The sequence below is a fragment of the Camponotus vicinus genome, unplaced genomic scaffold (genome assembly GCF_025532165.1).
Source record: "Camponotus vicinus isolate PSW18456_S1 unplaced genomic scaffold, iyCamVici1.0 SCAF_2, whole genome shotgun sequence".
NCBI lineage: Eukaryota > Metazoa > Arthropoda > Insecta > Hymenoptera > Formicidae > Camponotus > Camponotus vicinus.
In genome coordinates, this window is record NW_028141956.1 from 19,021,575 (window position 1) to 19,093,663 (window position 72,089).

General features: G+C 40.1%; 2 protein-coding genes, 1 non-coding gene and 1 pseudogene across 3 annotated transcripts; 1 reads left to right on the top strand and 3 right to left on the bottom strand.

Annotated features, from left to right (window-relative positions):
- Window positions 1-7,902: 7,902 nt before the first annotated feature.
- Window positions 7,903-8,895, bottom strand: LOC145967121 (uncharacterized). Its single transcript, XM_083091782.1, has one exon. The coding sequence runs from the start codon at window positions 8,893-8,895 to the stop codon at window positions 7,903-7,905; it is 993 nt and encodes a 330-aa protein (XP_082947908.1).
- A 17,910-nt stretch (window positions 8,896-26,805) lies between these two features.
- Window positions 26,806-26,879, bottom strand: Trnaa-ggc (transfer RNA alanine (anticodon GGC)). Its single transcript has one exon. It is a non-coding gene; the product is annotated as a tRNA-Ala (tRNA).
- A 5,506-nt stretch (window positions 26,880-32,385) lies between these two features.
- On the bottom strand, window positions 32,386-35,618 carry LOC145967122 (uncharacterized; annotated as a pseudogene).
- Window positions 35,619-58,029: 22,411 nt separating this feature from the next.
- LOC145967123 (protein GVQW3-like) lies at window positions 58,030-58,512 on the top strand. Its single transcript, XM_083091784.1, has one exon. It carries the CDS (start codon window positions 58,030-58,032, stop codon window positions 58,510-58,512), a length of 483 nt encoding a protein of 160 aa, XP_082947910.1.
- Window positions 58,513-72,089: the final 13,577 nt, after the last annotated feature.

A 72,089-nucleotide genomic window follows, 5' to 3' on the forward strand; every position in this document is an offset into this window, starting at 1 on the left:
TTTAAAATTATAAAGTTACCCCCGCCCCCCCTTAAAGGGGAAGGGGGGGCCACTTCACGTTTATGTAGTTAGAAAGGCCCTTCAGATCCATGCAATTTAAGACCAAGAACTTTAAAATCGATGGCATAGTTTTCGAGATATTGAGCTGTTAAGAGTTATGTGGGCCACCCTGTATATGTAAGAATATATAAACAGCATTTAAATTTTTCAATACAGAAATATCTTTTTTTTTTCAAAAATCAGTTTAGCTAACTTGGAAGGATGCTGTAGCATAAAATCGAAGGCATAAAAGAAGCTGTTTAATCGGTGATATTGGAAGACCTCTTCTTGATGGTTTGCGAAGAGGCTCTTCAATTCGAGGGAGAATATAATACATTACAGATTCTTTTCGAAATCTGTATCTCTTAATAAATTCCTCTTCAGACCACCATTCGAAGGGATTTCGTGCATCTCTAATATAACGTTTTGGTAAACGTTCGCGTAATTCCTCATGTATATCATATTGATCATAATTTTCATAAATATCATATTGTTCATAATTTTCAATCCAATTCATTTTAATTAACCTGTACGTTGTTAAAAATTTTGTAATAAAAATATTTTCACTATTAAGTGCTTCTTTACTATGAAATAAAAATATTATTTATATTACTTATATTAATCATATATTAATTATTTATATTATATTATTTATTTTATTTATATATTTATTTATTTATTATATTACTTTTTTATTATTAGGTACACTTATATATTATTAAACTGCAATATAAACGTACTTCTATGAATCAGTTGATGATTAATCTGTGTAAATTATTTTATAAATCCTGTCAACTTTTCCTCAAGTCACTTTCGAACCACACTTGAGTGATACGCAATTTTTCCCGACTCAAATCTTAGCTGATACGAAATCTAAAGACTATTAATATGTACACGTATGATCTTTTCTCAAGTATCGATTATTGAAATGCAATGAACATAGCTCAAGCTGCATCTCAAGACAAACTTCCTCTGAGTATCTCTATTGAATCGAGATTATAAATGAATATCATATCGATTCTTAAGATTCATTTATTAAACCGTATCACATCTCAAGATTAGTTTTAGCTGAGTTTCTCAGCAGAATCACGACTATAAATACGGGCCTAAGTTAGTTTTCATTAAGTACTTTCCGAGTTATGAGGCTTGAAATCATTTCTTAATTTTATATAAACTGTAATATATCGTGTAAAATATTCATTTTTCGATTATCTTACCTTAATACTTTTATGTACAAAACAATGAGAGGAATCAATTGGTGTAAAGAAAACACATAATTGTTTCGAAAAAAAATGTAATTTGCAATTAACGATTACATTTTTTTTTTCGCAAATTACTCAATTATTCTCGCTCGATTATAAAGCATTCTGTCGAACATATTGCTGTCAATTAGAGTAGCGAGTGAAAAAGAAAAAGGGAAAAGATCTGTACAATTATTCAACGATTGGATTGTCGAATTTCCGTTACGTTCTCGAAACGCCATTCGACCTCGCAGAGTCTAGCCATAAAAACGAGCTAGAATAAATACTAGGAATAACTTAGCGCTTTCTTATGTTATCGATTTCGTGCAAACATTCGATCCATCTGATTTATTATTATTACCGCTGTCGAATTGATATCTGTTATATATTTCGTTATTTCAAATTTCCGAACTTATTGTTAATATTCTTTCTTTCTTTGATTTGTTGTTAATTTTATTTTTATTATTATTTTCTTTTTAATAAATGTATTATATTTTTCTTTGTTCAGTCCACGTAATTTATTTGAGCGTTAGCCTTTCGTGATTGTTTCCGTTGTGTTTGTCGAATTTCGAAATTGCCAAAACCTCGCATAGAACAAAAATTTTCCGCGTTATTTTGGCGATTAGCGAACTGATACGTGAAAGACCGTATCTGGCGCCCATTTCGAGATCTCGAGACGGCCTTCGCTTCGCCGCGGCTCGCGCGAGAACACTCTCTATCCCTATTCCTCCGAGCGCGAGTATTCTCTATTCGCCCTGTGTCTTTGACGACGTTTTGGCTCCCCCTTTGCATCCTCCTCTCTAAGGAGGAACATTATCTTACCTTAATACTTTTATGTACAAAATAATGAGAGGAATCAATTGGTGTAGAGAAAACACATAGTTGTTTCGAAGAAAAAATATGTAATTTGTAATTAACAATTCCATATTTTGAGTAAGAATATATAAACAATTACATGAAATAATTACATCACTTATTCAAAACAAATTTTGTTGTAAAATATATAAATATGCTTTTATATCATTATAAGTTTTTATAAAAGAAATACTTTACTGTTTAATAGCACTAAGAGAAGAAATTAATTTTATAAAATATTAATTAGTTTATTACAAAAAAAATAATTTGCTTAATATTAAAAACTAATAAGCAAATTATTTTTTTTGTAATAAACTAATGAATATTTTATGAAATTAATTTCTTTTCTTAATGTTATTAAACAGTAAAGTATTTCTTATATATATATATATATATATATATATATATATATATATATACAGGGTGAGCCATTTTAATTAACGCACGCAATTATTTCGGAAACAAAGCATTTTAGAGAAAAATGTTTCAGACAAAAGTTTTATGGTTTCGAGGGGGCCATAAGATGGTATCATTGGTTTGACCTTGAAGAGTTATTTGAAGGTCACATGAAGGTCACCTTCAATTTCTTAAATGGAACCTACTATTTTTCATTGCACATTCTTGTAGCTTATCTCGAGAGCTTTCCAAAACACTATAATTAAGTATCTTTTCGTTAAGTACTTTTTGAGTTATAAGGCTTGAAATTATCAACTTTTTGACAAAATGTAAAATATCTTGTAAAATATTCCGTTTTCGATTATCTTACTTTAATACTTTTATGCGCAAAATAAGTAAGTGGGAATGTACGTTGATTGAAAAGAGGGGCATAGTTAAGAGTATCCGACTCTCATTGTCTGATATTCACCGCGCTTGCGTTGCCAGACCACTTACGCTATTTTGGTTGGTTCCCGCATTCTAATACCTAACTGCTCTCTGGTTTTTTATTACTAATTCTTACTTGACTATTTATTTTATTTGTACCGATATTAAAATACTTGATACATGCACTTAAAGAGCATAAATGTTTTACTCCTAATTAATTCTGGTAGAAATTTCGTGAAATATCTTTCGATATTTAAACGTTTAAAGCAAAAATTTCATAGCACAGCATACCTCGGTTATTCATTCGATTATTAATTATGGGAGATTATAGCCCAGCAGAAATAGTTGACATGATAAAAATAGTCGGGTTGTGCAATGACAACTTGAGAGCAGCGGAAAGGATGTATGCCGCTAGGTTTCCCGATAGACGACACCCGACGCGCAGGACTATAACATTATTGCTTCGCCGGGCTCAATAGGATCATTTAAAACGTAATAAGAAAAAGATTGGCCCAAAAGAAAATAATATTTTGGTGACGCTGGCAGCAGTAGAACAAAATCCTCACATCTCGACAAGGATGATTGATAGGGAGCATGGTATCCCACAAAGGACGGTAAGTCGAGTACTGAGATTTGTAAAATTCCATCCTTACCACATTGTTTTGACACAGCAGCTCCAAGCTCGAGATTTTAACCGTAGGCTTCAATTTTGTAACTGGGCTAGGAATCAATATCAGAGAGACCCATATTTCTTCATGTACATCCTGTTTACAGATGAAGCAACATTTAGCAACAGTGGAGGACTGAATCGACACAACTGTCATTATTGGTCTAATCACAATCCACATTGGCAGCGGAACGTGGAGTACCAGTACGAATGGTCGATTAATGTTTGGGGTGGCATTATCGGAACTCATGTAATTGGACCTTACTTTTTCGACGGCCATTTAAATAGAGAAACCTACTTGCGATTCTTGCAAACGAGTTACCAAACCTCCTCGAAAATGTAAATCTTTCCACTCGTTGTAGGATGTGGTTGCAACAAGATGCTCCTGCCCACAGGAGTCGCTTAACCACTACATACCTCAACGAAAAATTCCATAGGTGGATTGGAATAGGTAGTCGAACCCAAGAGTGGCCAGCAAGATCTCCTGATCTCACGCCTATGGACTTTTTCCTATGGGGTTATGTCAAGGAAAAAGTGTTTGCGACACAACCTACAACTATCGTAGACATGAAATTGCGAATTCAACGCGCTTTCCAAGATATCACTGACGATACACTGCAAAAAGTCGAAAACAATTTTCGATTACGCGTGATGCAATGTATCGAACAAAATGGAGGTGTGTTTGAGCACTTGCGATAAGAATTTACGTGGGCGTGAGTCACGTTAATAAAGCACCCCAAATCGTGAGAGGCAAGGGGACTCACGTTAATAAAGCACCCCAAATCGTAGAATAGTGGATAGAAATGTAGATAGTGGTATGAGTTTAAAACAATCAGCCTTTAAAGCCTTTTGCACGAATCATATGTATGGTTCCACATGTGTGGAGCTAGTGGTTTTGTAAACTTTGAAGCTGAAACGGCTTATGCAAAATACAATTTTTGGGGGTGTTTTGAAAATTTCCGATTACTAATTCCGAAATTACCGAATTACCGGATTACCGAAAACAGAATATTTTACAAGATATTTTACATTTTGTCAAAAAGTTGATAATTTCAAGCCTTATAACTCAAAAAGTACTTAACGAAAAGGTACTTAATTATAGTGTTTTGGAAAGCTCTCGAGATAAGCTACAAGAATATGCAATGAAAAATAGTAGGTTCCATTTAAGAAATTGAAGGTGACCTTTATGTGACCTTCAAATGACTATCCAAGATCAAATTTTTGCCACCATCTTCTGTCCCCCTCGAAGTCAAGCAACTTTTATTTGAAACATTTTGTTGTACATTCAAAAATAAAAAAGTTATTGGGGTGGGTAACTTAAAATGGCTCACCCTGTATATATATATACACACATATGTATAAGTATATTTTTAATAAATATAAATTATTTTTTGAATTAATTATCATAGTCTTTATTTAAAATCATGAAAAATGTTAAATTTTATCAATTTTCAAAAAAATTTTACTTTTTTCTTTACAATACAGAATCAGAGAACCAGTTCACTGGTACACCTGAAATCAACGTTTTGTGCCAAAACTGGTAAGAGCAAATAAATTCGTATTTTACATAAAAGTTTATCTATAAGGGATTTTTTGCGTCACTGGTGACGAATTAAGGGTCGAAATTTCAAAATTCAAAATGGCGAATCCAATATGGCGGACTAATTTTATTTCATTATGGAGAAGATCAAATTTGATATGTTCGCGTTTTTCGAGTCTCTCATGATGAATCTATAGATAAAATTGCAAAATTTAAACTGGCAGATTCAATATGGTGATTTCTAGTGATTAACTGTTACGTCCCGGGATGTCGCGGCTCTAAAAGAGAATTCGGACGTCGCGGGGCTCGATCGCTTTTTTCGGGTCAAGCGAACCTATGCGGTTCTTCCCGGGGATACGTGCGATCTGAAGCGCTCGGAATTATTGTTCGGGCTCGGAGTCAGTGGACTCTTCGTCGGGGTACACGATAGGGATGACTATATTACCGTCTTGAGTTACTGGATGATTGGCAGGGTGTAGCCAATAGTCTAGAAGTCGTTCAGGGCACTCGGGGCATTCGTCGCTAATTCTGATGCTACTTAATCTACTTCCACAGGAGTAACACCCGAATCCGATGGGTTCGCCAATTATAAGTCTATGTTTCGTCACGTAATTATACCGTAGACGCTCTTCAGCGGGCAGGGAATAATAACAGAATGCGCACAGAGCGGCTCTAGTTTGATTATTCGCGAAACCGCAAGCTTTCTGGCAAAAGCTCAGGGAGAGATCGGGGGTATTAAGGGGGGCTTGAGTGATCCGATCACGAAACACGCGGGATCGCATCGGGGGAGAGCGATTTTATCGGGTGAAATCCGATTTTCCAGGGATTTTCTTGAAAGTAGGTCTCGGTTGGGACTAAGTCCCTTTAACGCAGCGTCGGTTTAAAGGGATTCGGGAAAGTAGGTCACGGGGTAATTGGGTCAATTTATGTAGGTCACTGGGTCATCGCATTAAATCCCAAAATAAAATTAGGTCACTGGGTCAGTGGGTCATCGCGTTAAATCCCAAAATAAAAATTAGGTCACTGGGTCAGTGGGTCATCGCGTTAAATCCCAAAATAAAAATTAGGTCACTGGGTCAGTGGGTCATCGCGTTAAATCCCAAAGTTGAAAATGGGTTAGTAGGTCGTTGCGTTAAATCCCAAGCGTCGGATTAAATCCCAATTCATAATTTCGTTAATTACAGCTTAAGGAGAGGACCGCGGTCATTTATCACTATGAATTCGAATTGTTGTTATTATTATTATTAATATTTGGCTATTATTCGCGGAATAGAGCCGGTATTCGCGGTAATTCGCGGAGATAAGGCCGGGGATTTAATACAGAGGGACTCGATTGACCACTGGAATGTACCGCGGCGCCGAAGGGTCGGGCTAAGATCGTAAAAGTGAAACCTTATACAAAAACACGATGGGCCTGGCAAAAAGTCGTGACTTGCACAAACAGGAATTTTCAACCGTCACTTACCTCCAAGATGGCTTCGCTTCATTTCCTTTCGAAGATTAATTTCCACGTGGCCTGGCCGCGTTGATTAATCAGGCTGCACTGGTAGGCGGGGATCGCGGCGCTCCACGCGGGTCTCCGGGATGAACGGAAGCGGGTTGATGCGGCTGGTTATCAACGTCGATGGGGATGAGTCGTTCTGGCCACTTTATTAAGCACGTGGTTTTATTTGCACTCGCGAATAATTGTTCGTATTCTTTATCGTAGTGGTTTGTTTCTACGATATCGATATAATTGGTGGACGCGGCGTAGTAATGTCTCGCTATCATCCGACGGAGTTGATTTTTCCTACCGGCACGGCGTGTTTTAGGCATTGTAGAAAATTAAAGTCATATTCGGATTTTCTGTAGGCGTCGAGCGGCTTGTCCTCTCTGAGCCGTCACTTCAAATCAGAAATGATTGATTATGCTTCGGATTTTCTGTAGACGTCGAGCGGCTTGTCCTCTCTGAGTCGTCACTTTGAATCAGAAGTAATCAATTATGCTTCGGATTTTCTGTAGGCGACGAGCGGTTTGTCCTCTCTGTCGTCACTTCAAATACGAAAACTCGATTTAATTGTTATAATTTAGTAGCACGTGCCTGGTTAAGAATATCTGTATATTAACGTCGCGTCGCGTGGGATGTGGATTTTGTTGAATTAGGATTCTTTTGAATGATCACGAAGTTTAGCACACACTAATATATATTTCTAAAATAATACACAAAATGTAATATATTTAAACTAGCACTTAGATTCGAGAATGAATTTATAATGAATTTGGAATTTGAGTTAAGATTATGATATGGAATTAGAGTTAGAGTCCAGCTTAGGACTTGTCGGTTCGGTGTCGCGAGTTAGACTGACTGAGTCTGGGCCCGCTCCGAAGTCCCTCGATTTCGGCGGCTCGACTGCTGCGGCGGTCGAAAGTGGGGAGCTTGGAGAGAGAGGGGCCCTAGCGGAGCGCCATCTCTGGGCGCTTGGCGGAGGCTTAAATCTAACGCAGTGCCGCGCTCGGCCGCTAGTCGGAGTTCGGTGTCATAGCGCGCCTTGGCGCGCTTTTCAAATGCGCTGAAAGAAACTTAGAAGATTTACATGCAAGTTCGTGGAAAAATCAGGCGCGGGATGTAACACCTCCCCCCTTAGATGAAAATGTTGGACGATGTTCCAACATTTTCCATGTATAATCTAAAGTAATGTAAATTATTTCGCACGCTCTTATATTCTATGTATAATATGCTTAGAACTATTTTGTGTGCACTACACGTTTTCGTTCAAAAGTTTTCGAAGTTCTCGGTAGTCACGCACTTCACTTATTGGGGGCTCTATGGGGGTTGGTCGAGTGTCTTCGGTTATTGGGAGGGCTTTAGGGGGCTGATTTTCTGGCGTCGAAAGGGGTTTGGAAGATCGCTGATTCTCGTCGTCCATTCGTCGTCTTGGTGATCCTGTGTACAGGAGCAGGTTCGTCATCGAAGTCCATACCGCTCCCAGTAGATGTAGGCTCCATCCGTATATCGAATGTAATGCGTATCCGTGGATGATGGTGTCCACGATTAGCTTTATTAATCGGATTATTATGAAAATTCCGATCACACCTGCGCTGGCCGATCCGAATGTGATAAATCCTGTCCACAATTTTTGCCCTGCGTTCTCCGCGATCTGGTCCAAGGATTTTTCGTCTAGCAGGTTTAGCATGGATATACTTCCTGCTGGTATTTCTCGTCCCATGGCCCCTCTTGCTATTGTATTTAGCATCGAAGGTTTTTCCATAGGGAACATTATGTGGTCGCGGAGTCTGTCTAAATCTTCGCTGGTATAGATGCCGCTGGTGGCGAGAGAGGAGGGGCTCACGTATTTCCAGGTGGGTTTCGTGAGCGGTTGGATGATCGAAGGTGCCGCCGCCTCTTGTGGTCGTGGCATCAGGCGGTACCAGCTGCCGTGTATGTTGTACATAACTGGCAGGAATTCGTTGCAGTCCCTCGGCGTTCCTTTTTTGGTGAGTATCCTTGTCCTTGGTAGCATGAATAATGATTGATTTTTGTACGTTACCGGGATTTCGTTATAGCAGACGTCCGTTGGTCGTACTCGGCATTCTACAGCTAGACATTTGACCAGGTGTAGGGCTTCTCCCGCCATGACTGCGGTGTATCCAGGTGCCTTCATTATTCGATGCGCCATTTCGTCAGGGGCGAAACTGGCGAGCGAGAGCGCGTTTTGTAATATCTCTTTTTCGAGCGCGCATTTTTGTTCCATTATGTCGCGGTAGAGTCGCGTCAGTTGTGTCTTAATATGTTTTTCTACGTATATAAATTTAGAATTTACATACGAGAAAATGTCTAAGTTACTGACGGATATTCTTGTGCGGATTTTGAATGTTCTTCCCTTTTCTGTTTCTAGTACGAATAATTTTGGGTGTTCCGTCAGCATGAGTTTGTAGCCACACAGTGTCATCTCAGTGGTTTTGGTGAGGGCGAAGGTCGTTTCCTTCGTTGTCACTGTGTAAACGGTTGGCGTCTCGGTGTTTGTCTGTGCCGTGAGTTTATCGGCTGGGCCTTCGTATAGCACGTCGTATTGGTCGAAGTGGCAGCTGTCTCTTGGCGTGATAGTCCAGTAGGTCTCCGAGCCGTCGTGGTCCATGCATTCTCCCGTGAGTGCTTTGCAGTGCACCCCGGATGGTAGGATCAACTCGTTAGTATTTCTATCGATGACCGCGTCGAAGTTCCGAAGAGTTACTTTTACGACGGCCTGGACGACAGCACTTTCCCATTGTTACGTCCCGCAACTAAATTTTTATTTTTATTTAAACACGCAAAAATTGCCTCTATAATATTTAAACTGTAATTCTACCGACGAACATATAAATCTTAATCCCACCGAGTAACATATTATTGTTAATATAAATTAATATTGTTAACTAAAATTCCATCACGCTATCTATTGTCACCAATATTTCTTATTATAAAATCTCACCGCGCAATGTAATATCACCAATACTTATAGTACATCAATACTATTACGCCGCGCGATCTAATATTGTCAATATCTCCGAAAATAATCTTTCTTTGTTAAGAAGCTAGCTATACATAACATAACCTCACTTAGGACTGATAGAAATAATTTTAAGTGTTTGCCCACATATAGTATCATCCGCATAAAAATTACCTACTTTACCGACAATAGGCAAAATCACCCACACAAAAGTTACCGACAGTCGATAAAATAAATTCCTACTTTACCGACAGAGTAAAAGTTACCGACATAAAAGTTACCGACGGAAGGTAAAGTAAATTCCTACTTTACCGACAGAGTAAAAGTTACCGACAGAAAAATTACCGACGGTCGATAAGGAAGTTTTCTACTTTACCGACAGAGTAAAAGTTACCGACAGAAAAATTACCGACGGTTGATAAGGAAGTTTTCTACCTTACCGACCGAGCAAAAGTTACCGACAGAAAAATTACCGACGGTTGATAAGGAAGTTTTCTACCTTACCGACCGAGCAAAAGTTACCGACAGAAAAATTACCGACCCATGATAACACAGTTACCGACGTTACCGACTGAGGATAAAGTCATTTCCTACCTTACCGACAGTGAAGACTGTCCATACCCACATTACCGACAGAGGGCAGCGCCATCTCTGGTGTAGCGATGATACTAACTTTACCGACATATAAGAGAATACCTCTTTCATTAATATGTAATCCTGATACACAAGAAATTTTACAAATCAAAAACCAAAAGACTTTATATACATATATATATATTTTTGAACACGTTTCGGCACCGACTACACGTATATCTAATTATTTCGGGGCCTAAATTATATCAAAAATCATTGATTCCAGATTAACTCGAAAAATACTATAAATAAAAATCTTATGACAATTTTCCCTTAAGGAGCATAAAAAGTCAGACCGACACATGTATACATAATTATGAAAACTCCAATACTACTAATTTTATAAACGAAGTTTTAAAATATAATTTTCCGTATGCGATATTATGAGTCATCATCACATTCCAAACTAAGACTATGGAATATTCCGCTCGAATATTATTGCACAACATTACGCAACATGATGAAATAATTAATTATCATTAAGTAACAAATGAATTTATTGTTATTAAGCGTATGCAATAACCTCCATTTATATATTAATCCACAAAAAATCCGTTCAAGAGAACATTGCGCAACATAACGAAATAATTAACTTATTGTTAAACATTAATATTAAGTACATGCAATAATTTTTATTCAAGAACCTAATAGATATAAATATAATTTTTATTCAAGAACCTAATAGATATAAATATTAAAAAATAAAAGCAAAGAATAAAAATTGTTGCACCATTTACTGAAATAATTTATAGTCTTTATATACTTATATCCCACCGCATAATCATAAATACTTATGTTAAAATAATTGTAATTATAATAATTATGATGTCAGAATTTATTAACAATATTTAAAGGCATTTTCCATAATAATACATAGAGACAAAAATGAACTTTCGAACGGAGCATGCTAGAAACTCCGTTGACATTTCTACAGCTAGAGCTTAAAAAACTACATTAGAAAATATATGCATATTAACTGCAAAGAAATTCTGATGGTCTAATAATTATTATAAAACTTATGTGTCAAAATACAATGCAACCAGTATAGCCGATTCTATACTGACCGCTCCGTCACCCCCACTTCAATTCTGAAGAGTCCCACCATCTACAAATTAAACTACGCCCACACTACGCCCAATTCCTGCGGCAACGCCCAGCAGCGCGCGCATCTTCCCCACGCTCGTGCCAGCGGCGCGCGCAACCAGCCCAGAGAAGGGAACCAATGAGCGACCGCGCCACCCACGCCGAGGCGCGCGCATCTTCCGAGGCGCGCGCATCCGTCACGTCAGCGGGAGCCAATCCCAAATCATTGCGCAACAATCACGTCAGAGAAAACCAATCACCCGTTGACAACGCGGCACATCCCTCGAGGCGGACGCATCTTTCGAGGCGCGCGCAGCCAGAAGCAGAGGAGGGAACCAATCACTGCTCGACTCCCTCCACGGAGAAGCGCATCTCCTACTATTGGGACCGTGTGCAAAACTGGGACTGACGACTATATAAACCCGTGCAGAGCGGTCCTCCTCGCATTTTGCCCAACGTTTTCAACATTCAACTACCTCCGGCATTTGGCCCAACGATATTTACAGTGATAACTTGGCATTTGGCCCAACGATCTTCACAGTGTTACCTCCGGCATTTGGCCCAACGTTTTCAACACTTAACAACTACTGGCATTTTGCCCAACGATATTCACAGAGTTAATACTTATATCTCCGAGATTTTGTACGTGTATTCAGTTAATAAATTCAGTGACTATTGAACATTGAGTTTCTCAATCGAACTCCTGGACTGCAACCTCCATCCCGAACTGTCACCGAGGTAGACGGTATCCAGCGGAAGGAAGCAGCATCCACTCATCAGCCTAGTGAAGGGAAGCAGCCTTCACACACTAGGACATTTCAGACACTGGTAAATATCCGGCCACTTGTCATTAATCTAACCTTTAATTTCTACTAACAACTAAACTCAGTGAATCAGTGCGCGACAATACGGGAACCTTACCTTTGATTACCCGTATTCCTTAATCCAGTTATTCAACTTAGTAAATATTTCCAATTGGAAAATTTATCTGGGACTTATCTCTTTGATAAGACGACGCGATAGACAGTGAGCGAGTGCGAAACTGCAGCGGCAGGTCGAACCCAAGTCTGGCTCGGTGGAAAAATAATTATCTTGAGGAATTTATTCCCATGATAGAGGTTGTTTCTCAACCTAGAGCTGGTGAGGCAATAGAAAAAATAAGCGGCCTCCTGTCAATCGACGTCCGAGTAGGCGAAAATACAGTTTTCGATTAATAGGCAATTATCTTGAGGGATTTATCCCAATGATAGAAGTTGACCTTTTGATCTTGGATTGAATTTAGCCTTAACTTCAAAATACGAGATACATCCCAGGATTTAGAGACAATACACTGGCTTAGTTTATAACAATTTGAATCATTATCACTACTTGCAATTATAACCTAACCTTACGAGGTTAATACTAAGCCAGCCGTATGATAGGTGGATACCTTGTCAGCGTATCCAAACTCCTGATTTTTCCTCGAATCCTCTTTCGATTTTCAGAGAATCAAAATAAAATAAGAAACTTTTTGAAACCAAGATAACACATTAACATTTCAAACAAATAAATTCTCGATAATCCTAATTTACCATCAGTTGGTAATTTTTCCAATAGTCGTCAATCAAAACTTACCATCGGTCGATAACTTACCATCAGTCGATAACTTACCATCGGTCGATAACTTACCATCAGTCGATAACTTACCATCGGTCGGTAAAACAGAAAGTGACGCTAACCATCGGTCGGTAAAACAGAAATCTAACTTACCATCGGTCGGTAAAACAGAAAGTGCCGCTAACCATCGGTCGGTAAAACAGAAACCTAACTTACCATCGGTCGGTAAAACAGAAATCTACATTACCGACGGTCGGTAATTTTCGGGAGTCAACGTTACCAACAATAAAATTTTTTATACTAATCTTTCTATTTCTGCCGGTCTATACTTCTATCAACTTTGGGGACATCTATCTGACTATACTCGGGATAACAATTATAAATTGAACATTCATATGGAATTCCCTTTTTCTTTTTTTTATTAACAGGTATCGGGTATTCTTAAATTCAACTTTACGCAAAAGTAAGTGACTTCAAAATCACCAAAGTCTTAAATACTAAATAGACAGGTTTATAATTGGTTAATTAAACGACAGATGGTCCGAGTGAGACAAGGTAACTTCAATACCCGTCGAAATATTCTACGCCGTGTGAGACGAAATAGGCAAACGCGACGTACCTTCTTCCCTATCATCACTCTTGAGAATGAAATCATTGCACCAGTTCCCGAGATCATCGACTTAGAACCTCAGTCACCTATCCCCATAATCACTATTGAGGAAGAAAGCCACGAAATTATCCCAGTCCCACATAATCAATATTCTCCTTCCAATCTAGTAGAAAGAATTACTGAAGATAGAAGCAACTGTTCAACCATCTCGCTAAACTCCGACCAGGCATCCATCCCCGGACCTTCAGTGGATTGGAGTCAGAGTCCAGAGACTGCTTCCATCTCGGGGACATTCCAACATCTTGACACCGTACCCCTATACAACTACTATCCCGAGGAAAACAGCCTATATAGTCCTCCTAGCTATTCCCCCGTGGCATATGAAGACCCAGACCCCTTTGAGCCCTTAGAGATTTCCCTAGCTTCCCCAGAAAGACCCATCTCAACCATAAACATCGAATATTCTTACTTTCTACCAGAATTGTACGGTTACCCGAGGGAGGAATAAAAGGATATTCAAATTTGTAAAATAAAATATATATATACTTTGAACAAAATAAACTTATAAAATTTAGTATGAACGTTTATTCACTCTCCACCTAGAATCCTCTCTGCCAAGCACAATAGACCTTCAATCTCTCGGCGTCCCAGGGTATAGCCGGCCTAGCAGGTTGCCCTAAAACAAATTGAGAGATTAATTGCGTCCAACTGGGAAAGTAAGACTTCCAGACCAGTCCTGAGGAACTGGGGACGTAACACCATGTTCCATAGGCATCTCCGTATTGAGTTCCGGTGCAACTTCCGTCCATGCTGGTGGTGCCGGCGAGGGTGACGCTTCGCACGTCCGTGCTGTTCCTCTTGAATGACTGGAGGATGCTTCGTTGACCTGTTCCTATGTCGATGGTTCCCGTGTCTTGCAGCTTTTTGCAGATGGATTCGGTGAGTTCTATTGTGTATTGGCGGCGTCCTCCTCGGACTATCGAGACGTGCGAGTGCATTCCACAATAGTATATCGTGCGGTCGACTTCGACTTTGCACTGCATCACGTGTGTGTGGTCATGGGTTGACATTTGTAACAGCTGTACGTAGGTGGCTTCCCTCTTAGGTTCTATGTTGTCGACGGCGCATTTACCGATGTCTAGGAGCGATAATGACGTTATATTTAATCCTTGTCCCCCGCAGTCGTATCCGATTAAACAGTATGATGCGGCAGGTAACAACAGGATTAGGGCAATGGCATGCGCTAAGATTTCCATGGTGACGGTGACGATGTTCATGGTGCTGCGCTTGATTGAGTTGTGGTCGGTCCTCCGTCCGACTTCCTTTGATATAGCGGCTCTGGAGTGGGGGAGGCCTCCGTAGTGGGGGCGCGATGCGGTGAGTGTTTGAGCTTGTCTGCGTGTACTACACGGGTCCTGGTAGCGCTTATTGCTAGTCTTACATTGTGGCTCTTGAGAACCTCTAATATTTTGTAGGGGCCTACGTACTGGTCCCCTAGCTTCCCTTTCGAGGGTTCCTTAAGGAGGTATACGTTATCGCCTATCTTAAAATTACTCGTCCTTATTCTACGATCATAGTATCTTTTGGATTTTTCCTTGGCGCGCATTAGGTTTTCGCGTGCGATAGTTTGTGCGTCTTTGATGCTGTTGAAAAGTGTTGTAAGATATTCCGCGTAACTCTCGTTGGTCGTATCCGCAGTAACGGGATCGCTCGCAGGGGTCCGCGCGGTTTTACCGAACACGAGTTCATGCGGTGTGTACTGAGTGCCTTCGTGGACGCTAGTATTGTAAGAGAGGGACGCTAACTTTAGGCACTTATCCCATTCGTTATTTTTATCCACGAACTGCTTCAGGTATTCCCACAAGACTTGGTGCGATCTTTCGACCGAGCCATTGGCTTGTGGTCTATACGCTGTGGTTCTGTAATGCTTAATTCTAAACTTACGTGCTATGTTTCGCATAAGGCTATTTAAGAAATGCGATCCTTGGTCGGTTAGGATTGCTTTGGGAGCACCGAATGTGCATATAAACTCGTTGGTGAGCGCGTCGGCTACTTCTATGGCTCCGGCGTGTTGGAGCGGTATCGCGAGCGAGTACTTAGTTAGGAGGTCCTGTATAGTAAGTATGTAACAGTTTTTCGACTGTGTCGTTGGTAATGGGCCCATGATATCCATGGAGATTTTGTCGAAGGCGGAGTCAGGGGTGTCCGTAAGCACCATGGGTTGCCGAGTTTTTGTTCTTACTAACTTTTTTAGTTGACAAGCACGGCAGTTTTTTATGAATGATTGGACGTCGGCTTTCATTCCCGACCAAAAATACTTTTTCTTTACTCGTCTATATGTTTTCGTGACGCCCTTGTGTCCGCCGACGGCAGAACAGTGATTTTCCGACAGGATCTGTTGCCTACTCTCTTCTGGGGGTATCGTAATTTCATTCTTACAAATAAAGATTCTAATACTAGTTTCGCTTAGGGTTCGGGTGAGTTGCATATACACCGTTTCCCAAGGTACATTGTCAACGTTACCTCTGGCGATAGAGATAGATTGTAGGCCAAGTTCGGTGACGACGTCTAGCAAGGAATGCATCGTTTCCTTCACGATTTCTTTTTCCGTGATTCCTGATACTCTATCTTTAATGATTAGTGATATAATGCGTCGCGAGCCATTCCGGTCGACTCGGGCTCTGCCTAGCGTCGCATTTTTAATTAGAGGGAGCGACTTAGTGTCTGCAAGCATGCGAGCCCCTTGGTCGATCGGAATGCCTTGTTGCGTGGTAAAAATAACTAAGTTGTCGCGTCGTGTCGTGAAGTTATCAGGTATCGTTATTACGTTAGGTCCCACTGGGTTTCGTATGATAGCGGGTTCATTTGGATTTTCAAACGGTCGCTCGTCGTCATCGGACTCTGTGCTACTTTCGGATTCCGCGTCGCTTTCGGCGTTAGCCTCGCTTTCGCTGTTCGCGTACTCCTCAGCTTCGTTTAGCTGGTTGCAGGGTAAGGTCGAGGGCGTTCCCTCCGCATTGATTGGCGTGCCGGTCTCTCTAGTGCCTGGTTTTGGCACTGCGGAAAATAAAGATTCATCTGAGTCGGATGATATAGGATCGTTTTCGAGGATTAGGATTTGTTGGGTTTTCGCGGCAGGTGTGGGGGTCGGATTTCGCGAGAGTGCGTCCGCGTTTACATTGGTTTTTCCCGCTTTGTACATTACCTCGTATTCGTATTCCGCTAGTTTTAAACGCCAGCGTACGAGTCGCGAAGTGGGGTCTTTTACCGAATGTAACCACACGAGCGGTTTGTGGTCCGTTACTAACACGAACTTCCGTCCATACAGATAGGGTCGGAAGTGATTGACACAGTACACGATGGCGAGGAGTTCCTTTTCTATCGTGGAATAATTTTGCTCTGCGTTGTTGAGTAAACGCGATGCGTACGCGATGGGTAGATCTTTTCCGACGACACCTTGGCTCAGGATTCCGCCTATGGCGTATCCCGAGGCGTCTGTCGTGAGCACGAATGCTTTGGTGAAGTCGGGATATTGTAGGATGGGTTGTGTGCAAAGGGAGTCACGGAGGGTTATGAATGATTGCTCTTGTTCTGGATTCCAATTAAATTCCTTGTCCTTTTTTAATAATTCCGTGAGGGGGTGAGCGAGTTTGGAAAAATTCGGGATGAAACGACGGTAGTATCCCGCGAGGCCTAGGAATTGTTTAATGTTTTTTGCATGTCTCGGCCTGGGGAATTCTTTAACCGCGCGGACTTTCTCGGGGTCCGGTTTCACTCCCTTATCGCTGATAATGTGCCCTAGATAACCGACTTCTTTTCTTAGGAATTCGCACTTATCGGGCTGTAATCTTAGGTTAGCTCTCTTCAATCTTTCCGCTAATTTATCGAACTTGAGCTCGTGTTCACGCAGGGAGCTCGCGTATAGTACGATATCATCGAGATACACGAAGAGCTCTATGCCTTGTAGTCCCGATAATACCTGATCCATCAGGCGTTGGAATGTCGCGGGCGCGTTTTTTAGACCGAAGGGCATGCGGTTGAATTCGTAATGTCCGTGGGGGGTGGAGAATGCGGTCTTTTTCGCGTGTGCTTCGTGCATTGGTATTTGGTGGAATCCTGATGCAAGGTCAAACACACTAAAGTACTTCGCACTTCCCAGTTGGTCTAGTATTTCCGTAATGTTCGGGAGGGGATACGCGTCGCCTATGGTTTTTTCGTTTAGAGCGCGATAATCTATTACCATGCGCCATCTTTTGTTGCCCTTGGAATCGGGTTTCTTAGGGACGATCCATAAGGGGGAGTTATAGGGGGAATCTGAGGGTTTAATGACGTCGTTGTTTAGAAGTTCTCCAATTTGTTTATCTATTTCCTCTTTGTGGATCGGCGGGAAGCGGTATTGTTTAGTGTTAATTGGTTGTTCGTCGGTCGTGGGGATTTTATGGGATATAATAGTCGTGTGTTCTAATTTGTCCGCCGGTAATCTAAATAAATCATTATGTCTCTGTATAAGTCGTGACACGTGGCTGTGTTCCTCAGGGTTTAAGTGTTCTAGTCGGAGTGCGTCTCGGATGGCTTGTAGGCGTTCGTAGTTGTCTGGGGTCGATTCAGTGGAGATTGCCAGTGCTTGGCCGGTTGCTGCCTGTTTGGCTTCGGATTCAGTGGGTGGGTCGCTTAATGTGGTTTCTATTTCCCGCAGTTCTACTGTCGGTACGATCAGTTCCCTGTCGGTATCACCGGAGTTTATCGCGTGTAGGTATGCTCTGCCATTCCGGTTCTCAACCACTGCTTCCCCTAGGTAGATGTCCTTGCCGACGCTAAGTCGCGGGACGTAGCCTACCGTGATATCTAGATTTGGTACTTTGATATAGAAGGTTGCGCGTGATCTAGCAGGTATCACGACGGTGTCGTGATCGGTGAAGGGTATTCGGATTCCTTGCCATGCGACGTATCTTTCCTGCAGATGTATATTTGACGCGTCGCGGAGGAAATCGTTGCCTAGGATACCTTCTTGCGGTATCGGAAAATTGTCGTTTACTACGTGTAGCTCTAGAGGGTGACCCGAGTAGTAGACTTGTATGGACCCGAGCGTTTTGATCCTGCCTTCCGTTATACCGCAGAGATACAACTTATCGGTTCCGCGGATGCTAGTCTCGGGATGAACGTTCCGTCGTTTAATAAGATTAGGAGAGGCGCCAGTGTCCACCATAAAGGAGGTTTTCTGTGAGAGTCCGTCGACGGCTAACGCAACGGTAGGCGCGTGTGGGAAGTTCTGCGGGTTTAGTGTCGCTATTCGGAATTCCCGGCGGGAATCGCGTCTATTGGGTTTACCGGGCGTATTTCGCGCATCGGGGGCCCTTGGCGAGCGTCGCCCGTCTGTCTCGCAGGGCCTTCCGGGTTTCCCTGGTTTTGCTGTCGAGCGTTATTATATGCGCGTTTTCGGCACTCGCTAATTTCATGCCCGAGGTTTTTACAGTACCTGCACTGCTTTATTTCTCGGCTTGCGTCCGGGTGGTCTGACGTTTTTGATGAAGGGTCGCGGGACGCGTTGGTGGGGCGATTATTATTATCGGGGTAGGAGTTAGTACGCGGGTAGTCGTTCCGGGTGCGATCCGGATATTGGGGTGCATTGCGCGAGTATTCTGTGCGTGGGTATGATCCTTGTGAGCGATCAAGTCGTGGTTGTCCGTACGGTGGGCGATCCGTGTGGGTGGTTATTGCTGGGTTCTCGCGATTTGATCTGGGGTCGTTGTAGCGTTCCCGTGGAGGTATGAGGGGTGGGAGTTGTCGTCTGGTATAGTTTCTACCCTCATAGTCTCTGTCTTGTCGCTCGCGCGTGCCGAATCGAGTCTTATCTAATTCTTGTTCTTTCGCGATTGTTTTGGCGACGGAGGAATGGCTCGAATGGCTTCTGATAAAGTCTTTCTTTCATTTGTAAACGATATTCTAGCGGTAATCCTTTGCAGAAGGACCGTCCTGTTAATAGATCGATTTCGGCTTCGGTCGCGGGTGCGATGATTCCAGTTTCGCGACGTTCGGCGTCTAGGATCGCGGCGCGGAGTTCTTTTACTCGACTGATGTAATCTAGTATATGTTCTTGCGGTCTTAGGAAGATCATGCTTAGCTCACCGCGATGTTGGTCTATAGTTTTCTTAGATCCGAAGGCTGCGGTCAGGAGGTCTATCAATTGAGTAATATTGTCGCAGGGTTCGTCTTCCACGGCGCTATAGGCTCGCCCGCGTAATTTATTAATCAATAGCTTTGTAAGGTTCCGTTCCGCTGAGGGGGGAATGATTTCTCTGGCTCGTCGGCAAGCCTTGTTGAACTGGGATAGAGGGATATTATAGCCATCGAAGCTGGGGACTGAATCGGTGGCTTCGCGGAAGGAGACCTTGGGGAGTTGAGTCGGGCCGGGGGAAAGGTCGTATTGATATTCTTGGGAATCGCGTGTGTAAGTTCCTTGTCCGGAATGTCGTGGGGTTGAGTAATTTTCTCTACGGAGGAGCTCGACTTCTCGGCGCAGCCGTTCGATCTCGAGGCGTACGTCGTCGCCCGCGCTTCGTGACGCATCATTGCCAGAGGCGTCTAGTTTACGCGTTTCCATTTCTTTTTCCATTTGTTCGCGGTGTCGAATAAGGTCTTGTATGTTCCTCTCGTATTCCTCGCGTTGTTCCTTTAATAGCGCCGCCTCTTCCTTTAATCTCTCGGCCTTGGTATCTAATTTAGTTTGGATTGCTTCGATTTCCGCCTCTGTCAGCGGTTTACTCGTGGATTTCCCGCTACAGGTGTCCGGCATATCAGAAAAAGGGTTTTATTCCGAGTTCTTCTCGTATCCCACCGCTGTCACCAAATTTGTTACGTCCCGGGATGTCGCGGCTCTAAAAGAGAATTCGGACGTCGCGGGGCTCGATCGCTTTTTTCGGGTCAAGCGAACCTATGCGGTTCTTCCCGGGGATACGTGCGATCTGAAGCGCTCGGAATTATTGTTCGGGCTCGGAGTCAGTGGACTCTTCGTCGGGGTACACGATAGGGATGACTATATTACCGTCTTGAGTTACTGGATGATTGGCAGGGTGTAGCCAATAGTCTAGAAGTCGTTCAGGGCACTCGGGGCATTCGTCGCTAATTCTGATGCTACTTAATCTACTTCCACAGGAGTAACACCCGAATCCGATGGGTTCGCCAATTATAAGTCTATGTTTCGTCACGTAATTATACCGTAGACGCTCTTCAGCGGGCAGGGAATAATAACAGAATGCGCACAGAGCGGCTCTAGTTTGATTATTCGCGAAACCGCAAGCTTTCTGGCAAAAGCTCAGGGAGAGATCGGGGGTATTAAGGGGGGCTTGAGTGATCCGATCACGAAACACGCGGGATCGCATCGGGGGAGAGCGATTTTATCGGGTGAAATCCGATTTTCCAGGGATTTTTTTGAAAGTAGGTCTCGGTTGGGACTAAGTCCCTTTAACGCAGCGTCGGTTTAAAGGGATTCGGGAAAGTAGGTCACGGGGTAATTGGGTCAATTTATGTAGGTCACTGGGTCATCGCATTAAATCCCAAAATAAAATTAGGTCACTGGGTCAGTGGGTCATCGCGTTAAATCCCAAAATAAAAGTTAGGTCACTGGGTCAGTGGGTCATCGCGTTAAATCCCAAAATAAAAATTAGGTCACTGGGTCAGTGGGTCATCGCGTTAAATCCCAAAGTTGAAAATGGGTTAGTAGGTCGTTGCGTTAAATCCCAAGCGTCGGATTAAATCCCAATTCATAATTTCGTTAATTACAGCTTAAGGAGAGGACCGCGGTCATTTATCACTATGAATTCGAATTGTTGTTATTATTATTATTAATATTTGGCTATTATTCGCGGAATAGAGCCGGTATTCGCGGTAATTCGCGGAGATAAGGCCGGGGATTTAATACAGAGGGACTCGATTGACCACTGGAATGTACCGCGGCGCCGAAGGGTCGGGCTAAGATCGTAAAAGTGAAACCTTATACAAAAACACGATGGGCCTGGCAAAAAGTCGTGACTTGCACAAACAGGAATTTTCAACCGTCACTTACCTCCAAGATGGCTTCGCTTCATTTCCTTTCGAAGATTAATTTCCACGTGGCCTGGCCGCGTTGATTAATCAGGCTGCACTGGTAGGCGGGGATCGCGGCGCTCCACGCGGGTCTCCGGGATGAACGGAAGCGGGTTGATGCGGCTGGTTATCAACGTCGATGGGGATGAGTCGTTCTGGCCACTTTATTAAGCACGTGGTTTTATTTGCACTCGCGAATAATTGTTCGTATTCTTTATCGTAGTGGTTTGTTTCTACGATATCGATATAATTGGTGGACGCGGCGTAGTAATGTCTCGCTATCATCCGACGGAGTTGATTTTTCCTACCGGCACGGCGTGTTTTAGGCATTGTAGAAAATTAAAGTCATATTCGGATTTTCTGTAGGCGTCGAGCGGCTTGTCCTCTCTGAGCCGTCACTTCAAATCAGAAATGATTGATTATGCTTCGGATTTTCTGTAGACGTCGAGCGGCTTGTCCTCTCTGAGTCGTCACTTTGAATCAGAAGTAATCAATTATGCTTCGTATTTTCTGTAGGCGACGAGCGGTTTGTCCTCTCTGTCGTCACTTCAAATACGAAAACTCGATTTAATTGTTGTAATTTAGTAGCACGTGCCTGGTTAAGAATATCTGTATATTAACGTCGCGTCGCGTGGGATGTGGATTTTGTTGAATTAGAATTCTTTTGAATGATCACGAAGTTTAGCACACACTAATATATATTTCTAAAATAATACACAAAATGTAATATATTTAAACTAGCACTTAGATTCGAGAATGAATTTATAATGAATTTGGAATTTGAGTTAAGATTATGATATGGAATTAGAGTTAGAGTCCAGCTTAGGACTTGTCGGTTCGGTGTCGCGAGTTAGACTGACTGAGTCTGGGCCCGCTCCGAAGTCCCTCGATTTCGGCGGCTCGACTGCTGCGGCGGTCGAAAGTGGGGAGCTTGGAGAGAGAGGGGCCCTAGCGGAGCGCCATCTCTGGGCGCTTGGCGGAGGCTTAAATCTAACGCAGTGCCGCGCTCGGCCGCTAGTCGGAGTTCGGTGTCATAGCGCGCCTTGGCGCGCTTTTCAAATGCGCTGAAAGAAACTTAGAAGATTTACATGCAAGTTCGTGGAAAAATCAGGCGCGGGATGTAACATAACTTTATTTCATTATGGAAATATATCACACTCGGTACGTTTTTTGGTCGCAGATAACGGATTAGTTCAAGACATTCAAACTTGAACATATCGAATTTGAATCTTCTCTAATGGAATAACAAATATAATAACAACAATATAATAACAAATATAATAATAGAATAACAAAGTTAATTCACCATACTAAATCCGCCATTTTGAATTTTAAAATTTCAACCCCAAATTTGTCATCAGCGACCCGAAAAATGTGGGTGTATCAAGTTTCATGCAAATCCGTTGAAAATTGGCAAAGTTATTCATAGTGGCCATATATGGGCCATTACCAGTTGTGGCACTTTTTTTTGGCCATATATGGGCCATTACCAGTGAACTGGTTAACTGTCAATCTGATTTGAAATCACTACAGTCAAAGTGTAAGTTTCAATATGCAAATTAGTTTTTTATTTGTATGGGAATTTTTTATAAGATCTGGTGATGCACAATTACAATATACTCGAAAGGAAGTTTTTATAATCATTAAGGAGCATTTAAAAGATGGATTAAGTACTATAATAAAATACCTGGAAAGAGAAATTTTGGAAAAAAGTGCACACTCAATAAGTAAACGTGATGATATGAAAGCGTCTTTTTCAAAGTTATTTTATAAAATGAGAAATATGTGGCAAAATGCCAATAGAACGGAGAAAGTCTTTTACCAAAGACACGAGGAATGGCTTAATGCGTCCGTATACTTTCCAGTATCTGCTTTTCAAAAGACACCGATCAATAAGGTCGCCCTTCTATAGAATTTACATCTTGTAGTGACAGATCGAAGGAATACCGAAAAAGTCCGTGCATTAACTTCGGATGAGTTGGCATATGCTACTCAAATGAGATTACACTCTGTAGGACAAATAGACGCTTTAAAAGTGTGAAGGAAGTAATATTTACAAGTCAAATTTTTTTATAATAAAGAAAATTCCTTCATCAGAGTATTGTTTATTTTAATTAGCGACTTCAAAAATCTCCGTATATCGTGATATTTATAAAAATCTAACATTTTTCACAAAATCGTCTACCATATTAGATCCGCCATTTTGTTTATAGTAATTTTGATTTCAGATTTGTAATCAGCGACCTCGAAAATATTTGTATATCAAGTTTTGTTCCAATCTAACTTTATTTGAGGTTTTGGCCAGCTTTTCGGGATTTGGCCCCACTGTGCGGCGTAAGCGATATCCGACGACTATCGATTATCGATCGCATTGACCGTGCTCATCGCAAGCGAGCTCTATCATCTACGCAGAGAATACTTAAAGAATTATTCTCGCTTGATTATGGAGCATTGCTGTCGGTTTGAATATCGAGACTGAATATTAGACCGAGTAAAAGGGTGTGCGAAAATGGCCCATAAATAAAATAAGTCGAAGATTTAACTGTCGTTTTGCCGTTACGTTCTTCGATGCGCCGTTCGGCCTCGCTGAATCTGGCCATAAAAACGAGCTAGAAGAAATACAAGGAATGTCTTAGCGCTTTCTTAGATTTTCGATTTCGCGTGAATATTCAATCCGTCTGATTTCGCGTTGTGCGATACATTATCCTATGATTACGATTACCGGTCGAATTATTTGTTAATTGTTAATATTTCGTTTACTTGAGTTATTCTCTAATTTATGTTACTATTATTTTTTCTTTAATTTGTTACTTCTTTTATTTTATTTTCTTTTTTTTGAATATACTTGTTATATTTTTCTATACTAAGTCCGCGTAAATTATTTGAAGCGTTGGCCTTTCGTGAACGTTAGATTCTGTCGTGTTTGTCGAATTATCCATTTTCGTAAAGCCTCGTATAAAATAATTATAACATCCTTTTCTATAGACCCTGTCCCTCTACCGTTAGGCGAGCTAGCTAAGGCTAGCGTTTGTCGCGTTATTTTGGCGTTTAGCGAATTGATATGTGAAATACCGTATCTGGCGCCCAATTTCGAGATCTCGATACGGCTTTCGTTTCGCCGCGGCTCGCACAGAACATCTTCCATCCCTGTTCCTCCGAGCGCGAGTATTCTCTTTTCGTTACTTGTGTTTTTGACGACGTTTTCGCTCCCTCTCATCCTCTCTATATATATAACAACCGAGTATAAAAATATTACGTCGCAATATACAGGATGTCCCGTTTTAAATGTTCCATTAGATTATCTCTTTAGGAAAGCATTTAAGAAAAAAATGTTTCAAACAAAAGTTGTTTGGTTCGAAGGGTGACATAAGATGATGCCATTGGTTTGACCTTGAAGAGTCATTTGAAGGTCACATGAAGGTCACCTTGAATTTCTTAAACGGAGCACCCTATATATTTTTGCATATTCTTGTAGCTTATCTCGAGAGCTTTCCAAAACACTATAATTAAGTATTTTTTCATTAAGTACTTTTCGAGTTATGAGGCTTGAAGTAATTTCTTAATTTTACATAAACCATAAAATATCTAGTAAAATATTCATTTTTCGATTATCTTATCTTAATACTTTTGTGCACAGAACAATGTGAGGAATCAATTAGTGTAAATAAAAAACATAGTTGTTTTTGAGAAAAAATATGTAATTGTTAATTGCAAATTACAAATTTTTTTAGAAACTATTATGTTTTCTTTACACCAATTGATTCCTCACATTGTTCTGTGCATAAAAATATTAAGGTCAGATAATCGAAAAATGAATACTAGATATTTTATGGTTTATGTAAAATTAAGAAATTATTTCAAGCCTCATAACTCAAAAAGTACTTAATGAAAAAATACTTAATTATAGTGTTTTGGAAATCTCTCGAGACACCTCCCCCCCCCCCCCGGGAAAGAGCGTAACTGCCGGAAACAGACAAACAGGGGCCATTCTCCTGCCCGGGTGGAGCAAGGGAGGGGTTAAATCCTTCTGTGCGGGGTAGGGCCCTGTCCTCCGCTACGGGTCTACTGACCTGCGTGTAGGGTGTCGGGAGTGAAGACTGGCGGCCGGCTTAAATACCGGCTGGTATCGGGGTATTGTAGTTACTCGATGCTGGCTATAATGACTAGAGATGGCGGATAAGGGGAGGTTTTTAGTCGGTATACCCGGCATTGCACACCTGGGAGAAGGATTAGCTTTCTCCTAAGGGCCGGGAAGTCCGACACTACCCCCAACGCGCCGAATGCGTCGGGGGTGTGCGTAATGCATTTTCCTCTTCTTTGAAAAAAAAAAAGGATGTGAAATTTGTGTGTCACGTTGAATATTCTTCTCCGCAGGGATATCGGAACGTATATTCTAATTTGATCTATGACGTCGCAATAGATTGTTTTGTCTCCATTGTCTAAACGAAGTTCTTTTAATTTAAGAGCGATTTTAGATCTCAATAGAGTCTGGAGTTCCCCGTCCTTTTGTTGTTCTTGGGCTAATTCGTCCGTTGTGACCTCTATTGGCATATTGATTTCCTCAATACGGGATAATGCGTCCGACACTGTATTTTCCTTTCCTGTTAAATAAGTTATTTGAGTCGTAATTTGACTAATAAAACTTAACTGTCTTCTCTGTTTCTCAGATGCCTTGTCTAATGGTTGTTGAAATACGTATAGTAGCGATTTATGGTCTGTCACGATTGTTACGTCTCGTCCTTCGACCATGTGTCTGAAAAATTTCAAAGCTGAGTATATCGCCAATAATTCGCGGTCATACGTCAGAGTTGTGTAAAATTACAATCGAATTATTTCATGAATTAATATAATTATATAGTAATTCAATTACATGGTATTCAGTTATTTTATAATTCGAAATTCAGCTCTTTCATTCAATTAAATTACATTGTAATTCATAATTTTAGCATAAACTTAAATTTAAACGGGCAGTCAGAGCCAAACGCGGATGGTAGTGCGTAAGTTCAACGAGAATTAAGTTTCCGTTGAAACTTATTTGTGTGCACAGGGCACAAATTTTCTTGGTACGATACCAAGCAAATTTTAAATAATTCTCAATTCGAGAATTTATGTAATTATTATCCCTCTTTCCCCCCCTGTAGTGTTGTAGGCGAGAAAAATGTCGGGCCGAAAGTCGCTGAATCGGGAATCGAACCCGAGTCTTTCGCTTGCCGGGCGACTGCTCTTACCACTGAGCTATTCAGACCCTTCAACTCGATACTTTTCGGTCGCCTACAAATATATATTAAAATGAAGAATAACACCATTTTCCGCCGGCGTGAACTTTAAATAACTATAAGAAATTAGGCTCTGTATATTAAAACATAAACTTAAATTTAAACGGGCAGTTTAAAATTTGCTTGGTATCGTACCAAGAAAATTTGTGCCCTGTGCACACAAATAAGTTTCAACGAAAACTTAATTCTCGTTGAACTTACGCACTACCATCCGCGTTTGGCTCTGACTGCCCGTTTAAATTTAAGTTTATGTTTTAATATACAGAGACTAATTTCTTATGGTTATTCATAATTTTAGTTTTTTATTCAATTAAATTAAAATGTAATTCGTTTTTATAATTAAAATACAATTACAAAATACAATGTAATTACGAATTATATCATACTTTCTAACGAATGAGAAGTGGAAAAAACGAAATTGAGAGATAATAAGAAGTGAAAAAAGCCACATAAATAGTTTCCAAAAGAAAAAGATTAATATCAATGATGAACATTATTCATAAACATTAAATTTCTTGATGTCGGCTCTCGAATATAAAATATGCGATATTAATATTCGGGTAATAAGAGCCTATCGCGGATGTAATTGCGCGAAATTTTTCTTTGATACAATGATGAATTTCTTGATGTACCTCAAGAATACCTCATTTCTTGATGTTACATCAAGAAATTTAATGTTTATTTACGCTTTAGGGTGAAAAAGAAGCATCTTTACACTTAGTGTTTATAGGCAATGAGAAGAGTATCGGATCGAGGGGTCTGAATAGTTCAGTGGTGAGAGCAGTCGCCCGGCAAGCGAAAGACTCGGGTTCGATTCCCGATTCAGCGACTTTCGGACCGATATTTTTCTCGCCTACTTCCATCTAGGGGGGTTAGAGGGGAATTTGTGGGAATTAAATCTCAAACCAAGAGATTATTCCAAGTAAAGTCTTGATCATTGTATCAAAGAAAAATTTCGCGCAATTACATCCGCGATAGGCTCTTATTACCCGAATATTAATATCACATATTATTCATAAATTCATAATATGTGATTAGAAATAAACTTCTTTATTACATTTGTTTTACAAAACGAATATAAATTTAAGAAAGGAAATAGGTACCGTCTTTACCTAACTTACAATACAATAATCATCTAATGTGTGACTCAGATGAAAAAATTAATACAGACAGAAAATTTAATAGTAATTGGAAGAACCTGAAAAAAAGAACATTTTTAACTTTTCACTAATCACTTATGAGATCACATTTACTGATGGCAATTGTCAGCCAACTTTAAATTGGTTTTAATGAATCCTCTTTGTTCAAACATCTTGTCACTAAGATTCCTACATTTTGGAAGGTTGGTAATCATCGCATAAGAAAACATTCTTTCTATAGCTGCAAATGAAGCGAGTGGTGTATTATATTAAATAAAACCTCGTTTAACTGATGGATATTTATTAAACATATGTAGGTCTTACGGTGGATCCTTAAAATATTGAAGCACGTGGAGTTCGGCATCTAAAGTTGTGGTTTCTGCTTCTTCATTTGTCGAAAGAGAACCAAAATAGAAAAAGTTGAACCAAAATAGAAAAAGTGCACGATTCTCCTGGCTGACTAGATTGAAAGTATGCATCCATCTGTTTACCAACAGCTGTTTTGAAGGCTCTTAGTATTTTTTCATGTTTCTCAAGAGGTATACACCTCATCTATTTCTTCTTAAATAGTGGATATAATAATGCGACTATTGCCGCGGTCTCTGGGACTTGGGAGTACTCAGATTCAGGAATATTTCAAATCTGTTTTTAAATAAGGCCAACAAGCATTCCGCTAAAGGCCTGTAATAAAAAAGAGGTGTCTCTCTTTCGGTTAATTTTTTTAAATTTCCTTTGAACAATTAGCAGACAAGGCAATAAAATTCCGTAAAAAGTATTCTTTTCACTTTGGAGAATGTCCAAAGCTTCTGCGAGGGGGCGTGTACACATAATGTGTTCTTCAATGTGAAGTCGGTTGGCAGAAAAATTGTTACTCCCAGCGATCTACACAAGGATACCACTTTTTCTTTATGTTGCAATATTTGTTTTAGTGAATCGTAAAGGCTGTTCCACCTAGTTGCACCTGATTGATGTAAACTGCAATCCAACACACTCTCTATTATTTCTGTCGGGCGTTTCGCTAATTTCCAAAGCAAGTTGCATTTTTCTATAACCTTCTTATGCAATTCCTGAAATTCTTTGAAACGCTTGATAAAATTACTAACATCAGTCCTAAGACACAGGCTAATAGTGTGAGCAGCACATTTTAGATGTTTTGGTAGAGAGTGTGAGATTCTATTGATATTTTCATTATTTATAGCCATGAAAAAATTTTTGATAATTATTTACTTTAGGGGAATAACCTCTGATGACCTTGACCTTGACATATGTTATAGAGGTCACCCTTCTGAGTAACCTTCAAAAGGTTTTAGCCATCGCTCGTTTTTATTAAAAATTATTAACGAAAAAATTTCCACGAATTATGTGCAACATGCGACTATATGAATTCCTAAACAATGTTGATATGACTTCTAAAAAGGTCAAGGTTATTTTAACTTTCTATGCAAAGCGAGGTCCACCTCACATCACCCTTGAGTCAGCACAAGGTCTATTATTGTATGGTTCCACATGGGTTTGTAACTTTCCATGCGAAGCGAGGTCCATCCCACACCACCTCTGAGTCAGTGCGAAACGAGAACTATATTGTATGGTTCCACATGAGTTTGCAACTTTCTATGCGAAACGAGGAACCATACCTCGTTTCGCACTGACTAAGAGGTAGTGTGGGGTAGACCTCGTTTTGCATGGAAAGTTGCAAACCCATGTGGAACCATACAATAATAAACCTCATTTCGCGCCGACTTAGGAATGGTATGGGAGACCTCGCTTCGAATGGAAAGTTGCAAACCCATGTGGAATCGTACAATAATAGATCTCGTTTCGCACTGACTCAGAGGTGGCGTGGGGTGGACCTCGCTTCGCGTGGAAAGTTGCAAACCTATGTGGAACTGTACAATTATAGACCTCGTTTCGCACTGACTCAGGGATGGTGTGGGGTGTATCTCGCTTCGCATGGAAAGTTGCAAACTTGTGTGGAATTGTACAATAATAGATCTATTTTTCGGAAGTGGATCCCCCCGCAGGGGCGGAATCCACTGTGTCCACGCATACACTTTGCAAAGCGAAGCGAAGTTCATTCTGCATCTAACCTTGATCGTCGTTCAGAGGTAGATAATAATCTAGTAACAATTTTAATAATGAATTAATTATTATTGGATACATTTTTTTCATGATAGCAAAGAAAGTATCAATTCGTTCATTAAAATCATGTAATCTTTTAAACAAAAATTCAGAAATATAATGCTCATAGTTATCTTTCTGAGTATCAAAACCTGATATATTGAAAGGCATTTCTCGCCATAGTTAAGTATGAATTCTAGTCTCTCTCTTATGATCAACGAAATTTTGTGAATGATTCACTGTGAGATATACGTAATTTTCATTTCGAATACTATCATATACACTCCAAGAGTGACTATGAATAATAGAGCCAGGTGCAATGTATTTTCGAATCAATGGTAATAAAGTTTTAGAATGTCGGTCTTTTACGGGAAGAATAAAAATTTTGCGACTGTTACGCTCTATTCTACCAAATACCCACTGTTCTTTTAAAATACGATCTTTATTATATTTTCTTTTGCTAATTTTGGCCTCTATTTCTACAATAATTCCCGGTCCTCCAAGTTGTTGCTCTTCATTTGCAAAATACTATGTTAATAACTATAAAACAAAAAATATGTATAAACAATATAATGTTTACATAACTAACAAATACTAATATTTTGTGAAATTAATGTACCTCTACAAAAATCAAATCTACAACAGTGTTCAGCTATCTCCAACTCATTAGATAGAAAATAATGACGTGGTTGTATCATTAAAAACTATCCATTGAATCGGCATATTTTTATCATATCTAAATAAGTTTTGTGAAACCAAGTATTGTGTTTAACATACTAATTTTAAAATTGCATGTTATTTTTTGTTTCTTTCGTTTATGTACAGTTTTATAATATTTATTAGTGCAATGCATAGTATAATTATTAAATACATTTACGTAAGTCACAAGATTGTCACATTTTGGACACTCAACACTGCCACGAATAACTTGTTTATCAATAAGGTATTTTATTAAACTATCGTAATTGTATGTTAAGTGTAAAAATTCATATAAATGTATTATTATGTTCACGTAATATACTAGAGAATATATGTATCACCTCAAAGATTTGAAGCAGACTGTGTAATAAAAGTGTATAAATACGAAGAATATTGATGGAAAATAAAAGTAAAACTTCTTACAATAACATTTCTGTTTATATACAAAGTATTAAGTTGTAAAGAGAAACTAAACGGTATTGTCATGCCTGTTCATATATGTTTATGATTCTATGTATACAGTGTCAGAAATGTATGTTGTATCTATAACACTTATTTTTATTAAAATCTAGGTCTATTATTGTACATGGTGTCCGAAAATTATATGAAATTCATAAAACGTTTTTTGTCTATAACTTTTTAAACAACGACCGACGGCTAAAACCTTTGGAATGTTACTCAGGAGGATGACCTTGACGACATATGTTAAGGTCAAAGTCATACGAGCAGGGTCCTCTTTTATGCAGGTTTACCAAACGTTTATTTCAAGTTTTCAGAGTTCTGAGTAATTTTATTACATTGTATTTCAAATACATTGGATTTCAATTAGAATATAATTCCATTACACTTATGAATAGAGTAATTAGCAATTAAATTAATTTAAAGGTTTAAATTATGTAATGCAATCACAACATAATTCAATTACTATATAATTAAAATACAATGTATTTAAATTACGTAATTCAAATACGACGTAATTCAATTAACAAAACTCTGTCATACGTACTGTATCTTTGTTGTGTGTCAGATAATTTCTTCGAGTAGAATCCTAATGGTTTCCAATTTCCGGATATATTGTTCTAGTACAGCTCCCATTGCAATGTTTGAAGCATCGATTTTTACTATTAGCTTGGCATTTTCTATTGGATGAGCTAATAAGGTTGTTTTTGCGAGTAATTCCTTGCTATTCTGAAATGCTTCCTCTTCTGTGGTTATCCAATTGATGGGTTGTTTATCTTTTTTCTTTTTGTTGGCTAAGTGTCAGTTGAGTAGAGCGAGTATTATTCCTGCATTTTCGATTAATCGATGATAAAAATTGATCATCCCTAAATACCTTCGGAGTTCAGCGGTATTGCTTGGCTTTTTGAAGGTCATCACGGCTGTCATTCTTTCTTCCAGAGGTTGGATTCTGTCTTTTATAATCTTGTATCCTAGCTATTCGACTTCGTCTTCTGCAAGTTTGCTTTTCGCTATGTTAAGACTATGGAAAGATATTTTATTAGGCGTTTGAATACCTCCTCTAGATGTTGTTGATGTTCTTCTTCCTTGATGCTACTAACAAATCGTCTATGTATACATGGCAAAACTTCAATCCGCGTAATACTGTATCTATAAATCTTTGGAAGGATTGCGCTGCGTTTCTTAGACCAAATAGCATTCTGTTGAACTCGAATAATCCAAATGATGTTGTTTCTGCTGTTTCTTGTCTGACCTCTTCTGCTACTGGAATCTGGAAGTATGCCTTGATTAGAACGATTTTACTAAATATGGTGCATCCTGCACCTTGAACCTTTTCAAATATAATATTATTTTTATTTATTTGTGGATAACGGCGATGAATATAATTTTTTTCTTTAGGCACCAATTTATCGTATGTACAACCAGGTAAACTATCGTACACTCGAAGTTTGATGCCGTCACAAAAAATACATCGCCAATGATCACTACAATTTCCTCCAATAATTTGTAAGCTTTTGTCGCTACGACTTGCTACAATTATATGAGGATATTCCAAATATAGCACACTTTGTGTTTCAAATTGAGAATTATCTCTTATAACGCGTAATAGTAGGTCTAATGATTCGTCATTTATTTTGCTACCTATAGGTAAAACATTATCCTTTACTACATATAAAGGAGCAACTGAATTATCTAAAAATTCTCTTTGCTTTGCTACATCGTCTTCAGTTAGTTCTCTATTTTTGGAGTAACTAACAACGATGCAATCGTCATCTTGTTCTGCACTCGGAGCAGTAACAATAGTTGCTTCCATTGCTAAAATATTGGAAACATTTATTTCAGATTCGAAACATTCATCTTTTTGGATAATGTTTTCGTCTTCTGAATTACATTGTCCAAGACTTTTTCGCTTAATAATTTTTTTCGCTGCTTCTTGTTGAGCTTCAATTATGTATCTTGGATTTCTAATTGGCATATGTCTATTATGCCGACTATCCAAGATTTCTGGAAGCATGCAATCATAATAGAAACGTGTTAAAAAGGGCAGCATCTTATTATTCCAAAATACATTGTCCCTATTAACACGTACTATTTTCATGCTTTTTGGCGTCCATACAGCGAAAATACAATAATCTCGCTGCGTTATATTTAACTGCCCTTGAATTTGATAGAAAAATCGATGATTCTGATTCATCTTATTTGAATTTTTCTTATCAAAGATGCCTTTTAGTTGAGGCAGCGTTTTTATGGCCTCTTCCGCTGTTAAATGCTCAGCTGACAGAGGACATTTTATTTCTACCATCTTTATCAATGAGTCCATCAGGAGAAGCACCTAAGCATGGATTTTCAATGTCAATGAATAATCCGCAAGTTTTAATCTCCTTTTTTAATGTTATGGCCAATTCTGTTTTCGAAATATTTTCTTTCTCGCGACCATATTTCATAGCCGCGGTATCGATTGAAGGAGGAAATAAAATATTTTTTACAATTGCGGCGCAAGACGTTGTCGGTCTCATGCGACATACGATTCCAAAATTAGACGCCGTCAACATTTCCTGTCTCAATGAGTGCCACAAATCAGATTCACTTTGCTCCATTGTATCACGTTCAATTTGTCTCCAATTTTTGGCATTTTCAAGCAACTTTTCCAAATGATTTTGTCGAAGTTGCTCAAAAACATCAAGTGGGAGATCCGGCTTTTGTGATTGCGGGCCATAATGACAATCTGTTCCTGATTCCCGCTTAAACTTTTTTTGCCTTCCATTCATTTCTCGAGATTCTCTGGTTCTTGCAACTTTTGCTTGTCGTCGCTTTTCCAAAATCTCGATAATGGGAGGAACACTTTTACATATATTTTGATGCACTTGCGTGAGAACTTGTTGTGTATTATATTGCACAACTGCCCCCGCAATTCTACCATTATAGGAGCCTCGATTACCAAAATTGATGCACTTTCCACCAATTTCTTTGCAGATTATCGAGTTGAACGATTCTGCAGGATTATTGGTTAATTTCAGCAACAAGCTATCAGAATAAGCGCTTAAATATATCATAGCACTCTCTACTTTTTGATAAAGACCGTGCAATTTGAGAAACGGTACATAATTTTTCTCCATTTTGTCAGCACAGTCACAAATACGATCGCGTTCTTTACATCGTTTATGTTCACCAAATATATGGCTAGGAATATTTAATATATCTTTTTGCAATTCCATAGCCTTATAATGATCTGGTTGCTCTTCTTTTCCTCGTAAATCGATTGCTTTTATCACTTCTTTTCGTATCTTCAAAATGTTGTTTTTTACAACATTTCGTAGATAGACGAAACCACGCTTTCTTTGCATTTTTTGCTGAGTTGTTTCTGCTACAATTCTCAACTTTTTGCAGAGATTGCGAAGCAAATGATTTGTACATTCAATTTTTTTCACAGTAATCATTTGTTTGCGATATGGTCTGCTATCAACGATGGTCTGATATACGCTGCTATCACCGTCGGCAATAATTGTTCTATAGATCATTCCATGCATTTCCAGGCTACTTTTAAAGCCTTCTGCTATGGCGTCGCTCTCCATACTTGTGGAGCTTGCGTTACGATCGAAATTTTTGTAACATTTATGGTGTCTTGGTTCGATTCTATTTCTTTCCGCCATATCACATATCGTGCAAAATTTATTGCGGACACCGACAAAAAGAATCTTTTTTGTGCGGTAACCAATTATTGCACCAACGCCGGAAAGAGAATCGTACGCGTTGCCGTACGATCTCTTCATCCAACTACCATCCGCTATAACAGTTATATACGGAATACCGTTTATTGTTTCTTTTCTTTCGAGAGCGAGTTGCTTTTCAACTTCGCCAGCTTTTTTCATATTTTCCATAGCTGTTGTCTCAAAATCATCGATTATCTTTTCTCGATATTTGATATAAGTTTTATCGGACATACATGGAATATTTATAGCTGCACACAGCTCTTCCAATTGGGCAAAACCAATTCCAACTGTGATAGTTCCTGCTACAGCAGCCGTATTAACGTCCAATGTTTCCGGCTCTGTGGGTTCTGACCAGATATTGGCTTCATAATTGCACATTTGGCATTTGAAGAACAACTGCGTCATTAATCCATTACGACGAGAATTTATGAGTTTCCAATCTTTAAATTGGCACTCTATTCCTCGCGCATGATTATCAAATGTTCTGTGGATTTCATTCCACATAAAAGAGATGTCGACAATGCGACGGCCTTCGGGCATGCTTTCCTGAATACGATTCCAGAGGGCCATTATCGATAAGAAAATTATCTTCGCAAAGTTGGACATTTTGATAGCTACATACCTGTATCTAAAGTTGACTCCAGGCATTGCATTGTTTGGGTACTAACTTTTGAATCCATCATATCGGGAGGAGATTCTACCGACTTCTCAAAATCGATGGATTTATCGCTAGTACCCTTCATGCTCCTGGAGTCATTTGTCTCTTTAATCTGTTTCAATAACTGTCGCCTGTAAAAAAAGAAATGGATTAATATTTTGTATAATATTGTTATTATATAAAAAATAAGAGGTCATTTACTTTATCACTTTATGTAATCCTGAACAAAAATAAAAAATTAAAAATAATCTCTGAAAAATAAGTACAGTCCTTAGCTTATACAATTATTACTGAAAATTATAACTATGACACGATAGATCATGTTTAGACAACATACAAATCATTTTATTCAAAAAATCAAAGCGTACATGCAAACCGTATTACATTTTTTTTAATAACCAGCACACGAATAGTCCGCCTCTGGATATATTTTTATAACCAGCACACGAATAGTTCGCCTCTGGATATATTTTTTTAAATAACCAGCACACGAATAGTTCGCCTGTGGATATATTTTTATAACCAGCACACGAATAGTTCGCCTCTGGATATATTTTTTTTAAATAACCAGCACACGAATAGTTCGCCTGTGGATATATTTTTATAACCAGCACACGAATAGTTCGCCTCTGGATATATTTTTTTTAAATAACCAGCACACGAATAGTTCGCCTGTGGATATATTTTTATAACCAGCACACGAATAGTTCGTCTCTGGATATATTTTTTTTAAATAACCAGCACACGAATAGTTCGCCTCTGGATATATTTTTTTAAATAACCAGCACACGAACAGACCGCCACTGGATATATTTTTTAAATAACCAGCACACGAATAGTTCGCCTCTGGATATATTTTTATAACCAGCACACGAATAGTTCGCCTCTGGATATATTTTTTTTAAATAACCAGCACACGAATAGTTCGCCTCTGGATATATTTTTTTAAATAACCAGCACACGAACAGACCGCCTCTGGATATATTTTTTAAATAACCAGCACACGAATAGTTCGCCTCTGGATATATTTTTATAACCAGCACACGAATAGTTCGCCTCTGGATATATTTTTTTTAAATAACCAGCACACGAATAGTTCGCCTCTGGATATATTTTTTTAAATAACCAGCACACGAACAGACCGCCTCTGGCTTTAAATAATAGGAAAATATGCCAGCCCACGAGTAGACCGCCTCTGGCTTTAAATAATAGGAAAATATGCCAGCCCACGAGTAGACCGCCTCTGGCTTATAAAATGTGTTGAAGAAGCAAAGGACTGTATTCTTATTTTCCAGGTTTTGTTACTTTCATGACTAAATATATATTAATAAACTAAATTAATATTTAAATATATAAAAGAAAATATTACCATTTCATTATTTATTTTCGAAAAAAATTAAATGTATTTTATTTATGGGCAATGAAATAATTTTTTAAATTTTAAATAATAATAGAATAATAGAATCTCTTATTTTTTCGTTAATGATTATTTTGTAATTTTATATAATAATAAAATAATAAAATCTTTTATTTCTTTTTTAATGTATAAAAATATATAAATTGTAAAAATAAATAATTTTTTATAATTAACTCCTGAATCTAGAAATTTTCAAACTGATAAATTAAATAAATGTATCAAAATCATGATAAACAAAGCAAGTAAATAGAAAATATGCCAATATATGGTCGAACTACATCTTTTTATGCCTAATAATATTTCTCGTATACATTTTTCTTTTTTCAAATTACGCGCTGTTATTGTTGTTTGTGAAACCTTATATATGTGAAGTTAAAGCTACGAGTATAATCATAAAATAATAATTTGATAATCAATTTAATAATATCGATACTATCTTACATATCTTTAAAATCACTGCAATGAATATGTTGTGAAAAAATCTTCGTTAGTGATTTTAAAAATATGTATAGTATTAGTATCGGTATTATTATTGATCATCAATTATGTGACTGTACTATTTTAATTTCAACTTCAGATTATATTTCAAAACCGATAGTAACGGCACATAGTTTGCGAAAAAGGTGATAATTATACATTAATTTACATAAACAATTATAGGTATAACAAAATCTATCTAATATATCCTTCCCGACCAGATATTAGTATATTATCTATTTACTTGAAATATACAATATAAGTGATACTGAATTATTTGTTCAAATAAATTTTTATTCGTTCAAAGAAAATGCAACATATAATAAGATTTATTAAAATATCAATTTATACAATTTGAATTAACTTACATAATGTAGTTGTTTAGATTATAAAAAAATTAATATAAAAGGAATTCTTTAATATTTTTCCATTTCATTGTCTTCTGTAAATTATTTTGTATTACTACGGAAATATATTTATAGAAAAGTTGTTCTGCAAATTTCAGTATCTTTTGGTTTTATTATTATAATAGTTCTGATACTGATTGAAACTGTTATAATAATAAAACCAAAAATGATAATGAAATTTGCAGAACAACTTTTACATAAATATATTTCCGTAGTAATACAAGATAATTTACAGAAGACAATTTAATGGAAAAATATATAAAGAATTATTAACTTTTAAAGCTTTTCAGGATTATCACTTTTATATTAATTTTTTTTATAATTAAATAATATAATTTTTATAATTAAATTGTATAAATTGATAATAATAATAATAAATTTTATTTATATATGTTGCATTTTGTATTAACGAATAAAAATTTGTACAAATTATATATATATATATATATATATATATATACACACACACACACACACACACACACACATATATATATATATATATATATATATATATATATATATATGTATATATATATATATATACACACATATATGTAGAATTATTTTAATGTCGTAACATAATAAATGCAAACAGTGATTGCTATTGTCAATTTTTAGACTTCATAAACAAGATAAAATTAAATATCAAATCAACAGACATTAAAACAATTCCTTTCAATTTAAATAAATAAACCAACCTTTGTATGTGACTTTTCTTCCTGGACAATCTGTATCGAAACAGAGGAAAATGCTTGGCATTATATTTCTTCCCCATTGTAAAAGAATCACCAGAATATCACTTATATTTCACTGATAAATGAACACTTCAAAATATATAAAACACTTAAAAAAATACTAGATACCACTATAAAAATGTAGAATTATATTATCTTATAGTATTATATTACAATATAATACAAAAATACACGCAATAGCTTATGCAGCTTCGCGTGGACAATGACCTATCTCAATCTGACAATGAGAGATATCGAATCGCACGTGAAACAGCAAGTACACAGCGTGTACAGAGATAACGCACACAAGCGAAGCCGCGTACATGTGAGCTCGGCTCAACTAGCTTTATAGAAAAAGACAAATATATTTTTTCTGTTTCCTTTCTACCAAGCTAAAAGCGACGGGTGACGGGCAACACGCGACGCTGCTCGCTTCTTGATACGATGATATGACGACGTTATGTGTTTGTCAGCTTTTTTACATAATATTTTTTTACAGTGATAAATATATAGGAGAAATATATAATACATTTAGCAATTGTATAAGAAAATATTTTTTTCACATTAATTTATAATTACATTTCGCAATAATATTAAATGTCTCACACATAAAATACTTTTTAATAATCAGCTTCATATTTTTTTATACGTAAAATGAATAAAAGGAATAGTTTATAGTGCATATTTTTAGTATTTTATGCTACATTACATTAAATAAATGTAGCATTAAAAAGTAAAAATATGCACTATAAACTATTACTTTTATTGATTTTAAAAATATCAAGTTACGATTATTAAAAAATATTATGTGTTGGACATTTCATATTATTGCGGAATGTAATTATAAATTTATGTGGACAAAATATTTTCTTATACAATTGGTAAATGTATTTTATATTTATCATTGTAAAAAAATGATATAAAAAGGCTGAAAACATACATAACGTCGTCATATGTATCAAGAAGCGAGCAGCGTCGCGTGTCGCCCATCGTCCGTCGCTTGTAGCTTGGTAGAAAAGAGACAGAAAAACATATATCTGTCCTCTTCTATGGCTGCGGTCGGGAAGACGCTTTGGATGCTTTGTAACATCATTCTATCTTTATTCTCATGGAATGTAGAACAAAGATAGAATGATGTTTCAAAGCATCCAGAGTGTCTTCTCGACCGTAGCCTATAAAGCTAGTTGAGCTGAGCTCACATGTACTCGGCTTCGCGCATGTGTGCGCTTGCGTACGCTCCTTTAGCAACGTGGCAACGTGTACAATCTGGCATCATCGCTCGCTACTGCCTCGTGCCTCGTGCCTCGTGCTCGCATTCTTTTGTCGCCTTCGTTGTGCAGCCCGTTTATCTATTCTACGCCGCAATATATGATGCGTAAATGTAAGTAAATAATATCTCTCATATTATTCTTTTTATACTCTTTGGCTGATGGCAGAGAACGAGAGTTAGCGCTTACGTCTGTCATAGTGATAGACGTAAAATAAGGCAGAGAAAAATATATATGTTACTTATGTATACATTTTTCTCTGTCTTACTTTACGTCCATGATTACGACAGACGTAAGCGCTAATATCTCGTTCTCTGCCATCAACCTTTCTCTTTCTTCTTTCTTTAATTATTTTTTTCATCTCTTTTGTTATACTCTTTTGTACTTCAAATAAAATAATTAAATGAGAGTAAAGCGTATTAGACGTGTATATATATATATATATATGAGAGTAGTGTTATATGTAAATATATATATATATATATATATATATATTTACATATAACACTACTCTCATTGCCAGTTTATTTTATTTAAATTTAATCATTACAATCTTTATAATTTTTATATTTCTTTTTCAGCACGAAGTGAAGGTGCCTCGCGTTCCCAGACGCAAAATAATGCATCGTCTCAGACATCATCACCCCAGATTACTGGAGTGATGATGTCTAAGACGATGCAAGAAGGACCGGCACCTTCTGAGAGTCAGGAACAAGTATCGCACACTGCCTCACCCCATATACTACGTGAGAGCGACCGATTTAATAAGGTAAATCCTAAATTTTTTTTGTGCACATGCTTCTATACACAGAGACAGAAAAACGTCCGTAGACGCGGTTATAGATATGCATGTGTGAGTATAATAATTTAAAGTTATACGTATATATACGAATCATGCATTATGTACGTGTAAGGAAGAAATCACAGCGAAAGAGAAAATTGCAGGAGATATTTCGATATTATAGCATTATTATAATGATATATACTAATATATTGTTATAATAATGTTACAATATCGAAATATTTCCTACAATTTTCTCTTTTGCTGTATAATTTTTTCGTTACACATACGTAATGCATATTTCGTATATATATTATAACTTTAAGTTATTGTACTCACACATGCATATCTATAACCGCGCCGCCAACGGACATCACTCCTGCCTAGTGTGTGTTCATGAAAAATATATATAAAGTTATGTTTGTTTCAGCGTATCAACGAAGCAGTGCGGCGGGCAGTTAATAAGGAGCGGTGGAAGAGGCATGGCCGTCCATACTTCACTACCGGACCGGCATCAACGCCACCGGCTTATATAATGCCGCCGTCGTCACATCCTTATGTGATGCCGACACCACCGGCGGTATACGTAATGCCGACTTCAACGCCAACCTACCCCGTGGCGCCGGGATACGCAGCACCAGGATACGCAGCACCAGGATACGCGCCATCGGGATACGCGCCATCGAGATACGCGCCACCGGGATACGCGCCATCGGGATACGCGCCACCGGGATACGCGCCACCAAGACTCTAAATTCCATTTATATATATATATATATATATATATATATATATATATGTACACATATATACATTATATAAGATATATAATATATATGACTAATTTTTAATAATTAATTTAAGTTTCAGTGAAGTTTTAACATTATACATACGTCACACTATTAAATTGTTGCAGCAATCTCGAAAGATAATACATATAATAGATTGGAAATTCTTTTTATTTTTACATAATTTAATTTTTCATTTTCCTTTGCAGATTGTTGTTACAATTTAATAGTGTGACATAGATATAATGTGAAAACCTTACTTTAATTCAAATGAATTTTATTAAAAATTGTTTATATGTATTATGTATATTATATAATGTATATATGTGTATATGTATATATATATATATATATATATATATATATATACATATATACATTATATAATATATATAATATATATGACCAATTTTTAATAATTAAGTTAATTTAAGTTAATTTAAGTTTCAGTGAAGTTTTGACATTATATACAGGGTGAGCCATTTTAATTAACGCACGCAATTATTTCGGAAACAAAGCATTTTAGAGAAAAATGTTTCAGACAAAAGTTTTATGGTTTCGAGGGGGCCATAAGATGGTATCATTGGTTTGACCTTGAAGAGTTATTTGAAGGTCACATGAAGGTCATCTTCAATTTCTTAAATGGAACCTACTATTTGTCATTGCATATTCTTGTAGCTTATCTCGAGAGCTTTCCAAAACACTATAATTAAGTACTTTTTTGTTAAGTACTTTTTGAGTTATGAGGCTTGAAATAATTTCTTAATTTTACATAAACCGTAAAATATCTTGTAAAATATTCATTTTTCGATTATCTTACCTTAATACTTTTATGTACAAAATAATGAGAGGAATCAATTGGTGTAAAGAAAACACATAGTTGTTTTTAAGAAAAAATATGGAATTGTTAATTGCAAATTACATATTTTTTCTTCAAAACAACTATGTGTTTTTTTTACACCAGTTGATTCCTCTCATTATTTTGTACGTAAAAGTATTAAGGTAAGATAATCGAAAAATGAATATTTTACAAGATATTTTACGGTTTATGTAAAATTAAGAAATTATTTCAAGCCTCATAACTCAAAAAGTACTTAACGAAAAGGTACTTAATTATAGTGTTTTGGAAAGCTATCGAGATAAGCTACAAGAATATGCAATGATAAATAGTAGGTTCCATTTAAGAAATTGAAGGTGACCTTCATGTGACCTTCACATAACTCTTCAAGGTCAAACCAATGATACCATCTTATGGCCCCCTCGAAACCAAACAACTTTTGTCTGAAACATTTTTCTCTAAAATGCTTTGTTTCCGAAATAATTGCGTGCGTTAATTAAAATGGCTCACCCTGTATATGTCACACTATTAAATTGTTGCAGCAATCTCGAAAGATAATATATTTTATTGGAATAATAGCACATAAATTGTATTTTTTCAAATTTGTACACTGTGCCAATGTATGTTTTTATAAGGATAACAAATAAATGTTATCGTATTAAGTATACACAGTTTTAAATTTATCAGACCCTTCTTCATACTTTCTCATTCCCTTTTTGCATTAATTGGATTTCCCATCATATTTAGTATAGATTAATTCCTCACTTTTGTTCTTTTTCTATCGTTATCAATAGTACTTCAATCTTTGAGTTAATATCATTTTATAACCCATGTAATAAAATTTTAATAAAATATCGTTTAAAAAAGAATTCTCATTCTTGTTTGACATACAGTCGAAAAACTCATTACTTGGTTTAACATCCATCACTCTCTTAATCTTTATTTGTTAATTATGTCTATATAATTCAGCTGTACATCAAGTAAAATATATAAGTATGGTAAATAAAATATAATTGCACTTCTCTCGTAATAGGAAATATTTTATGAATAATTTCTGTACTATTAGAATGCAAGAAGTGGGAGGGACGTGTCTTTATATATATATATATATATATATATATATATATATATATAAAGACTTTATATATATATATATATATATATATATATATATATATATAAATCTACACAAACATATACATACACACACGCACGTACGCACACATATACATACACGCACATACACATGAACGTATAAATCATTGCATTATCTCTCTCTGATGCACGATTTTCCCTTCTCGTCTAATAAAAAAATTCCAGCACTCTCTATCGTGATGCTTGCGAACTAAATTTGCTGCTTTTTCCACTTTATTTTACCGACATCTCGAGCACTTGTGGACTGAAATTTTCGGAAGAATGCCATTTATTAATTAGGCAACTAAATTCAGTTTTTATAATTCTACAATGTTCTACGGTGCAGTACACAATTGGGGAAACTACTGTTTTATGCATAAAAGCTATAAAACTTTTATAAGAAGCTAATATTTGTACAAGTTGACAGCTCTGACGCCATGTTGCTTTAACATGTCGATAAATAAAAATGTTATTTTATACTTATTTTCTTTCTCAATATAAAATCTCGTACTATATAGAGTTTTCCCGTGTCCGTTTGCGTGTATACTTCAATTCTGGAGAAGGATTTTTAATTCTATACAGGCAATAAAAAATGGCATACTTCCGAAAATTACGGTGTTTTCGTCGATATTACAGGCGACTCCGGCATCCTCTTAAAGTCTTTAAACTTGGATGAGATTTCCGACTTGCACTTCAAAAAATAGATAAAAATTTTACGTGAATGGTCGTCTATAAAAGTTAGGAAATACCTTGCTTTTCCAATTGATGACGTTTCCATTGGCCCGCATAAGTCAGAATGAATTATGTCGAGGATGTTGTCTGCTCGCTTGTGAGAAGATTGAAAGACAATCTAGTCTGCTTTGTCTTCATACATGTCTCGCATCGTTTAATATCCTCTTCTGCGTTTATAAATTTGACACCATCAACTAATCCATCACGCATTTTACATAAGTCAATGTAATTGACATGACCCATGCGTCGATGCCACGTCATTGCGTTGTCGCCATTGTTAGTTGCCCTTTGTATCATCAGCACGAAATTTGTATATTCCATCGACCGACTTTACGTGTATTATTTCTTTGTCATCTTTATTATAAATGATGCAACCATTTTCATCGAACACTAGTTTATTTCCAGCATTTGTCATCTGATGTACTGACAATAGATTTGATGACAATTCTGGTACGTAGAGAACCTGATTTACATTTATGTGTTCATCATTTAATTGGATTTTTACATCACCAATCCCAGATATGTCTATCTTGTTATTATTAGCAATAGAAATTTTTGTTAACGCCGTTGACTTTACGTTTCCAAATAACTTCTTGTAAGGTGACATATGTCGAGATGTCCCGCTGTCGATATACCACTCTCTAGTACGGGCAGGTTGTACTTCTTTTGAAAAAGACATCACTCCGAATGCATAAAGGCATGATTTGTATTTTCTTTTATTCCTTTCTCAGACGATAAGCTCTCTGATTTGTGAGACTTTATTTTTATCGGACTTGAATTTGTTTTTCCTACAATCTTTGGCTTTATGTCCGATTTTTCCACAAACAAAGCATTTTATGACAACGCTGCCTTTAATCCTAGAAGAATTTTTCTCATTATTTTTTAGATTCGAATTTGTATTTACTTTCGAAGCGTTTTTTCCTATAAAGGCCATTGCCTGTCCGGTACTGTAACCACTGTCTAGTAGTTTTGATTTTACAGCATCTGCAGTCGTTTTTATGCCATTGCCTTCGAATCCCATGATCATCGGCTTGAACTCTTCTGTTAGCCCGGCTAATATGATAGCACCTGTCAATTTGGAAACCGACACCACTCAGTCTATTTGCAACGGTTGTAATTTGACTCAAATAATCCGTCATCGAATCACAGTTCTCCAAACGAACGTTTATGAGCTTCTGAATAAGGCCGATTTTATGGGTTGCCCCCGTACTCTTGAACATATTCGCGAGCGTATTCCACATTTGAGCCGCGTTGGTGTCATTTTCGACGTGCATGTACAATGATTAGTCGATACTGAGCAAAAGTCTGCCCTTAGCCTTTTTCTGTTTGGCTACATCCGTGATTGCATCTTGACCATTAATTCAGCAATCCTTAAGGCCATTTAATTCTAATAAAGCCCTAACTGCCATCGAACATGTATGATAATTTTCAGCTCCCTTTAGCTTGTTGATTGACTTCCATGAATCATTTCCGCTCGCCATTTATAGGTTAACTTTTAACACGGCACACGAATTTTACAGCGCGCTTGCTTCTTTCACTTTGTCAATATTACTTTTGACAATCTGGACCCATAACTTGTTGTAAATTGATTATATTTGCAATATTTGGCGTACAAGCAAAACAACCTTTTTAATTATATAAAGACTGTTTATTATACAGGGTGTCCCAAAAGTCCCGATACGGTTGAATATTTCATAAACTATGCACTTTAGAAAGAAATGTTTCAGACAAAAGTTGTGTAGCTTGAAGGGGGCCATAAGATGGTGGCAATGATTTGACCTTGAAGAGTCATTTGAAGGCCACGTGATGGTCACCGTCAATTTCTTAAATAGAACCCTCTATTTTTTATTACATATTCTTGTAACTTATCTCGAGGACTTTCCAAAACACTATAATAAAATATTTTTCCCTCAAGTACTTTTTGAGTTATAAGGCTTGAAATAATTTCTTAATTTTACATAAACCGTAAAATATCTTATAAAATATTCATTTTTCGATTATCTTACCTTAATACTTTTATGTACAAAATAATGAGAGGAATCAATTGGTGTAAAGAAAACACATAGTTGTTTCGAAGAAAAAATATGTAATTTGCAATTAACAATTACATATTTTTTCTTCGAAACAACTATGTGTTTTCTTTACACCAATTGATTACTCTCATTATTTTGTACATAAAAGTATTAAGGTAAGATAATCGATAAATGAATATTTTACAAGATATTTTACGTTTATGTAAAATTAAGAAATGATTTCAAGCCTTATAACTCAAAAAGTACTTGAGGGAAAAATATTTTATTATAGTGTTTTGGAAAGTCCTCGAGATAAGCTACAAGAATATGTAATAAAAAATAGAGGGTTCCATTTAAGAAATTGACGGTGACCATCACGTGACCTTCAAATGACTCTCCAAGGTCAAATCATTGCCACCATCTTATGGCCCCCTTCAAGCTACACAACTTTTGTCTGAAACATTTCTTTCTAAAGTGCATAGTTTATGAAATATTCGACCGTATCGGGACTTTTGGGACACCCTGTATAATGCGCGCTTGTGATAACAACCAACTTAACTCTTAGGGGTGGGACAGAGAGAGAGAGAGAGAGAGACATATATCCACGCATGTGTAGCGCCCTCAAGAACAGAGCCATCTGGATTATATATATCCTAAAAAAATTACCTTTTCAAAAAAAAAGGTAAAAGAAAAGAAGTCATCCCAGTAATAAAAAATTATTGTAAAAACCTATTTTACAAAAAATTATTTTACTAAAAAATTGTATTAAAAAAAAATTGTGCAAAATACATAGTTGTCTACAAAAATTAATGATATATTTAAATAGAAAATTGCGTCGAGAATAAAAGGATGCGATTTTATTTTACCTTTATCAACATGTGTGTGTGTGTCGGATGTGATGATTGACTGCCGACAAATAGCTAGATGAAGGAAAGTTATTATCTTTATATTTCTGTCGAAAGTTATTAGATATTTGTCGTAAAAGAGTCAGAACCGATTTCTTACAACGATCGTGAATAGTTGACTCATGTAGCTCGTATATACTAATGTGCATTCGTATTGATTCGTTACGACAAAATTTATCACATGAATTTGAAAAATTGTTATATAAGAGAAAAACTTATGCAATTTTTGATAGAAATAATTTCATTGAAAAAAATTATTATACAAAACAATTGATTTAATTTCTTATAAGAAAATATTAAAATTTAAAAATTTATTTAAAAATATCAAAAATTTAAAATTAAAAAAAAAATTAAAAAAAAAATTAATTATTAAAAAAACTCGACGCTGCTAAACAATATATTATTAAGAGACACGGTAGTGTCTTGGTGAATTTGACAGCATCGAGTTTTTTTAATAATTAAATTTTTTTTAATTTTAAATTTTATTATTTTTTAATTTTTGATATTTTTAAATAAATTTTTAAATTTTAATATTTTCTTATAAGGAATTAAATCAATTGTTTTGTACAATAATTTTTTTCAATGAAATTATTTCTATTAAAAATTGCATAAGTTTTTCTCTTATACAGGGTGTCCTAGACCACCCGTACACCCCTCTTCTTTCAAAAACTAAGCATTTTAGAGAAAAATGTTTCAGACAAAAGTTGTTTGGTTTCGAGGGGGCCATAAGAAGGTACCATTGGTTTGACCTTGAAGAGTTATTTGAAGGTCACATGAAGGTTACTTCAATTTTTTTAAATGGAATATCCTATATATTTTTGCATATTCTTGTAGCTCATCTCGAGAGCTTTCCAAAACACTATAATTAAGTTAGTTTTCATTAAGTACTTTCCGAGTTATGAGGCTTGAAATAATTTCTTAATTTTACGTAAATCATAAAATATCTTGTAAAATATTCATTTTTCGATTATCTTATCTTAATACTTTTATGTACAAAATAATAAGAGGAATCAATTGGTGTAAATGAAACACAGTTATTTTTAAGAAAAAATATGTAATTGTTAATTACAAATTACATATTTTTTCTTCGAAACAACTATGTGTTTTCTTTACACCAATTGATTCCTCTCATTATTTTGTACATAAAAGTATTAAGGTAAGATAATCGAAAAATGAATATTTTACAAGATATTTTATGATTTACGTAAAATTAAGAAATTATTTCAAACCTCATAACTCGGAAAGTACTTAATGAAGACTAACTTAATTATAGTGTTTTGGAAAGCTCTCGAGATGAGCTACAAGAATATGCAAAAATATATAGGATATTCCATTTAAAAAAATTGAAGTAACCTTCATGTGACCTTCAAATAACTCTTCAAGGTCAAACCAATGGTACCTTCTTATGGCCCCCTCGAAACCAAACAACTTTTGTCTGAAACATTTTTCTCTAAAATGCTTAGTTTTTGAAAGAAGAGGGGTGTACGGGTGGTCTAAGACACCCTGTATATATATACAGGGTATCCCATTTTAAAAGTTCCACCCTCATAACTTTTCAGGATCAACGTTTGAAGGAAAACGACTCGGATAAAAGTTGTAGGAAACAAAGGGGGCTATCTAATAGTGACCTTGGATTCGACATTAAAGGTCATTTTCAAGGTCATTTGAAGGTTAACTTCCGTTTTTTAAATGGAAACCCCTATTTTTTATTACTTATTCTTGTAGCTTATCTCGAGAGCTTTCCAAAACACTATAATAAAGTATTTCTTCATTCAGTACTTTTCGAGTTATGAGGCTTGAAATAATATCTTAATTTTATATAAACCATAAAATATCTAGTAAAATATTCATTTTTCGATTATCTTACCTTAATACTTCTATGTACAAAATAATGAGAGGAATCAATTGGTGTAAAGAAAAAACATAGTTGTTTTTAAGAAAAAATGTAATTTGCAATTAACAATTCCATATTTTGTCTTAAAAACAACTGTATGTTTTCTTTACACCAATTGATTCCTCTCATTATTTTGTACATAAAAGTATTATGGTAAGATAATCGAAAAATGAATATTTTACTAGATATTTTATGGTTTATATAAAATTAAGAAATTATTTCAAGCCTCATAACTCGAAAAATACTGAATGAAGAAATATTTTATTATAGTGTTTTGGAAAGCTCTCGAGATAAGCTACAAGAATTAGTAATAAAAAGTAGAAATTCCCATTTAAAAAACGGAAGTTGACCTTCAAATGACCTTGAAAATGACCTTTAATGTCGAATCCAAGGTCAATATTAAATGGCCCCCTTTGTTCCCTACAACTTTTGTCCGAGTCGTTTTCCTTCAAACGTTGATCCTGAAAAGTTATGAGGGTGGGGTCCCACTTTTAAAATGGGACACCCTGTATACAGGGTGTCCCTGAATGGTCTGTACAAACTTTGTGAATAAGTTCCAGGGACCTAAACAAGAAGAAAATGTCCCATAAACATGGAGTCGGAAACGCTTGCTTTTGGAGTTACGACGGTTCGAAGTTTTCCTGCAATAGCTGGAGAAATTATCATGTCAAATCGCATAGGTGTTACAAAATTGTGTTTAAAAACATGAATGAATCATTCATGAATTATTCATTTGATGAACTGGCGGATATCCATCTGGTGTATGGCCGTGCCGGTGGAAATGGACGGTTCGCCAGACAATGCGGCGACGTGCGCAGGCTTCCTTGGAATCTAACGAAGGCCATTTCGAGCATTTGCTATAGCAAGCGTACTGTCCTGTTATGTCCGTGGCAAAACCGAGGAAATAAATAAACACAGTTTTGTAACACCTATGCGATATGACGTGATAATTTCTCCAGCTATTGCAGGGAAACTTCGAACCGTCGTAACTCCAGAAGCAAGCGTTTCCGACCCCATGTTTATGGGACATTTTTTGCTTGTTTAGGTTCCTGGAACTTATTCACAAAGTTTGTACAGACCATTCAGGGACACCCTGTATACACATGATTTTGAACAAACGTTTGTCTTTAAAATATCAAATTCTTGAATGAATTCTAAGACGATTTTTCCTGTTGCAAAATTTTGCCCGGAGCTTAATTTTTAAACTATAAAAGAAAATAGTTTACTAATTACGGAACGAGTACAAGAGGTAAGCAGGGACGGCGCGATTCACCGTCCGATATAGGCGATTACGTGGGGCGCTCGCCGCAATCAGCTGATTGCTATACGCGATGAGTGTAGCAATCGGTGTGTGTGTGTGTGTGTGTGTGTGTGTGTGTGTGTGGAAAAATATTTTATTATAGTGTTTTGGAAAGCCCTCGAGATAAGCTACAAGAATATGCAATAAAAAATAGGGAGCTCCGTTTAAGAAATTGAAGGTGACCTTCATGTGACCTTCAAATAACTCTTCAAGATCAAACCAATGGTACCCTCTTATGGCCCCCTCGAAACCATACAACTTTTGTCTGAAACATTATTGTCTTAAACTTATGGATTTTGAGATATTTCAGTGCGTAAATTAAAATGGCCTTTTTTTTATATCTCGGGGGAAATCCTTTATGGATACCCTAGAGGAATCGGGTGAAGGTTATGCGGGAGTCTCGGCAGCGATCAAGTGCGATCCCGCCGGTATACCCGGGGGGGGGGGGGGGTATACCCGCCACCGAGGTGGCCTTCTCCGCGCAGAAGGGGCAGATAAGGACCCGGAACTTTGTGGTAATACTTCAGGTCCTTGCCTGTGGGTTCCCCTCCGCACTTAGGACCCGGCGGCTTTTGGCTGCCGCCGGGTCTCCTTCCTGGGGGGAGGGCATTCAGCAGCCCTCCCCGCCTTTCCTCTTATGCGGACAGATGGGGCCACGCCACCCGTCCGCCTTCCTCGGAGGTCCGTCTCTGCCCGACCCGGGTCCCCACCCGAGCCGACCGAACCCCGAAAGAAACGCACCAAGTGCCCCCTCCTTAGAAAGGAGGGGAGCACAGCGCATACTCCCTATGGAGGGGGGATGAAGGGACTATTGCACTCCACCCCCCTCTTGCTACCCATGGTGGCCACCCCCCACGGGGGGAGACTCACTCACTGCACGCGCCCTCACCATGGAGGTGGTGTGCACGCAAAAGGGAGGGAGAGCTCAGTTCTCCCCCCAGGCCCTCCCTGTCGGTGGGTGAGAGGGGCGGGAGGGAAGGGCAAAAGTGGTCACGAAAATTTACGCCTACACCCTCCCCCTAGTGTCATCTTCTGGGAGATGACGGTGCCCTCCTCACCCTGTTGCGTGTCCGTCCTGCGACGGGGGCGAGTCCGCCTCCCCCTCCTCCTCCGTCTCCTCTTCCGCGCTATCCACAGGAGGCGGCAACGCCTCCCGTCTCCTGACTCTCTCCGCCGCCTCCTTCTGCGTCATTACTGATTCGCAGAAGGAGACGACGGCGGACCAAGCCTCCTTGCTGTCGATCATCTTGGGTACGATAACCGACAGCGAGAGATCATCCCCCACAACACTTGTGAGGGCTCGACGCTGCACATCCCAGGCCGGGCATTTGGCCAGGGTGTGCTGCACCGAGTCTCTCCATTCTTCACAGTGGTGACACTGTGTGGTGCACTCTTTTCCGATTCTACACAGGTAGTCGCCGAAACAGCCGTGCCACCTGCGTGAATCGGAAGGTTAACTCGCCCTGGGCCCTGTCCAGCCACTCTGTCAGACAGGGCCGGATGGCCCCGACGGTCCGTTGCCCAAAGGTGTTAGGGGCAGAGAGGTGGTTTTTCCACCTCTCGACTATGTTCCGTCGGGTGTGGAGCCGGATGGCCTTCTTTATCTTCCCGGGCAGGTTGGTGTTGTTCCCCCTGAGTTCCCGCTCTCCCGTGTATACCTCTTAGTACATAGATGCAAGGAACTCCAGGGGGGGCCAACCTGCCAGTATAGAGCCCGCCGTATGGGAAACCGTGCAGTAAGCACGAATGACCCTGGCGGCCATTTTGCGCTGGACGCGCCTCAGCGCGTCCTTAGTTTTGCGCGCGGCCGCCAGCTCCGCCGCCCATACAGGTGCACCGTAGAGGGCGACGGAGTTCACAGTTCTTATGTATATCCGGCGGACTCTGCCATCCGGACCCCCAAGGTTAGGGAGAATGCGGCCTAGCACGGCCGCAAACTTCTCCACTCTAGGGGCGAGGGCCTCAAAATGCGGCCTAAACCTCCACTTGCCATCCAGCAGAAGACCGAGATACCTGATTCGGTCTCCCACCAGGACGCGGGTGTTATCTACCCGGATATGGATCCGCGGCGGCTTACCGTGAGCTCTGCCATAAAAGAACAGTGCCTCGGTTTTCTTAGCCGCCACTTTCAGGCCCATATCAGTTATTGCGCGCACCACACGTGCCACCGCCATCTCGGTCGTGAGCGCGGCGTTCCCCCAGCTGTCCCCGGTAGCCACCACGAGCGTGTCATCCGCGTAACAGATGGCGTGGCAGCCCCGGGGAAGAGGAAGGCATAATATCCTGTTGTATGCGAGGTCCCATAGTAGGGGGTCCAGCACGGACCCCTGTGGGGCCCCGCAACAGATTCTCCTTCGGCTCCGGAGTTCGCCCTGCAGGACGAACTCCAGTTCCCTCTCCCGGAAGTAAGCCCTCGTGACCTCCACGAGATATTGGGGGATCCCATGTTCTCTAAGGGCATCCCCCACGCTTTTCCATGGCAGGGTGTTAAATGCGTTGGCTATGTCCAATGACACAGCCAACGCCACCCTGCCATCCTCCACGGCGGCCTCCGTGAGGGAATTGACGCGCAATATCGCGTCAACTGTCGACCATCCCTCACGGAAGCCGTATTGCTCCTCGTGGAGGTCGTGACCGTTCCGGGAGAGGTGCTGGACGAGGCGGTTCGCGAGAATTCTCTCAAATAACTTATCAACCTGGTCCAGTAGGCAAATCGGCCTATAAGCCGAAAGAATGCCTTTCTCTTTTCCAGCCTTGTAGAGGAGGACCAAGCTGGCCCTCTTCCACTCTCGGGGGAACGCCTTTTGCCTGAGGCATTCAGTGAATTACCACCTCAGGCGCTCACCCAGAAAGCCCAGGACTCGGACCCATACTCTGCCCGGGATTCCGTCCGGTCCAGAGGCTTTGTTTGCCCCCACTTTCCGGACGGCCCGGACAATGTCATCCCCAGAAACCTCCATGTCCTCGCTCCACTCGGTGGGCCCGCCGGCTGGCGAACCCCAGTCGAGCGCTTCCTCTTCGTCCACCACGGAGAAGAGGGTGTCGACGACGTTATTAAGAACATGGGGTTCTAGGGATTCTGCTATGGGGGGCGCCCATGGATGTTTGTCCATGACAATTCTGTGAGGGCGCCCCATGGGTCCGCGCTGAGTGAGTGTAACAACTCATCTCAGCATTTCGCCCTGGACTTCCGGATGGCCAAGGACAGGGCGTGTTTAGCTGCCTTGTACTCGGTCATAGCCTCAAGGATCCTGTCGGGATTCCCTCTCGGACGGAGACTTGAGTCTTCGCCGGGCGCGGGCGGAGAGACGCCTCAGCTCGGCTATCTCTTCCGTCCACCAGTATGCCGCCCGGCGGGGACGGGACTTGGTCCGGGGCATCGCAGCGTCGCAAACCTGTTGCATAGTGCCCCGGAGCCACTCAGCCTCCTGCTGTATGTCCCGCCCGTCTCAGCGTCTCCGTCCGTCCAGATGGCTACCATTAGGGCGTCTTCCAGCGCCTCCACGTCGAGCTTCTTGAGGGCTCATCTGCGTGTGCCTCCTCTCTTCCCGGGTGGACGTTGCACCGGCTGACGCGCACTGCCGATGACCATCTCTATGTAGAGATGGTCAGAGAGGGATTCGACACCCTCCAGTACGCGCCAGCTACCAACTTTGCGCGCCACCCACCGGGAGCCAAACGTGACGTCCACGATCGACTCCCCTTGTGAGCGCACGCAAGTGCTTGCTCGGCCTCTGTTGATGACACTTAGGCCGAGCATGTCCGCCCACCCGTATAGCTCACCCCCCCTCTGGCGTTCCGCCTGCGGGATCCCCAAGCCAGGGACTTGGCGTTAAAGTCCCCGGCTACGATGAATGGAGTGCGAGGGTCGTTTCTAACAACGACCCCCATTTGCTCCAAGCAGGCAGTAAACTGGGCAGAGCTCCAGCTGGGGGGGCATAGCAACTAATCACGCAGATGGACCCCCATCTGACCGCAACGTATCCATCCCCTCTCTCTATGAGTTTGAGAGGGGGAGAGGAGTCGCGCGCGGACCTCACAATCGCAGCCGAGCCGCCGTTTGACTTCGCCCAATTTGGGTGGTTGTCAGGGACGTTATACGGCTCGGCTACGATACCCAGGCCTGCACCACGCTCGTCAAGGCTATGACAAAACAAGTCCTGCGTCCGACGAGCGTGGTTCAAATTGGCCTGGAGAAGCTTGGTCGCCATTTAAGCTTGGCGGTGAGGCTCCTCCGACTCTATCTCCATTCGCTCTCCCTCCTCCTCGGGCTCAGCGGCGGCGGGAGGGTGTGCCGTGGGCTCAAAGGTCATCGTTGCCCTCGCCTGCCTTTGCGGCAGGGGGACCTCGCTCTCGCCGCTACTAGCGAGAGGAGGGGGGTTCCCTTTTCCGCCTCTTTGTTCTCCCTTACCTGGGAGTTCGCGGGCAGAGTGGGCTGCTTCCCAGCCTTCTTGTTTCCTCTCTTCTTAGGGGAAACACACGCCTTGGAGCCAGCCCTGTGATTTGCGGGCCGCCCCATGTCCGCGCACACTGGGCACTTGATGGGGGCGCGGCAATCCTTGGCGACATGCTCCTGTTCGCCGCATTGGTAGCAGCAGCGGCTGCGATCGGGGCCGTCGCCACACTGTGCGATCGTGTGCCCCTTTTGGAGGCACCGGAAGCACTGGAGCGGTCTCCTCTCCAGTGCCTCCACACGGGCAAGGATCCACCCGACGCGCAGCTTCCTCGCCGCGAACAACTTATTGGCTACGGCCACGGGGCAGCGCACCCACACTGTGCCAAGCCCCCTATCGGTAAACCTAATATCCCCGGCCTTTATCGCCTCAGGGAGACATCCCCCGGCGACCGCGACAGCACGTACAATATCCGCGCCTACGATAGAATCATCGAGATCACAGATACGTACCTCGGCTGTCTGGGAGGGGCAGGTGATCTTCACCCCCTCCTTGCTCCCAATCACCTCTCGTAAGCGCTCTGCGAGCGCGTCCGCCTTTTGCGCATTGTCAGGGCCTCCAATCTCAAAGATTTGTGCCCCGGTTATTGTGCGCCTTGCAGATATTCCTCCGATGTTGAGGCTGGCCAGGTCAATCTTCTCGACCGCCAGCCTCAAATTCTCCCTATAGCCGCGGGGTGGACAAGTTACCACCGCAGCGGTTCTAGGCACCTTCCTCTTCTTCCTTTTGCTCCCTCCCTTCCCAGATGAGGGGAAATTAAAATGGCCTAACCTGTATATATATATATATATATATATATATATATATATATCAGTAGCTTTAAGAGACAAAATCATATGTGTGCATGTGCATATGCATGCATACGTGTGATATGTTTATGCATGTGTCTATGTACGTGTAAGAGATTAATTTATCGTATTGTCGAAAACCATCCCATCGGGGTGAAATTTAAAATCTTAGAAACGGAGCCGTCAAAATACAGAATTCTACCGTTAAATAAAATTTTTAAGAAAGTAATTTCATCGTATAGTAACACAAACTATCCCTTATATAAGCAAATTTCAAAAATCACCCCTTGAGGACGAAAAATATCTTGAAAATGATATGTCGCAAAAATATCGGACTTACGCCGTTAGTTAAGGTTTCTCTAAAGACTAATTTGGCGTATAATAACAATTTTTAAAAACTACCCCTTTGGGGTGAAATCTAATATTTCAGAAACGGTGCACCACAAAAATATAAAACCTGTGCCGTTAGTTAAGGTTTCTACAAAGACTAATTTAACGTATAATAATAATCTTTAGAAACCACCTCTTGGGGGTGAAATCTAATATTTCAGAAACGGTATACCACAAAAATGTAAAAACTGTACTGTTAGTTATGACTTGTAGAAAGACTAATTAAGCACATAATAACAATTTTTAAAAACCACCCCTTGGGGGTGAAATCTAATATTTCAGAAACGGAGTATCACAAAAATATAAAAACTGTACTGTTAGTTATGACTTGTAGACAGACTAATACCGTATAATAACAATTTTTGAAACCCACCCTTTGAGGGTGAAATCTAATATTTCAGAAAGGGTGGACCATAAAAATATAAAACCTATGCCGTTAGTTAAGGTTTCTACAAAGTCTAATTTAACGTATAATATTTAAAAACCACCTCTTGGGGGTGAAATCTAATAGTTCAGAAACGGAGTATCATAAAAATATAAAACCTATGCCATTAGATAAGATTTGTAAAAAGACTAATTTACCGTATAATAACAATTTTTAAAAACTATCTCTTGAGGGTGAAATTTAATACTTCAGAAACGGTGCAACACAAAAATATAAAACCTGTACTGTTAATTATGACTTGTAGAAAGACTAATTAAGCGTATAATAACAATTTTTAAAAATTATCCCTTGGGGGTGAAATCTAATATTTCAAAAACGGCCACAGAAATATAAAACCTGTGCTGCTAGATAAGACTTATAGAAAGACTATTTTACAATATAGTAACAATTTTCAAAAATAAGAAGTTATCGCTATAAATAATTTACAAATATTTTCTCCCAAAAAATAATTTGCAGAAAGGATATAAAATTTTACAAGAAGGTGTGAAATCCCTCTAAAAAATCTTACAAAGTTAAAAAAAAATACGCCAAGTACATAAAAAATATTCTACTTTGTATGCAACAAAATGTTTATTGAAAAAAGTCCTTAAAAATAATTTACAATAATTTTCCCTCACAAAATCATTTTCCTAAAAAACAAAACCTCAACAAATAATTTTCCTAAAAAATTATTAAAAAATAAAATATCAAAACTAAATAAGAAATCAATAATTACTATTGGCTAAGTACTTACAGCAATTTGTAAATTTGATGTAATATTTGCAATAAAATCAATTTTACATTTTAGAAATATTAAACATAAATTCTTCCTAAGAAATTAAAATGCATTTTATATTTATTCAGAGAAACTTGATTTTTAAAATATTTAAAATCAACACTAAATGAGAATTAGGATTCTTTTCATTCCTAAAACATATTTCATATAATGTATATTAAAAAAACATTTTACACAAGTTTTAAATCACACAGTCTTTAAATCGAAGTAAGTTATGAAAACTTGGCGTGCCCGGATCGTTTATGTTATAAACAAATATATCCACAATAAAATGTAAAATCTTAGACATTATGTAATTAAATATTTAATCTGTGTTTAATTACGATCCGGGCACGCCAAGTTCGTACGTTGTGTTCGTACATTCGCCAGGTGAAGGATCGAGTGAAGAGAGTAATATCCCTATCGCCGCGTGTGTATTCGTACGCTCGCCGGATGAAGGATCCGCCGAATTGAAGAGAGAGTGTGATATTGAATCAATATACGAGGTGTGTTCAAAATGTATCGAATCTTAATTTTTCCCGCGCAAACAAATAAGGCGCGGGAGCCCTCTTTCAGTGGGGATGTGTAGGAGACATTCATGAGAACGCGTGAATTTTTTCCCGCCCACAGAAAGCGTTAGTCGCTGGCAGTCAGTGTATGAGTGAGGACGTGCAGTGAGCGCCCGTCGGATTGTGAATTGTTGTGAAATGACGGAACGAGTTGAGCAGCGATATTGCATCAAATTTTGCCAAAAGCTTAGCGATACTCAAGCAGAAACCATTCGCAAGATGTAACAGGCTTTCGGGGACGATGCCATGAGCATCGCACGGATAAAGGAGTGGTACAACCGCTTCAAAGATGGCCGCTCATCAGTAGACAGCGAACCGCGTTCCGGTAGGCCCTCAACAAGCCGAAATGACAATGTCAATGACCAAGTGCGGACTTTGGTCATGCAGGATCGTCGTATCACAGTCAGTGAACTTGTGAACGAGGTAAAGATAAGCATTGGATCGGTACATTCAATTTTGACCGAAGATTTGAACTTGAAGAGAGTGTTCGCGAAATTCGTGCCGAAGCTGCTAACGATGGAGCAGAAGCAACTCCGTTTGGAAATCGCACGGGACATGTTGGACAACGCAAACAGTGACCCCAACTTCCTGAACACTGTGATCACTGGTGATGAGTGGGTTTATGGGTACGACCCAGAAACGAAGATGCAGTCCTCACAATGGAAACATCCATCATCCCCGAGGTCAAAAAAGCAGGGTAGGTCTGCAGCAATATCAAGATCATGCTGACCGTCTTCTTTGACACCCGTGGGGTGCATCACGAATATGCACCACAAGGCACAACCATTACCAAAGAGTACTATCAGGAGGTCCTTCGTCGCCTTCGTGATGCTGTGCGACGCAAACGATCGGATCTGTGGGCGACGAAAACTTGGCAGCTCCATCACGATAATGCACCCGCCCATTCTTCGCATCTGATTCAAACTTTTTTGGTCAAACGCAGCATTCCTGTGCTTTCTTAGGCACCCTACTCGCCCGACATGGCTCCGTGTGATTTTTGGCTATTCCCCAAGTTAAAAATTCTGCTGAAAGGAACCCGATTTGAATCAAGAGAGGATATTATGCGGAATGCGACGGCCCAGCTGAACACCATTCCGACAGATGCGTTCCAGAAGTGCTTTGAACAATGGCGGGACCGCTGGGAGAAGTGTGTGCATTACCAAAGGAACTACTTTGAAGGAAATTCGAGTAAATGTCTTGTATATGAATAAATGTATTTTTGCCGACCAAAGGTTTGATATTTTTTGAACACACCTCGTACAGTTTATTTATAGTCTATGTACAATGGTCCTGACAAGGACCGTTCATATGTATACGTTCTCTATAGGAAATCTGTGGGGTCGCCTTAGTGAATTTCATAGGCCCTCAGGAGTTGTTGTCGTCCGTGAGGTCTCCGGTCAGCTCGGTCTGTGTGGCCGTCGTAGTGGTGCTCGCTTCCCAGTCGGAATCTGATTGAGTGCCTTGTTCCGTGGTCGCGCTGCCTGCCTGCGTTCCCCTGAGAACGCAGCTTAAGGGAATGGTTTGCGTCCCTTGCGTTGTCCTTGTCTGCGGTGAAGGAGGCAGTGGAGATAGCGGCTCAGGAATCGTCCAGGGTCCCGTCGGTGATGTATATCGCCGGATGCGGATATCCCAGACCTCTAACAGTTGACGAGGAGGCCTAGTGAATCGTGGAGGCTCCAATGTAATTGGTCGCAAGATCCACGGCAGGAGCTCGAAGGAGACTCGCTTCTCCGGCTCTGGGTCTCCTCTCCACGGCTGTCGTACTGGCCCGGGTAATCGGGGCGTTGACGCTGGCCGTAATATTCAACTCCGCCGACGATGAATGTCGCCGAAGCGTAAGCCTCGTTTCCAAAAGATTGTATGGAATCGAAGACTCTGATATCAAAAGAGTTTTGCAGCTGCTTGTCTGTATAGGACAAACGCGCTCTAGAGACTAGTGAGCTGAAACTCGATGTTCTGTCGCTTCGCCCGGTCTCTTATACTGCGGCTAGCGGCCCCTTCTTACGCGAAGAGGTTCGCGTTCATGGCCATCTATCGGTCGGCCTCACGTTCAGCGCGATGGCACCTCCTTGCGTCCGTGCTACTGCTCGCGTATCGCGGGCGCGGGCTGCCGTAAGGTAGGCACCTGGTGTGATTACGCTCTAGTGGCGTATGACAAAACGCCACAGTAATTATTGATTTCCTATTTAGTTTTGATATTTTATTTTTTAATATTTTTTTAGGAAAATTATTTGTTGAAGTTTTGTTTTTTAGGAAAATGATTTGTGAGGGAAAATTATTGTAAATTATTTTTAAGGACTTTTTTCATTAAACATTTTGTTACATACAAGGTAGAATATTTTTTATGTACTTGGCGTATTTTTTTTTACCTTTCTAAGGTTTTTTTAGTACTTTCTTGTCGCAAATTGTCAGGCGTTTATTTATTAAAAGTCCGCCTACGACTGCCTGGCATCGTGACGGTACTTTTAGTTTTCCGCTAATTTTTCGTTTTCCTTGTTTTTCCAGTCGCAGGATTCCTCGCATTTGAAGGCTTTTGCCCCGAATCTACGGTGATAATAGCATATTTTACCTTCCTTATTTTGAGATTTACTTCGTGATTGGCCTCTATAATTAATTCCTGTAATCTCAAGATCTGCTGCGGCTTCTGCCTCTTGTTTGTTTGATTAGGATTGCCATCTGCTTGGTTAATGATGCAATGTCGGTGGCCATTTTATCTATCGCGTTAGCTCCCGGTTGTACGGCCCACGTAGTGAGTTTAGCCATTTCTGAAATATTATCTGCTTGCATAGCTAGTTTATGGAGGTTACTCACCTCGCTTATCGCTAATATGGCACGAATATTTTCACAATATAATTGTTCCAGGAATATTGTTCGGAGGATTCCATCAGTAACCCGTCCTTCGGCGAGATTCCTGAGATGTAAAAGGATGGAGGACTTCTCATCTCCCAATTCATGTGAAGCCAGTAATTTTCGTTACCGTGAGGCACTGATCCCTCCCAGGACCGTAGTGAGACATTCTTTTATCGCGGTGTATCAATCTCCGTCCTGTGGGGACGTAACGATATCTGTGACTAATGGAAAGACTCCCGGTTCTAAATGCAGTATCACATACCGGAACTTAGTCTCGTCGCTCGTGATCTTGTTGAATACGAAGGCTGCCTCTACTTGCACAAACCAAAGCTGCGGATACTTTTTCCAGAAGGGGGAAGTCACACGACGTTAGTTGCCTGTATATTCATGTCTCCTGTTGTAGGGGGGGGGGATGCGCTTGTAGTTGTACTGGTCGTTGGTGATATCGGCCTTTCTCGATCGGGACGTCGCACAATGGGGTGAATTCGTCAGAAACCGGATAATGGAAAAAAAATTAAAAATGCGTAATTCGAGTTTTGACAATTTTTTCTTTTAATATACAAGGTGTCCCATTTTATTTTTGTCAGTCAAATATCTCGATATTACTTAGTTAGAAAAAAATGTTTCTGAGAAAAGTTATATGGCTTGAAGAGGGCCATAAGATGGTGTCATTGGTTTAACCTTGAAAAGTTGTTTGAAGGTCACGTAAAGGTCAACTTCAATTTTCTAAGTGGAACCCCCTATTTTTTATTACTTATTCTTGTAGCATATCTCGAGAGCTTTCCAAAACACTGTAATAAATTATTTCTTCATTGAGTACTTTTCGAGTTATGAGGCTTGAAATAATTTCTTAATTTTACATAAATCAAAATATCTAGTAAAATATTCATTTTTCGATTATCTTACCTTAATACTTTTATGTACAAAATAATGAGAGGAATCAACTGGTCTAAAGAAAAAACATAGTTGTTGCAGACCTTTTTATTGGTATCAGTGGGGAAATCCTTTATGGATACCCGCGCTCCCCGGGGAAGGGACGCAGGTTATGTGGGAGTCCTATTTAACGGAGTATACCCACTGAAACCCCATCGGATACTTTACCAGCGACCAGCATGACGTGAGCATTTAAAGGACCCCGCACTTTTTATAGGAAAAAACCAGTTTCAGTCAAATTGGCTCAACTTTTGATATATTGTAGATTTTAGTCTCCTGAACAAGAATTTCTATGTGCCAGACCCCTACGTCTTCAAGTTTTGGTGTTAGAGCACTTTGAACCCAGTGCAAGAGAGCTGTCAAGAATTCCTATTATATTGACTTCCAAATGTGTATGTATGGATCGTGTGTGTGTGTGTGTGTGCGCGCGCGCGCACGTAAGTATTTAATCCTCTGAATAAAAGTCCTAGTGGGCTCACAAACTTGCAGTTCTTTATGTTTTAGAGTCAGATCATTTTGAACGCAAAATAAGGCCGTCAAGAATTACTGCTTCATGTTTTCTTAGTCGTATATATCAATATGAGGTGCATGCACGCGTGTGTGTATGCCTTGTGTGTGAAACCTCTTTCTTGTAGACACTACTATTTTTAGTGTGATAGTGTGAACCTAAAAGAATGTGCCACCGGCATTTGCATTACCTAAGGTGTACCTCGTGGAGATTGCACGAACCTTCAGCACATTAAAATGAGGGAAATCTTGATGAACTTCTGATTATAAAACAACAATGTAACTTCTTATCAGAGCAGAGAAACTTAGGAATATTTTCTGAAAGAAAATAAGCGTACATTCACGTAATACATCCAATAAATCGCTGAAGTAAGGACAAAACAATGCTGTGACCTTTAGATTTTCCCATAGAATTTCAAAGTGATTTATTTTTTAAATCCTAGTGCATTCAACCTCCTAGTTTGTGAAGAGAATACGGTGTTACTTATGAGGAGAAAAATAGTGCGTTTGGATGGACGAGAGGGAGAGAGAAGGAGATGAAGGGGAGAGGGAGAGGAATGGGACCCGTTTGACCACGTTAATATTAACCACGGTGATATTGACCACGGTGATATTAACCACGTTGCGATTGACCACAGTCCCGATTGACCACAGTCCCGATTGACCACAGTCCCGATTGACCACAGTCCCCATTGACCACAGTCTCGATTGACCACGATGATATTGACCACATATGTACACACACACACACGCGCGGGGATTGCAAGGGGGCCTTCGGCCCCCCTCCCGCAACCACCTCGCCGGTAGGTAAGGTGGACAATCACAACGTGGTCAATCGGGACTGTGGTCAATCGGGACTGTGGTCAATCGCAACGTGGTCAATATCACCGTGGTCAATCGGGACTGTGGTCAATCGGGACTGTGATCAATCGGAACTGTGGTCAATATCACCGTGGTCAATATTAACGTGGTGAAATGGAGCGCTCCCGGGGGAGAGGAACGGAGACAGAAGGAGTGTGAGTGAGTGAGTGGGTGAATGAGTGAGTGAGTGAGTGGGTGAGTAGGTAATTAGGTGAGTGGATAATTAAGTGAGTGAAAGGGGTAGGGGAGAGAGGAAAAGAGGTAGAGAGAGAGGGAGAGAAAGGATGTGCATACCACGGACGTACATATAAGATACTGGATTCAAAGTGCTCTAACACCAAAACTTGAAGACTTAGGGATCTGGCACATAGAAATTCTTGTTCAGGAGAACAAAATCTACAACATATCAAAAGTTGAGCCAATTTGACTGAAACCGGTTTTTTCCTATAAAAAGTGCGGAGGTCTTTAAGGGAGGAACCTGGTTTATAGGGCCAAAAATTTCGAAATTTTTTTTTTATTTTAATCGATAGTAGTACTCTCAAAGAAGATACTCGTAAAGTTATAGAGCGAAATTCGAAATATTTTTATAATTATAGCTTGAAGAGCAATGTAGGAGCGCGCAAGTATAGGAGCGCGCGGTAGGAATTAAGGTTGTGCTCCATCTTTTGGTTTCTGGTACGATATTATTTTGCTCGGCAAATGTTTGTCGAAGCATATTTGAGTCAGTGTTCATATACAGGAAGTCTGTGTACATGTTTATATGTGTAAGTGTAGCTGAAACGGCTAATTGGCTTTACAAAGAAATTTTCAAAAAGAAGAGCTCGTGATGAATATGAAAAAAGCTGTAATGGCAACATTATATCACTATTATTCTACAAATGAACAACCAAGGCATGAAAATTGTCCGATGGAAGCCGAGAGTTGGTGCGAGTGGTGCAAAGCTGAAGCCAAAGGTGAAGAGAAAAATTATGACCATCCCTCTCGAATTATTACATCAGATATAGAAAAACATCTTATTCCTATTTATGAAGAACTGTCAAAAGAAGAATTTTTAACAAGATGCTTAGACGGACATACGAAAAACTCTATCGAGAGTTTTAATTCAACGATCTGGCGTTTAGCTCCGAAACATTTGAATTCTGATCCGAAAATTATTGAAATCGCCGCTTTTATTGCTGCAGGAATCTTTAATGAAGGATATTCCACCATATTACAGACAATGATGTTGCTAGAAATAAACATTGGTCAACAATGTAAAATATTCGCCGACAAATACGACGAAGAACGAGTTACGAGGCAGGAGCGACGCCGACTAAGCAGCACAAAAGAGGCTCCTATAGATCGTAGGATTGACCAAATAGAACAAAACGAGTTTTATGAGGAAGCGGAAGGCTTGTTATATGGACCTGGTATAGCAGATTAACTGTAAGTTACCAATAATTATTCTTTTTCAGTATCGCAAACTTTAAACGCGATTTTCTCGAAACCACTTTTTCCAAATTGGCGTACATGATAGAGAAAAAACTATTCGACCAATCGACTTCTTCCAACATTTTTTAGTTACATAATTGTCAACCATCCTAAATGAACTAAAAACATTTAAAAAAAAATTAGTTTAAATAATTTATTTTTGCATAAATAAGTCAAAATTTTTGGGTCGAAATCGCTATTTTTCACTAAAATCCCATAATTCTTATAATTTTATATATTTTTCTTAATTTTTTTTAGTTCATCGACGATAGAATTTTATGACGAGTAAAACCATATCGATTTTTTTTGTTTCAGACGAGAAATGGAGGCTCCATTCTGTACGCCAATTCGCAACTTCGGTCACGAGGCACAACCATAATCATTAAAAAACTCTATATAAATATTATTATTTATTTAATAAAAAATATTTTTTGTATTCTTCAAATATGTAGTAAATTATCCTTAAAGTTTTAAAAAGATCGATTTTATTGTTAGTTCTTAAAAAATTCTCAAAGTTCACCTTATTTTCAGCGTTCTAAACCAGGTTCCCCCCTTAGAGTCTCGTGTGAGACTAAAGGTCCGTATTATTAAAATACTGTAAGTGGGTAATAGTGATAGTGCAACGTGTGATACGTGTCCTATTACCTGCAGAATGGACAGGGAGCAAAGGTACGTGCAATCTTTTGATAAAGTATGGGAGGAAATTTTTTTTACAAGCATTTTTGATAAAACCACTGTCTTCTCTGTGGTTATCAACCGTCTGTTGTTAAAAAATATATTCTTCATAGGCATTATAAAACTAAGCATTCACATGAATATTCAAAATATGTGGACGAGGAGAAACTTAATTTAATCGAAGGCTTAAAATTAATTTATCAAGAAGATTGTAGTCCGAATTCTCATAATAATGCATCTTCGGATAATGCTTCATCCTCGGTAAAAGCTCTTACAGCATCGTATGCGATTTCAAACCTTATCGCGAAAAATTCAAAATCATTTTGTAAAGGAATGTCTCATCGCAGCAGTAGAGTGGTTTGGAAATTCGTTAACTCTTGAAGAAGCTGCTAGCATTCCTGTAAGTGATAAAACAATAAAATCGCGTGTAAATGATATTGCTTTTTCTTTAGAAAAAAAATTAAAATCTTTATTAGCATCTTGTTCTTTCTTTTCATTATGTCTCGATGAGAGCACGGATAATCAGCATGTGAGTCAACTGAGTATTTTTGCTCGAATCGTGCAAAACGATTTTTCATATGTCGAGGAGCTCTTAGATTTTGTCCCATTACACAATAGAACAACGGGTAGTGATATTTTCGAAGCTGTTAACCAAACTCTCAAAAAATTTAATATCAATTTCGCTAAATGTTCAGCTATCATAACTGATGGCGCAAGGGCAATGATAGGTTCAAAAAATGGATTCTTCGGTCAATTAAAGCAGCGAGGTTTGAAAATCCCTGTCATTCATTGTATTATTCACCATGAAGCGTTATGTGGGAAAGTAGTGAAACTGTGCACCGCAATGCAAACCGTCACAAAAATTATTAATATAATTAAAGGCGGTCAAAAATTTCTTTCCCATCGAAAGTTTCAACTCTTTCTCGAGGAACATAACGCAACTTATACAGATATGCCCCTGTATTGTGAAGTTCGGTGGCTTAGTGTAGAAAAATGTTTAAAAAAGTTCTTTGCAATAAGAAAAGAAATTTTCCTTTTCTTGCAAGAAAATTTTCCTACAAAATGTGACGAATTTAAATTTTTTTTCGAAGATTTAGATTCGCTTTGCGAGTTTGCTCTAATAACCGACATGACAAATCATTTAAATATTTTAAATTTAAAGCTGCAAAAGACCAATCAATCTATTTCGCAATTAGTTAGTCATGTCGATTCTTTTTGCAGAATGTTATTATTATTTAAAAATCACAGAAAATAATATTCTTCCTTATTTTCTCTCTTGCCAGATTCTCTTTGAAGAACATGGCATAAATTGTAATTTTAAAAAACAAATTAATATAATAATTGATCCGTTGATAAGCCAATTCGATACGCGTTTCAAAGATTTTGAAATATTACGAAAAGATTTAATACTTTTCGAGCATCCTTTCACTGCGCAAATCGAGGAACAAAGGCTAGAATTTCAGGCAGAACTTTGCGATTTGCAATGTGATAATTCTTTAAAAGCACGGCTAGAAAAGGGAGTCGAATTTTTTAAAATTTTAGATGCATCATGTTATCCGCGTTTTAAAAATTTCGGCCTTCGAATTTTCTCCATGTTTGGATCCACATATTTATGTGAATGCTCTTTTTCAAAAATGAAAATTATTAAAACGGAAAAACGATCTTCTTTGAGCGACGCATCATTATCCTCGCTGATGCGAACTACTACTTCTAAACTTCCCGTAGATATGTCATCTCTAGTAGAATCGTGCAAACGACCTAGAAAATCGCATTAAAATTTTTTTCTATTTCCTCTTCCATTTTTACATATTTTATATCTTAAGATATAAAATATTTCTGCACCAAGCCACATATCTTATCTTCATTATTTTTCTTTATTTTGATTTTTAGTGGAATAGGCCTACTGGGGAAACCACTTTTAAAAAAACGCATCTATAATAGTACCTCATGGATGATGTGGAAAACTATTATCTCTCAAAATTATAATTATTAACGGGACGCTTGGCGGACGCTCCTGAGGCATAGCTTTACGCGCGCGATCGGCGTCTCGGCCGTCGAGCCTCGGGCGGTAGTGGGAGAATTGTAGGCGTCGCTTCAGATATCGGCCCGAAAAGGGCAACTAATTCCGAGTACTGATTTAAAGCATTGGAGGGGTCGGTCCGGCAACAGCTCGACTCTAATTCTAGACCAGCGATAGCGTCCCGGCCTCCGTGATCTTATTTGCCGGGGCAACTGGGTATCTGGCCCAGACGGTGCCGAGCCCGCCCGGTGTCCTCTTAATATCACCGACTTTAATTTCGGTGGTGTTACACTGGCCTATTCGAGCTAGCGCTTCCCTCACCTCCTCCGGAGTTATCGAGGCATCGAGACCTCGTACCCTTAGGTCTGTCGTTTTGCAGGGTCTGGAAACTTTAATTCCTTCCTTACCCGCAAATATCTCTCGTAGTTTGGCTGCCAAATTGTCTGTCTTGGCAACCTTATCCTCGCCAGTCACCTCAAATATATAGCTACCGGTGATGACCCTCCTAGAATTCATGCCAACAATGCCAAGTTCGGCCAGGTTAATATTGCTCCTGGCCATTCCTATCGCCTGCTGGTATGAGTGATCCTGACATGTTAGTATAACCGCCGCGGATCTCGGCGGCTTTTTCTTCTTCTTCTTCTTAGTGTTCGAAGGAGGGGTCGGTAGAGCCTTCTTCCCTTCCTTTCCGGTGCCGGTTGCGGTTGCCACCGACCTCTTCTTCGTCCCCTTCTTTGTGACCTCCGCAAACGTTTCCAAACATTTAGCGGGTTGCTGTGGAACGGATTTCTCTTTGGTTGATTGCTGCCTCTCTTTACTTTGAGAGGCAGCAGATTGCGCCAGAGTCCTCTTTGTCCCCTTCTCTTTGTCCTTGTTTCCCTCGACCCCGGGTAGTTTGTCCCTGGGTTTTAGGATTAGATGCCTGGGTTGAGGCAGCCGTCTTCCTATCCGGTATACCGCATCTTACGTCCTCAATCTGTTTCTTGAAACCATTTGCAAGCTCTAAGGCTTGCATCCTTTCTCTTTCGAGACGTGCGAGCTCCTTTTTTTGTCGTTTGGTGGCCGCCTTGGGCGCAGCTACCATGACATTGCTCACAATTCTCGGTGATGCCTTGGGTGTCGTAGCCTTGGACTTGGTATCCTTGCCCGTGTGGGCGACCTCAGTTCTCCTCTCCTCTTCCCTTTCCGTCTTCTCCTTTCGGAGATTGGGGCTTTCCCCACCTTCGGGTGGAGGTGAGGTCTCCAATCTTCTCTTCCTCGTGGGGTTCCCCCCATCCTCGGATGGAGGTGGGAGGCCCGCGTTCCCCTCCTGTTTATCGCTCAAGACTGCCCCACTTTCGAGTGGAAGTGCAGCTCTTTGCGGTCTCTCCATCGGTTTCCTCTGCGGGAGAGGCCCCTCCATTCCAAGCATCGGTGAGAGCCTGGAACTCGTTAAGATGCTCTCCCTGGCTGTAATGTCAACAAGAGCACTCCTCATCCTTTTGTTCTCCTCCACGAATCCGTCGTATTCCTCCTTCATCCGTCTCATTTCTCTGGACATATGGTCCAGCTTCCCATGCACCTCAGGGACGTTAACGTTCGCGTTTACTCTAGTAGAACGCCCACAACGCTTGCCGCTGCATCCTTCATTAGCTGTACGAAGCCTCCCGAAGCGACCGAGTATATTCGCCTAACTTTGTCTAAAAGTTCGGCCGCAATATCTCCCGTAGGAGCGTCACGGTAGCGCTCTGCCGCCTTTTCCTCGTCACCCTGCCACTTTTTAGCGGCCTTGATCGGCGCCGGATTTGGGAATGTGTTGGAACCATCCAGGAATCCAAGAAGTTCTGCCTCCTCTTCCGCCTTCTTGAGCTCTTCTCTTCTTTTAGAGCTGCCTTCTTCATGTTCCCCGGCGATTTTCGGTCGTCTTCTTGGCCGCTTGGCAAGAATCTCGATTCCAGAGATTCTGGGGGTTCCCTCTTCTGCATCCGAGTCCCAGAACCCGGTGTCCGAGCCGCCGATTTCGGGTTCCGACATGGTTGTCAGATCCGTCCTGGAGCCTCTATCGACTGCCGAGCGGGATCCGTTAGTGCACGGTGCGATAGCGCACCAACCCGATGACACACGAAAAATTGAACACAATTCCCGATAGCCCACGTCCCTCTAGCACACGTCCCGATAGCACACAAAGTAAATCGCGCACAATCCCGATAGCACACCAATGAGAAAGTACACGCACAGACTGCACCCCCGCCCCCCACCCCGTTGCAAACCCATGTGGAACCTTGTGTACTATCGGGACGTGTGCTAAAGGGACGTGGGCTATCGGGAATTGTGTTCAATTTTTCGTGTGCTATCGGGTTGGTGCGCTATCGCACCGTGCGCTAACGGAACCCTCCCTCGACTGCCTCGGCCCTCCTTCTATCGCATCTGGTCAAGACGGTTATAGCCCTCTTGGCAAGACGCGAGTCGTGTCTAACGACCTCTTTCCACTTCGGCTCTTGTTTTTTAGAGCTCTGTGCTGATGTTGTGGCTTCTGGCATTGGAGCCTCGTACGTTGGAGTCTTGGGTACCTCCGAGGTATCCATGTACACGAGCTCGCCGTCCTCCTCCTCGTATTCATTTTTACCCTTGCTTTTACCCTCGGTACTACCACAGCGGATCGTTGGATCACCCGACCTCTCCCACCACGACAAGGTGGCGCACCACGAGAAAGGAGGTTGCGGACCTCAGGCGGCAGAAGGAGATAGGAGAAGGATGGCGGAGTTGACCGAGTCGGTCAAGGCCGCCTCACCCGTCCATCCTTCTTCCTCTCCCTCCTTCATACTCCTCATCCAGTCTCGTCCTGCGCGTAAGCACCTTTTCCCCTTCTCCCAATGTCGGGAGTAATAAAAAGCGGAAGGGAGGCGAATCGCTTAAGGGCTCACTGGTTTCCGCACTGGCGATCCCGGGAGCAGTGGCTCTCGAAGAGGTCATCTTTAGCCGTGTGGTGACTCTGATCGCCGCACGGCGATCGAAAGCCGTTTGCTCCCAGACAGGAGCTGCGTGCAGCGGATGCCGGGGCCAACCAAGGGGGCGTGGCAGCCAAAGCGAAATCTTTCGCAGAGGTCGCAGCTGCTGCCCCCCAAGGCCAAGACAGGCGGTGGCGGTGGCGGAGGAGGAGCAAAGGCTCAGGCCTCCTCCTCCTCTTAACCTTTCACCCCCCAGAAGGGAGTAAAAAGAAGGGGAAAGGCTAAGGTCCTCAAAACTTCCCCTGCCCCGGGTCTCTCTGGGGCCTCGTATCCCCGTGATCCGTCCGAATGGACGGTCGCCATCCGCAAGTGGGGGAAGACCAAGGGGATGGAGGGGGAAAGGCCAAAGCCAAATCCGTGGCGGCTTCCTCCTTCCGGCCCTTAAAGAAGGTGTTTCCAAAGCCGGGATTAAGGTAAAGGCGAGGTGGCAACCATACTGCTTAGTGTGGAGCCTGCAAAGGAGGGCAGTGAACAGGTGTCTCTGGGGGACACGGTGTTCAGAGTCCGGGCGAGCATCAAGCTCTCGGAATTTGGCATCGCGCCCCTCAAACCTAAGAGGGCAGCGGCCTGGGATATTCTATGTGAAATTCCCGGCCAAGGCTGACAAATTGGCCGAGGCCCTTAAAGCTCTGTTGGAGCTTAAGGGGGTGCGGGTCACCCGGTTAAATTCGTGGAACTCCGCGTGACCGGGCTGGATGATTCCGCCGAAGAAGTTGGGGCCGCAATTGCTGCGGCCGGGGGCTGCTCCGTGAAGGTGGCGGTTGGTAAGATCAACTCTCCCGCGGGCAGACTTGATTCAGTATGGGCCAAGTGCCCGGTCGCAGCGGATAAAAAAGTAGTCGACTCACTCAGGTCCACTCACCGTCGGGTGAAAGTCCGCGTCGAGGCCCTCGGGGCTCGCCCCTTGCAGTGTTTCAAATGTTTGAGGCGGGTCACACGAGGGCCCAGTGTAAAAGGTCTTTCTTACCGCTGCGGTTCACCCGGCCATAAGGCCGCTGGTTGCTCCGCTAAGCCCTGCCTGTATTGTGCCGGCCAGGGCGAAGCACCAGTACGGAGGGAAGGCATGTGCCTTCCTCCAACCGGAAAAGAAGACCAAGAAAGGGGGAGAGAAGAAGACTTCTCCCGCCCAGAAAGAGTGAAAAGGGGCCTGCTCCGTCGATTTCTGAATGGCCCTCTGACATCATGTTAAAAATGGACCCGGTAGAAAGCCGGGAGGGAGCGATGATCGTCGAGTAAGGACGAACCATCGCCTCCTACAGGCGAACATTAACTACTCAGCCAGGGCGCAGGATCTTTTACTCCAAACCCTGGCGGAATGGAATATAGATTTAGCCGTGTGGCTGAGCCATACCACATCCCTATCAGATCTATTGGATCGGGGACATGGACGGCTCGGTATTATTGGCGAAAACGGTGCTGATGCCTTTCACCTATCCTTATTGAGAGGGAAGGGCTATGTTGCCGCCAAATGAAAAAAAATCGCCGTGGTGGGGGTGTATTTTGCAAATAGCCGCGACATGGTCCAATTTGGCGCGTACCTGGACCGTTTGGCGACGGAAATTCGTTGCCATCTGCCCGGTCGGGTACTTGTCGCGGGGGACCTCAGCTCCAAGTAGATCAATGGATTGGGGTGTCTCCGCGACGGACGCGCGGGACTAGGTCCTTGCGGAATGGGTAGTGGAATTGAACCTTCTAGTTTTAAACAGAGGTTCGACTCACACCTGCATGCGGCATAACGGCGGGTCCATTGTCGATGAGACATTCGGATCCTCGCCGGTCGCACGCAAGGTGTTCGGCTAGAAAGTAATGGCCGGATCGGAGACATTGTCGGACCACCAATATATACGGTGGGATGTCTCCGATCCCTCCCTAAGCAGCCAGCCGCGACCCCAAGGTGTAGATAGTACACCCCTACGCTGTGTGAGGAATATAAAGAAGCAAAGAAAACTGCAGTGCGCCATAAAAAGGACCAAAAATAGGGCCTGGGACGAGCTCTTGGAGAT

Coding starts and splice junctions, on each gene's coding strand:
- LOC145967121 (XM_083091782.1), bottom strand. CDS start 8,895: ATGGAACAAAAATGCGCGCTCGAAAAAGAGATATTACAAAACGCGCTC.
- LOC145967123 (XM_083091784.1), top strand. CDS start 58,030: ATGAGCATCGCACGGATAAAGGAGTGGTACAACCGCTTCAAAGATGGC.